General features: G+C 35.2%; 1 protein-coding gene and 3 pseudogenes across 1 annotated transcript; all 4 read right to left on the bottom strand.

Moving 5' to 3' along the window:
- Nucleotides 1-5,672: 5,672 nt before the first annotated feature.
- On the bottom strand, nt 5,673-6,617 carry LOC124959382 (olfactory receptor 5D13-like; annotated as a pseudogene).
- A 9,780-nt stretch (nt 6,618-16,397) lies between these two features.
- On the bottom strand, nt 16,398-17,335 carry LOC124960663 (olfactory receptor 5D13-like; annotated as a pseudogene).
- A 12,586-nt stretch (nt 17,336-29,921) lies between these two features.
- LOC124959381 (olfactory receptor 2B2-like) lies at nt 29,922-46,081 on the bottom strand. The gene is given in 4 exon segments (XM_047517876.1): nt 29,922-30,691; nt 30,694-30,871; nt 38,743-39,695; nt 45,991-46,081. Coding segments are annotated over 4 exon segments (1,992 nt in total).
- Nucleotides 46,082-48,134: 2,053 nt separating this feature from the next.
- On the bottom strand, nt 48,135-50,333 carry LOC124959380 (olfactory receptor 5D13-like; annotated as a pseudogene).
- Nucleotides 50,334-72,089: the final 21,756 nt, after the last annotated feature.

Genomic DNA, 72,089 nt, shown 5'->3' with positions numbered 1-72,089 from the left:
GCAAGGTTGGTTCAACATCAGGAAATCAATAAATGTCATTCACCATATCAATAGACTTAAAGTCAAGAATCACATGATTATTTCCATAGATGAAGAAAAAGCATTTGATAAAATACAGCACGCCTTCATGCTCAAAACACTAGAAAAAATAGGGATAGTGGGAACATTCCTTAACATTGTAAAGGCCATCTATGCTAAGCCCATGGCTAATATCATTCTAAAGGGTGAAAAACTGAAAGCATTCCCCCTAAAAACTGGAACAAGGCAGAGATGCCCTCTTCCACCACTTCTTTTCAATATCGTCCTTGAAACTCTAGCCAGAGCAATTAGACAGACCAAAGAAATTAAAGGGATACGAATAGGAAAAGAAGAACTCAAACTATCCCTATTTGCTGATGATATGATTATATACTTAAAGGAACCAGAAAATTCCACCTGAAAACTTTTAGATCTCATAAGTGAATACAGTAAAGTAGCAGGATATAAGATCAATGCACATAAATCTAAGGCATTTTTATACATAAGTGATGAATCTTCAGAAAGAGAAATTAGGAAAACTACCCCATTCACAATAGCATCGAAAAAAATAAAATACTTGGGAATCAATCTCACAAAAGAGGTGAAAGACCTCTACAATGAGAACTACAAAACACTAAAGAAAGAAATTTAAAAAACCTTAGAAGATGGAAAGATCTCCCATGTTCTTGGATAGGAAGAATAAATATTGTCAAAATGGCCATACTACCATAAGTGCTATACAGATTCAATGCAATTCCAATTAAAATCCCAATGATGTACTTTACAGAAATAGAGCAAACAATTATGAAATTCATCTGGAAGATAAAAAAACCTAGAATAGCTAAAGCAATCCTTGGCAGAAAGAGTGAAGCAGGGGGTATCACAATACCAGATCTTCAACTCTACTACAAAGCAATAGTAACAAAAATGGCATGGTTTTGGTACCAAAATAGAAAGGTGGATCAATGGTACAGAATAGAGGACACAGACACAAACCCAAATAAATACAATTTTCTCATACTAGACAAAGGAACCAAAAATATGCAATGGAGAAAAGATAGCCTGTTCAACAAATGGTGCTGGGAAAATTGGTAATCCATATGTAACAGAATGAAACTAAACCCATATCTCTCACCATGCACAAAACTAAAGTCAAAATGGATTAAGGACCTAGGAATCAGACCAGAGACCTTGCATCTTATAGAAGAAAAAGTAGGTCCAGAGCTTCAACATGTCGGCTTAGGACCAGATTTCCTCAACAGGACTCCCAAAGCAGAAGAAATAAAAGCAAGAATCAATAACTGGGATAGATTCAAACTAAAAAGCTTTCTCTCAGCAAAGGAAACTATCATTAATGTGAAGAAAGAGCCTACAGAGTGGGAGAAAATCTTTGCCAATCATACTTCAGATAGAGCACTAATCTCCAGAATCTATAAAGAACTCAAAATCTCTACACCAAGAATGCAAATAATCCAATTGACAAATGGGCTAAGGAAATGAGTAGACACTTCACAGAAGAAGATCTACAAGCAATCAACAAACATATGGGAAAATGTTCAACATCTCTAGTAATAAGGGAAATGCAAATCAAAACCACCCTAAGATTCCATCTCACCCCAATTAGAATGGTGATTATCAAGAATACAAGCAACAACAGGTGTTGGTGAGGATGTGGGGAGAAAGGTACACTCATACATTGCTGGTGGAGCTGCAAATTAGTGCAGCCACTCTGAAAAGCAGTGTGGAGACTCCTTAGAAAACTTGGAATGGAACCACCTTTTGACCCAGCTATCCCACTCCTTGGCCTATACCCAAAGGACTTAAAATCAGCATATTACAGAGATACAGCCACATCAATGTTCATAGCTGCTCAGTTCACAATAGCCAGATTGTGGAACCAACCTTGATGTGCTTCAATTGATGAATGGATAAAGAAACTGTGGTATATATATACAATGGAATATTACTCAGCCATTAAGAATGATAACATTATGGCATTTTCAGGCAAATGGATGAAATTGGAGAATATTCTGCTAAGTGAGATAAGCCAATCTCAAAAGAACCAAAGGACAAATGATATCGCTAATAAGTGGATGATGACACATAATGGTGGGTGGGAGGGGTTAGTGTTAGGTTTAGAGTTAGGGTTAGAGAGAGGGGCAAGAATGGAGGAAGGAAGGACTGTATAGAGGGAAAAGAGGGGTGGGAGGGGTGGGGGGCAAGGGAAAAAATAACAGAATGAATCAAACGACATTACCCTATATAAATTTATGATTACACAAATGGTATGCCTTTACGCCATGTACAAACAGAGAAACAACATGTATCCCATTTGTTTACAAAAAAAAAGAAAATTATGGAAAACTGAGATATAATTTTATAAAACTGAGATAAACAAGTACCTAATAACTTATACCTTTAACACATCCAATGTGTATACTGATGTGGTTGTATTTTCATAAATAATATTTGGCCACGGATGTGTGTGTGGGATGTGTGTGTGTGTGTGTGTGTGTGTGTGTGTGTCTGTGTGAAGGCAGGTCGAGAGAGAGAGAGGAAGGTTTTTAAACCAAGCAAAACATAAAAGAACTCAAAGCAAGCCCTTCTGTGTTAGTAGGGTCTTGAGTAATGGAACCATTCATACTTCCTTTCCATCCTAGTGGAATCAGAAAATAAAACAATATTAGTTATCACTACCTTCATAGATGAACTCCCTGTTATTTATTCTTTCATCTAATTTGCACAATACATCCAAGAGCTAATACATTTTAGTTTTCATGCAGCTCAAAAAAATTTTTTTGCCAGTTCAATGAAAACTTATCTTGCTTTCTATTTGTTTCTGTTATTTTTTAATTACTTGTGTGCTTTGGATAATATTCAACCATATTTATTTTACATGTCAAACAAAGTTTGAAGCTTTTTCTAATTGATGATATTAATTGAGCAATTAGACTTCTCTGCCAGTTTTCTGTCATGGTCTGATGACTCCTCTCTGGCATAATTACCGCCTGGTGCTCTTCACAGGAACAGAAACTTGCTCCACACCTCTTCAAGAGGCCATTCTCCACTTTCTTCATGTTTTTCCCAGGTGGAGTTCAGACAAAGTAGTGGAGAGGTATTTTTAAAATCCTGTCATGGAGGGGTAGGAGCAGACACTCTTCATGTCATTCAGGTTACCTTAGATTGGCTTCTGTTCTTACCTTATTCTCTGCAGTTAGTGGGATTATCAATGTCTCGATTAGTGCTTCTATTTACTAACATTTACTAATTTCTACCCTTTAGAAGTTTAATTAAAAGAAAATGCTTACACAGTTGCCATGCTACACCAAACAGCACATCTAGGCCTGTGGTCTGTTTCCTGATATTTATTCTTTAATTTGTTGCCTATTTTGTGTCCAGAACGTTATATATTTGATATAAATATTCTGTTGACATTTTGGACATTGTTAACCTCATCCAAATAGCTTCAGATTTTTAACTTGAACCAATTTTGTTGAATTAAAGAAGCTCCCAGCCATTGCTTCTTCATTTTCATTTTCATTTCAGTCCCTAATATACCTCCTTCCAGGGTGCAGTGGAGTCTCTGAGTGCTTATACCCATGTTGAACTCAAACACATTTAACAAGAGGTATGAAAATTTGAGATAGTCTGCACAGAAGTTAGTAAACTCCAAAACATTTTAGCACTACATGCAATTTGAGTAAATATATTCTCGTGAAATTCTGTATATTTCTATTCAAATGTCTCCTTTTTACAGAATCCTTCTCTGAAAATTTAACAAATTGTTTTTCTCTTACCTAATTTATGTACTTTCAAAACTGTGGAAAATATTTTAATACATATAATAATTTAATTGACAATTACTGATTTTGATTACCTTGTGTCTGACAGACTTTCTGCTGATTTGATGATATATTGTGCTATTAATAAATAATCTCACTCAGTTTTATTCTGACTTTTTTTCTATGTTGTCCTTTATCATCTTCTTTCTTATTGTATTCACAACCCCAAGATCCAAAGAAATTTATCCTCTCTCCATTTACATGCCAATCTATCACAAAGACTTAACAAACTAGTTTATTGTCAAGGATATTAATTAATAATGCTCAATTTGTCATAAATGTGCCAGAAGAGGAAAATCATGTTTTTCAATCTTTAATCACAAAATGTCAAACCCCCAACTCTGCCACACATACAGAAGCACAGGGTTTAGTAGGTGAATTAAGACTGAGGTTTCCCATTTTGTTTCCCAGAGTGAACCAATCTTCAGTTGTATTATCTGGAGAATGTGTAATACAGTATAACAGTAATTGCCCAGAATCATGGTGATGTGTGTGTGACCCCTGCATTACAACTAAAATATAAGTGATGTACCTATTAGGTTTATGCTTTAAAATGATCTACTATCATATAAAAGGTTTGGTGATATATGTTTATATCAAAATGTAGTTAAAGGTTTTATTTGCCATGAATAGTGTTTACTCTAGGGATATAATTAATATATAATCATTAAGATTCTGCAGAGTAACATATCAGATGTGTGCACAGGATATATCCTGAGAGACCTTGGCAACACAAAGTATAATTAGTAAGGGAATAGAGAGATCAAATTTTGATCTTTTTTCAGAGTCAGAAAATCTCTGGTTTAAACCAAACTTGTGAATAATCAGTTCAGAGGATATTTGAATCAAAACAGTTGCAATCATGCCATAATTATCTAGCAAACAAAATCATTCCATGAAGATTCTTAACTTTATTGTACTATCTTAACAGCTTAACAACTGATTCTTAACTTTATTGTACTATCTGCTCTATTATTAATTAGAATTTACACAATCAACTTTGACACTCGCTTTTTAAGATTAATAGTTTCTGCTTTTTCCCCCTCTTGGTCATTTCTCAGGAACTTCAAATAAACTCAATGTTTTATTTATCGATTGATTTTACAGTGAAAGCTACTATGAGCTTCATCCTCAACCTAAATCAACAGTCAGTTGATGGTGAGAGTTAAGTCTAACATCACTTCCTGTAGCATAACAAAGTACAGCAGGCTGTTGAAAAGAAAGAATTTGGTAGAATTTTAAGACAACGTGTTCAAGCTGCTCATCAGTACACACATTCTTCTATATACACATTCCTATTCAACTCTGACTGCTCTGTTTGTGTGGATTTCCACTGTAACCCTGACATTCTCATCGCTAAAATGGATTTAAAGAATCCCTCTTTACTCCTTGACTGGTGACTAAAATGCCAATCTGCTTCCTTCTTCACATGGCCCTCTTCCTCATGTATCTGTATTTTCTTTTGCTATCTCTTATAAGAACAATCTTGCTGGATTTAGGTTCCCCAATCCTCTGTCATCTCATTTTTGATCCTTACCTGAATTATAACTACAAAGATGCTATTTCCCAAATATGGTCACTTCAGTGGTTCTGAGTGGATATTTTAGGGGACACTATTCAACTTGTAACACATTAATTCACAGAGCTATTTTGCTAAACATTGAAATGAACAAAAACCAAATGATCACATAGTTGTCTTAAAACATAGATTTGAAACTCTGAGTAGTGAACTGAATAAATCATTCAAATCAGTGTGAGAACCACTGAAAAAATTCAGGATGGTAAATCAAATTCCTTTGGAAATCTAAATCTTCAACAGAATAGTGTGGGGTGATTCATCAGCTTCCTAAAACTCTTCTTCACATCTTTGTACCTGAGGCTGTAGATCAAAGGGATTAGCATGGGGATGACCACTGTGTAAAATACAGAAACTGCTTTGACAATGAGCCATGTGTTTTTGGAGTTGGGTACACAACAAAGGAACAAGACAGTCCCATGAAAAACAGGGATGGTGTTCACATGGGAGATGCAGGTTGAGAAGGCTTTTTGGCATCCACCAGTGGATGGCATTTTCACGACAGTGACAAAGATGGATATATAAGTACTGAGGATGATGAAGAGGCTGCTTACCTCATCAAATATGGTGATGATGAAACAAAGCATTTGACTAACAGAGGGGTCTGAGCAGGAGACAGAGACAATGGCAGAGTGCTCACAGATAAAATTATTGATGATATTAGACCCACAGAAGGATAATGCCAAGACAAAATAGGTGAGTGTCAGGGAGGAGACTATACCCCATGTGTAGGTTCCAGCCACTAATGATGCACACAGCTTCTGGGACATGATGACTATTTAGAGGAGAGGGTGAGAAACTGCCACAAACTGGTCATAGGACATCACTGCCAACATGAAGGTTTCTGCCATTACAAATATGCAAGCCAAAAAGAATTGTGTGATGCATCCTGTAAAGGAGATGGTTCTGTCTTCCATAACCAGTTTCTCCAGAAGTTTGGGGGTCACTGTAGTGGAATAACAGAAATCAATAAAGGACAAGTGGCTAAGAAAACAGTACATAGGGGTGTGAAGTTTGGGATTGATCCTGATGATCAGGTTCATGCTCAGATTTTCAACAGCTGTGACTATATAGATGGTCAGGAACACCAGGAACGGGGGCACCCGAACGTCTGGGAACTCTGAGAAGCCCAGGAGGATGAAGGTGACTTCAGAAGTTTGATTTGCCTCAGCCAACAGCATGACTGTTGTGGAAGAAAAATCTAAAGAATAAAAGTAATAATGATAATGATCTAATAGTCATAGAATATTTACCACATAAAAGGCAATGTTCCAAAACATTAAAAACATTTATCTAGCTCTCCAAATGAAACAATGCATTATATACAAGTAGCTCCACATACATATGAGAAAAATGGGACATATACAAAATGTGGCACTCATTTACATTTAGACAGCTTAACACCTATGAGCTGAGTTTTGGAGCAGATCCTCAGTGGCAGAAATTAAGTGAAGCCATTTCCTTTAGAAGAGAGAAAACTTTTCTGCGGTGTTATAGAAAACATGTTCCAGAGTTCCTCATTAAATTTAACAGCATGAATGTAGCAATGACTGCATATTTAATGCTAAAATGTATAAAGGAAGTATTGGAGAGGAAAAGCAGAGAGGGGCCAATCAGACCGGGATGACCCGTCTGACGACCTAAATCTTTAGGAGTTGCCCCAGCAAACTATGAGGCATAAAACATGTGGACATTAAAGAAAACCAGCTCTCTGTTGATCCCTCCCTGTGTCACGACACTTGCCTCAGTGTTCTAGAATAAGGTAGCAACTGGTAAAAAGAGGAGGATATATTTTTGATGCATTGCTTCACCATTTTTTCTTTTCCTCCTCACAGGTTTTCTCATAGGACCTGATGCTTCTAATGTGCTCATCCAGATCCATTTTCATTTTTTTAAACTTTTCATTAACTTTCAGTCTAACAACTTTACTTGTCCCATTATGTTATTAAATATTTGCAGAATCTCAGAATTTGAAATAAAAATAAAATGCATTTTCCCCAAGTCATCTGTGTTCTTCAGAATAGGCTGGAAAATATGGTAATAGTAACTAACTACCCTCACCCTCTCTGGTGACAGGAACATTTTCACTCTACATATTGAAGAAGGGTTTGATTGAAGATACATCAGTGATTATCTTAAGAATTTTGAGTGATGCAATCATTGTTATGTTTGTGTATGTTATTTTCAGAAAGCAAAAATGTGTTCTGTTTGCGGGGAGTTCATAATCACAAAATTCCCTATTCATTTCATCATCATATAAAAAACAAATTGAGCCAATAATAAGTGCAACTCTGAAATGTTCAAGTGAACACACGGTAATTAGTATGAATCCCATAAGCAGAAGACTCTAGTTTTAGTTTTGTACTACCAGCTCAAGGTAAAAAGAACTTGCACCTCCTTTATAGCTAACGGCTATGTTTTACACTCAAACTGTACTTCTTTCATGAGGAAAAAGAAATCATCAGGAGAGTGCAACCAGCTCAACACAGAACAGCACCACTAGAGAAGCCCAAACTTCAGAGATGGAGATTTAAAATCAATTTTAGGCTTTGGTATTTGCTGTGTTATCTCTTGTAACTCACTCAGATTTTCCTTCCTTATGGATAAAGCAAGACTAATAATGGAAAGATAATATCTATTTTGAATGTAAGCATTAATTTAGGAAATGATGTTAATATTTTTATTTAATGTCTAACATTTATGCAACCCAGGAAATGGAGGTTCCCTTAGCCTTTCCCATTTTAATTTTTAGTTCAGTGATGAACTGGTGCTGTTTTTCAAACTTCATATTATTATAAAATGCTGAAGAAACAGAGCAAACATCAATGAGGGCTGCAATGAACACGTGAGTGCAGTTTAGTACTTCAAAGGTAAGTTCAACTGTTCAACTCTCGTTCCCGGGTCTCCCTTACCTTCTAATTCACAGTCATCCTGAAATAACATTTTCTGACTTCCCCTTTGTTTTCTCATGACAATCTGACTCTTTTTGGTTCTCCACTTCTCATCTCAGGTTTTGCCTGGGGAAGATTTACCAAACTGCAATGTTCCCTGGTGGATTATGAGAGTAGAGGCTTAGTCTCCTCCCTGTAGTGCTTCCACCTGCCTATGAGAGCATCCTTTCCTCATCCCTCGATTCCTGTGGTTCTTAACAAGCGATGGCTTCAAACACTTCAATTCCTCTCTATCACTTAGTTTATTCAATTTAAATTTATCATTTTAATTTAACTTAAGACTATACCTATTACCCAGTGTTCGACCTTCTTTAATCATGCCAATATTCTCAGTTCATTCCTTGGTTTATTTAATTTTCTTTCACTTTTACCTTAAATATACTATTTCCTTGGTCAACTGATGCAGCATTTGTAATACATAAGGTCTTAGATGAAAATCACTATCACAAAGAGGTGTTCCCTTTTTACTCCACTAATAGCTTCTTAGTGTACCTACAGGTGTTACCATCAGGGAATGCAATGTTATGAGATTTCTGTTTGCTATTACTTACACAGAGCATACTCTTATTTCTACAAGATTTTGAAATGTTGAGAGTATTTCTAGATTTTATAACATATTTTCAAAAATTTGCTGTGTGACTACTAGGCACATGGTGGATATCCTGAGAGCACAAAACAAAAACAAAACAGGATTGATACTCAAAAGAAAGAAGGAGAGATTAGAACTTAAATATCTGAGCCCTGAGAAGATGAACTAGGTAGGATGATCTTTGGAATAAGAGAGTTCCCTGCTTTGAAAGATACAGAACTTCAATGACTCCTAAATAGTTTAAAATAGCAAATGATACAAGGTCAATCTGAAACCAACTCACCTGAAGATCTTGTTCTTATTTTTTGATAGACTGCAAGGAATCCAGGGAATTCTTACTCAGTACTCAAATATTATTTAAATATTAAGAATTTATGAAATACATCAGGCATCCACAATGAATTTTAGTTAAATTTTCTAGGAATATGTTTCAGAAAAATTCAGGGAGAAAATGGATAGAAAGGAGAAGAAAGAAAAAGAGATATTTAGTAGCTTATTCTGACTTCTAGGCAGAAAATAAAATGAAGGACTTACTTATACCTCTGTGACCTGAGGGATTTAGACCATAGAGAATTTTTACTAAATTATTTTGAACACAGAAATTAGATTAAATGTCTTAGGTGGCATTGAGCAAGAATGTAATTTCTTCTTAATCACTTGAGACAATGCCTCATCAAACCTACTCCATTAATTTATTTTACAACTTTTAACTGTGGAAAATGTATAAACTGACTTGGAAAAAATAATAACTATAATAAATTATAAAAGAAAATGTAAATAAATGATAATGCAATAATCAAGAATTAACTGCTCTTAGCAATTGCTATATTATTGTTCTCATTTTCTACATGTCATGTGTGTCCTTGGATGTATACATGACAGAATATGACTTCTGACTTTTTCATTTAAGATAAAATAATCATCGGTGTCCTTGGAAACACTTTCACATTATTACAATGAATCTATATTTTCTTTCAAATATAACCACACTATGCTTCCAAGCTTATATAGTACAATGAGTTAGATATATTCATGCCCACACTTTCTTAAAAGTTACTTGAAATATTAAGTAGTTGATAAACATAACAGAAGTTTGAAGTAAACAGGGATTATTGATCACGGGACATAAAGCCTTTTTATTATGAATGACTCAGCATTGTTCCAGAGTTCCAGAGTTCTCTCTTAAGGGAACAGCAATCTTTTCCCTACACCTGGCACCCCTGCATTCACTGTGAAGTCAACTTCTGCAAAAGAGAAAATGATGACAGCCTTCCATATCATTTGTATATAAGTATTTTTATGCATCATGACAAACTGCTCATAGCTCAGTGGTTTTAACTAATGCATTTTTTTAAAATTTCACACTTTCTGTGGGGTAGAAGTCATGTCACACTAAGCTGGGTATTGGTATTTGAGGCTAGAGTTTGAATCAGAGGTGAGACCAGGGAAAGATCTTCTTCCACGCTCTTTGAGTTATTGACAGAGTTTGTGTTCTTAAAGATACTGAACTATGGTTTGAATATGGTGTATGTCACCCAGAGCCCATTAAAATTAAAAGCTGATCCCATGAGTGGCCCCACTGGGATGTGGTGTGACCTTCAAGAAGTGGGGCCTGGAGGGAGATCCTAAGGTCATTGAGGGCATGAAGAATTTCTCATGACTCCTTGATAGTTCCAAGAAGGTTATTATAAAAACCTGAATTTGTTCCCATCTACTTCTTTCTGATCCTGTTGGAGATGCGACCACTTGCTTCTGCTAATGGACCCCCCACCATGGTTCTCCATTCACTACACTCACCAGAAGCCAAGAAAATGGGGTCACTAATCTTAGACTTTGAAGATCCAACAATGTAAACTAAATGAAAATTTTTTTTTCTATAAAAAGTTAGCTGCCTCAGGCCTTTTGTTGTAGTAATGCACAACTGACTATTACAGGGGCTAATGTCACCTTTTCTTGCTAGTCATGCATCAGCAGCCACTTTTAGATCCAAGAAAACTCTTTTAGCTTCTCACTTCATCTCCCTCTCCACAGGCCCTCCCAACATGAAAGGATTGTCTCAATGCCTTAAATGATTTCATGTATGAACACATCATTAATGTCAGGTCCTTGAATCTGTTCTATCCTGTGTCTAAGACTCTAACATAATAACTTCCCATTTCAATCAAGTTTAATTACTCTGATGCTATCAATGTAATAGGTTGGTGTCATATTCAGATGGTCCAGATGTCTTCAAATTATCTTATGAAAGAGAACTGAGGAGTTAACATAGCCCTATGCAAAATGTTTAATAAATGCTTTTTCTCTATCTCATGGGAATGTGAGCTGTTTATGATTTCCTATTAAAATTAAGAAAACATTAATTTTGTCAATTCAGATGACTACATGCTGAATATCTTAAGCCTTATTCATCATCTTAGGACCCACTACTTGGTTGAGTTTGCCATAGCCTACAGTCATCTTCAAGATTCATCTGGTTTCCTTCTGTTAGAAGAACTTACAATTTTTTTCTACTATAATTCCACCGAAGACATAATTTTATAGTTTTATGTTCTGAAACTTTATTTTAGAAGGTTATTTCTTAGATATAGGAATGAAATTCTACCTATTTTCTTCACCAATTGAAAAATGTTAATCCTTGCCTTCTACCTTCTAGTCTGTCACTAGGGGTTCAGCCACAGTCTTCTATCGATGCTATCTCAAATGACAATTTCTTTTTCCAGCCTGCATATTATGATATTGCATATATAAACCACATGGTCTCATTTCTCGATGGACGTTTAGGTGGTTTCTTTACCTTGGGTAGTATAAAAAATGCTGAAAAGACCACAGGAGAATCAATATCTCTTCCACATAATAATTACAATTCCTTTAAATATATGCCCAGAAATAGAACTGCTGGTGATTCTATTTTTGCTTTTCTGAAGATACTCAGAATTATTCTTCAACTTTGCTGTAATAATTTGTATGCCCATCACCAGCATGCTGGGGTTCCCTTAAATGCTGCATGATCTCAATTGTAAGTGGAATCTTAAAAAAGTCAAACTCATAGACTCAGCTAGTAGATGTGGTTACCAGAAGCTGGGAAAAAGAGAAACAGGGAAAATGGAGATGTTGGTCAAAAGGTGTGAGGTTTCAGATAGACAGGAAATATGCAATTCTATGCACAACATGGTTGCAATGATTAATAAAATGCATTGCACAAATGGAATGTTCCTTGATAAAATCCTAAGAGGATATCCCAGAAAATGCATTGCACAATCATAAATTGTCAAAAGGATAGCATTGAAAAATCTCTTCACTAAAAACAAAGGTAGGTAATTGATGGGATGATAACATTGATCAGTCTGATTCAATCATTTCATAGTGTAAGCATACACTGAACATCATATTGTACACCTTAAGGATATATAGTTATTATTTGTCAGTTTGTACAAAGGAAAATTGCAAAAATCACATTTTAAGATAAGTTGGAAGCAAATAGAAATAGATAATTAAGTTTCTAAATAAGTTTGAGACATTTACTGATGAGCTGGCTAGCATTTTGCTCCATCCCACATAGTTTGTGATTCTTTTAGCAGGCAGGAATTCTGGTTTGGTGCTTTCAAAAGGTTGACTAGGATAACAACAAAACTCAGCAACGCGTTTTGAATATATACAAAACTATATTTATAAAATAAAAACTTAAGGAACCAAAATGTAGTTTGTCTTTCTTTCTTTTCTTTCCTTTCTTGATTTGTTTCCTTTATTTCTTTCCTTCATCCCTTCAGATATAAACTTAGGTTTTTAATTTGAAACCTCTTCTTTTTTAAGGTAGGCACTTATCATTTGAAAACTTCCCTCTTAAAACTGCTTTTGCAGAATCCTTTAAGTTTTGGTAGGTTGTATTTCCATTTCTGTTGACTCAATGTGTTTCTTTTTAATTTCCCTTTCACTTTCCCCTTTGATCCATTGGTTGTTTAGCAATGTGCAATTTAATTACCACATTTGTTTTGATGTAACACATTTTCTCCTGTTACTGATATAGTTTCATACACTTTTGGATAGAAAAGATAATGAATATATTTCAACATTTATGATTTTTTTACTTATTTTGTGGATTAACTTGTGATTTTTACTAGAAAATATTTCCTACATGTTTAAGAATAATGCAACCTTTTTCTTACACCACACACACAAAATAAATTCAAAATGTTTGAAAGACTTAAATGCAAAATGCAAAATGTATAGGAGAAAACATAGGAAATAAGCTCCTTGATGTTGAAGTCAGTAATGATGTTTTGGATTTTATATCAAAAACACAGGCAACAAAAAGCATAATTAAACAATGGGGAATATATTAAACCAAAAGATTTCTGACATAAGAGGAAATAATCAACAAAATGGATAGGCAATCTGTGGAAAGGGAGAAAATACTTGTAAACTATACATCTTTTAAGAGTAATAACCATACTATCCAGTGAAAGTTTATCACTTGAAGAAAATAAACAAGACAATTTTAAAAAAAGCAGGCAAAACCTTAAGTAGACATTTTTCCAAAGAAGACTTGCAATTAGGCAACAGGAATATGAAAACATGCTTAACAAAACTAATCACCAGGGAAAGGCACATGAAAACCACAATGTGATATCGCCTCAGGCTTGTCAGTCTGGCTATCGCAAAGAATCAAAGTTAAAGAGGTGGAAGGCAGGGAACCCTCATACACTCTTGATGGGAAAGTGACATGAGGCATTTATTGTGGAAAACGTAGTGCTTACTGAATAAATCAGAAACAGACCTACTTGTTATTTAGAAATGCCATGATATACATTCTCCAATTTTCTCCTTAATGATTATTCACCCTTTTAAATGAAGGAGAGCCTACCATTTGTAACAATATGGAAATGCCTGGAGGACATGAATCTTGCTAAGGAAATTAAGCTAGACATAACATGATCTCACTTACATGTAGAATCTAAAACAATTTTAAAAGTCAAACTTGTAATGGAGAGTAGAACCATAGCTATGAAAAGCTGAGGTTTAGGGAAAAACAGTAGAAAATGGTCAATTGAAACAAGCCTTCAGTTATGAGGTAACTAGGAACTGCATGTAAAACATGGGGACAATAGTTAATAAGAATGTAGCTTATTTTGTTTGTTTGTTTTTTTCATTAACTTTTTTTTGACAGTGATAAATATATTTTTTAGATTTTTCATACATGTATGTAGTGTAATAATGTCTGACTCATTCTACCATCCTTCCCAACCCCACTGGTCCCCACCCCTTTCCTCCTTCCCCTTTGTACAATCCAAAGTTCCTACAAGAATGCAGCTTATTTTAAATATTTGCTAGCAGAGCAATATCAGGGATCTCATTATCCAAAAATTTGTGATGATATGAGGGGATGTTAATTATCTTGACTGTGGTAGTCAATACACAATGTGTACTTTTTCTTTCACATTTGTATTGTTGCATTACAGTTCTACATAATGATGGGATTTGTTATTACATACTCATGTGCATATAATAATCAGTATGGCAGTATAATTTGGCCAATATCTCTCCCCAGCACTTCCTCCCCACCCTACCTCACATACCCTGGACTCTTTCCTCTGCTCACTTCCCTTTACTTCTCATGAGATCCCTGGCTCCCCATCTTTCTTTTCTTTTTTCCTCTCTATATTCTACATATGAAATAAAACATATGACCCTTGACCTTTTGAGTTTGACTTACTTCACTTAACACAATCATCTCTAGTTCCATTCATTTTCCTGCAAATGACATAACTTTATTTATCTTTAGGGTTCCTCCATTGTGTATATATATCACATTTACTTTATTCACCCATCCATTGATGGATGCCCAGGTTGTTTCCATAATTTGGTCATTGTGAATTGTGATGCTAAAAACCTGAGTATGCATGTATCATGCATGTAACATCCTTTGATTGTATCCACCCTTCCTGCAAGCCCCTTTCCTCTTCAGTAAAAAGTCCCTTTATATGTCCATGTTATGTTTTTGTTACTGTTGCTATATTTTAGATTCCACAGATGAAATGAAAAAAAAAAAATACAATACTTGTTTTTTTGAGTCTGACTTATTTCACTTAACATGACCTCCTATTCCATGCATTTTCCCTCAAATGACATGGTTTTGTTATTCTTTGTGGTGAAATAGTACTCCATCCTGTGTATAGGACATGTTTTCTTTACTTATTTTTCCATTAATGGGGATTTAGGTATAATAACTTAGTTATTATGACTAGAAGAGATCTGTCTATATCAGCTTTTCAGATCTGAGGAAGGCACACACCTGTCAGGACTCAGTGAAAACCCCAGGAGAGTCATCCCTAAGACACATAAGTAAATTATGGGATGATCAAGTCATGAACACTTTTGTTCCTCCATTTTGATGGCATCCTTAGTGCTCCATGGAAGACCTCTCTTCCTTTTTTAATTCCGGCAGTGCTTCCAACACTTTTAGGATAAATCCCTATTCTAAATCCCCTAGGTTTAACAACAAAAAGTAGTTATTTTCTTGTCCTGATAAAACATTGGCTAATACAAAATCTATCTTTACCAGAATTAACAGCAATGGACAAACCATTCTTTATGAGCAAATTACACTTCTTAACTTTAATCTCAATAGGACAATTACGTGGGAGGACAATTTTACCTCATCGGTCAATTTCTTCAAGGTGTAGGTATGTGGTTACTATGAAGAGGTCACAAAAAGCACAGTGCAGGTAAAGGATTACACACAATACCGAATACTTGTATGTTGTACCATATGTGAAATGTACATAATTATGATTATATGTGGGAATATATATATATATATATATATACACATATCCATGTGGGCTTATTTAGCTAAGTTATATGTAATTACATGTAGTATATATAATTAAATAAGTAATTTCTAACTTTCTATGATAAGTTTCTCTAGGATAAAAGGATAAGATGCATCAGTATTTTTTCTGTTTTTGCCCATTTATCCTTAATAGGTCTACAGCAAAAGTTCTTCATGAAAGAAAAGTTGCATTTTCCAAGAATATCAGTTTTTAAAGGAACTGGGTCAAGAAAATCTCATCAATATCTCCTCCTACTAGTCTCCCTTCTCTTTTCCCTATATTATTGAATGAGTCATAGAGAAGAATTTTATCCTGAAATATTCAATCTCACTTCTCATGGACAAATACAAAGAAAGGAAATTGCTAGGTTCTTTGAGAAATTTTTCTATAACTTCATATAGCATTTTACAACTGTCTTCAAAGTCATTTTGTCTTTTACCCTCATCTGAAATGTATGAGCATTCCAGTTGCTCACTATTATGTAGAATTTCACTTGCATTCATTTTCAATTATTTGTTCTTTTCTAACTGGAGAGTCTGAATTTTAGTCATTCATTTTTTTTTCAAATATAGAATAATAAATATAAGAATATTATATTGAGTGCCAAAGAGATTTGGTGACAACTAATTTTCTGAAAGTGTCCTTCACATCTCAGCTCCTAAGGCTGTAGATCAATGGGTTCAGCATGGGAATCACCACTGTATAAAACACAGAGGCTACTTTAACTGAGAGCCAAGAAGTCTTGGGACTAGGAGCACAGTAGAGGAACAGGATGGTTCCATGAAAGATGGTGATGGCGGTCAGGTGGGAGGCACAGGTGAAGAAGGTTCTCTGACACCCACTTGCAGAAGGCATCCTCATAACAGTGATGAAAATGAACACATAGGACACAGTGATAATGATCAGGCTGCTCACCTCATTGAATACCGCAATAATGAAACATAGCATCTGGTTGATATGGGGGTCTGAGCAGGAGACAAACAATTACAGATGAAGTTATTTATGATGTTAGATTCACCATATGACAGGGCAAAAAGAAAATATGTGAGTGTCAGGGAGCATACCACCCCCCAAGTGTAAGATCCAGCCACCAGAAGAACACAAAGCTTCTGAGACATTATAGTGGTATATAGCAGAGGGTTACAAACTGCCACAAAACAGTCATAGGCCATGGCTGCTAGCATGAAAGTTTCTGTCACTGTGAAAATGCAAGCAAAAGAAAATTGCATGATACAACCAGAGAAAGAGATGGTTTTCTCTTTCACAACCAGGTTCTCCAGCAAGTTAGGTGTAACTACAGTGGAATAACAGAAATCTACAAAGGAAAGGTGGTTAAGAAAAAAGTACATGATCGTATGGAGTTTGGGGTTGACCTTGATGATTATTATCATCCCTAAATTTCCTACTACAGTGACTGCATAAATGAACAAGAAAACCAGTAAGAGTGGAACCTGGAAACCTGGGCATTCTGAGAAACCCAACAGAATAAAAGTGGGTCTGCTGCTTCGATTTCCTTCAGAAGATGTCATAAATTCTGTTGGCTTAAAAAAAGAAAACACACAAGTTATTTCTGAAAAGCAGAATTAATAGGAAAAAAAAATGGAAGGAATAAAGAGGTGGCATATATAAAGAGTGACTTAAGAAGACTGGTACCCAATGAACAGTAGCAGCAACTGTACCTGGCAATTGGAATTTCCCAACCCCATCAACCTTCTGAATCAAAAACCCTGGGATGGTGTTCACACTTTGTGATTCTATCAAGCCTCCAGAGGATTTCTACCTGCAATAAAATGGGAGAAATTCTTGATAACAACTTCTTTAAAAGTCCACCTTTGTTAGTTATGTTTTTGGGCAGCTAAAGTATAAACTTATGGCACAAAGTAATCACAAAAATTGAAGCAAAAGAAGCAGAACAGAAGCAAAGAGCCCCTTGTTATGATTTGAGGAATGACACTAAGGATCACAGAGATGGCTCAACATCACTATTGGCAACCCAGATATGTTAGTGTTAATTGCTTTTGCATTTTATACCTTTCTAGACATGATACAAAATCAAATGATCATAGAATTTAGTCATTGGACTGTATAGATTCCATGACACAGTGTAGATTCCATTCTACATGATTCTGTAGGATTTGCTACAGAATTTCATCTATGACATGTTCACACTGTCTCCATTCAAACTTCATCAATGCACACTGTCTCCTTGGGTATTTTTATGTGTCTTTTATTGAGACATTGAATCAACATTTATTATTTTATTAGAGGTTTTCAATTAAATTTTCAATAACTTTATTAATATGCTTTAAGTCAGGAATATATATTTAATATTTAATATACCTGATTACATATATATGTATACAGATAACCTAAAAAACTGACCTAAAGCACATTAATAAACAGTTATTTCACTTAAAATATTAATGAAATATATATACATACATCTGTATTTATATATCTATGTATATTTATAAAATATACATAGAACAGAAACATCTTATAGTCACCAACAATATTTCCTTACACTATATATTCTATGATACAATGAAAATTGTGTAATAAAAACTGCACATGTATTTAACCAAAAAACAACCCTTTCTTTAAGATGAGGCAAACTTGGAGGAGAGGATGAAGTATAAGCAATGGGCAATTTTCTGAGTGGTCTTGATATGAAAGAAGAAAAAAATGAAAAAAGATAGAGACGCAAGGCAACAGCAGAAATACCTCTCTAGATTGTATTCCATTTTTTCAGCTTTACATGGAATGAGTATCTCAATGTAGATTTGACCCCATGAGTTCCTACTCTTACATGACAGCAACTCAACACAGAGCATCTATTAGGACCAGGTTTTTCCCATAGCAAGTGGGCCTGGGTGGGCAGACTTGAAATATCCATTATTTTTTAGACAGTTTTAACACATAAATTTTCCTTCAAAATTTGAATATACTAGTAAAGTCTGTTAGAACTATTCTTGATATATGGCATATTTTGTAGGTCAATAACAAAAAGATACTCAGAAAAAGTCTTGGTACTTAAGTCCTAGCAATTTCCAATGGATTTTTTAAACATAAATGGTTCAGGATTAGGCTTGTACTCAAATCAGAAATAGATCTAGGGGAGCTCACAATCAACAAACATCCCACAAACTTTCTGTGACTTTCTCCATTGATCCCTGGTACTACCACTGCTGCCAGTTTCTGTAGTACACAATTTAATGCTGAGAAACACTTTAAAGCACTGTGAGTGAAAATCAAGGCAGCCCTGGCCATAGAAAGAGACCTGTTTAATTTTATAGAAATCTATGTGAACTGCACCTCTGTTTTCCACCTGCATTGAAAGACCAAAAATGAATGAACTGACCTGAAACCTGAAGTCTTTGATTAATTCACTAAGAATTTCTTCTTAAGATTAATGAAAGTCAGGTATTTCTGTCCATGGTGAGTAAATATTACTTCACAGAGCAATATGCATGAGGTTTGTTACAAAAGTGGACAGTAAAATGGCAAATGAAACGGCATTTTAGAAAGAAACACCTGAAAGTGGAACACATAATCTAAACTCTGCCAAACTCCAGGTCTTACTCATTTCCTAAGACTGTGGAGATAGCGGCATCAGGGAATTATAATTGGAGTGGGCTGCCAAAACATACAATTAGTTGAAACAGTTTTGCATCATTGTGATAGCTGTTTTCTTCTGAAGAACTAGGGATGATTACATCACAGTATTTATTCCATTAACAGCTTTTGGGTATTGAATTAATAAAATAATAAAAGTTCACTCACTGAAGAAAAAACACAGACTTCATAGCTTGTCCATAACTAAAAATAGTATCCCACTACCATTTTTACTTTCATTTCCCTGATAATTAATAGTAGAGAGCTTTTTTTTCTTAGAAATTTAGGTCATTTGTATGTCTTTTCTGCACATCTATTCAAGCTCTTAATCCAATACAAATTGGGATATTAATTCATTAATTGTGATTGAGTTGTAGGAGTTCCTTATTCCTTATATATTTTGGATGTTAACCTCTCATCAGATTTAAAGTTTGTAAATATTTTCATTGTTTCTATTTTCCTCTCTGATAAATCTCAAATATTATTTCTCTCATCAACTATACTTATTTCAGTGTTTAAATTTCCATTTGGATTCTTTTTTTCAAAACTAAACTCTTTTTTATAGCTTTAGTGTATTTATTTATTTTTATGTGATGCTGAGGATCAAACCCAGTGCCTCAAACATGCTAGGTAAGTGCTCCACCACTGAGCTACAACCCCAGCCCCCATTTGAGTTTTTAACACTGGTTACTATATTTTTATTCTATTTCTATTTAGTTTTTTTTTTTTAAGGAAAGCAATCTTTTTATTTATCTCAGTTTATAGTGTCCTAAACATTTTAAATGTTTGATTTTGTTGTATCTTTTTTATGGTTTAGATATTAGACTTCCCTCAAAAGCTCATGTGTGAGATAATGCAAGAACTTCAGATGTGAAATGATTGGGTTATGAGAGCCTTAAACTAACAATGCATTAATCCACCGATAAGGACTAACTGGGAATAACTATAGGCACCTAGGGTGTGACTGAATGTGGTGCTTCACCGGGGACGTGCTTTTTTTTTTTTTATTGTGAACAAATGAGATACATGTTGTTTCTCTGTTTGTACATGGTGTAAAGGCATACCATTTGTGTAATCATAAATTTACATAGGGTAATGATGTTTTTGAGGTATATATTTTGTCTCTGGTGAGCAGAACTTTCTCTCTGCTTTCTGACTCTCAAGTCCTGAGCTGCTTTCCTCTACCACACTCCACCATGACGTCTATCTCTCCTCAGGCCCAGAGTAAAGGAGTTGGCCATCTGTGGACTTAGACCTCTGAAACCATGAGCCCCAAATAAACTTTTCCTCTTCTAAAATTGTTCTGGTCAGATCTTTTGGGCACAGTGATTAAAAAGTTAACTAAAATAATGTTCTTATTCATGGAATGTGTAGTTGATTTTTGAAATGTTTTGAAGAAGTTTTGATGAATTCTAAAGGTCTTATATACTATTTTGTGTATAATATTATATATTATTTCACAGGCTTCTTTACATTTCTCTCTCTCTCGCTCCTTTCACTCTCTCCATCTGTCTCTCTCTCTCTCTCTCTTTCCAGAGACACATATTCATGTGCCACAGATAGATACATATTCAAGGGAGAATGCAGGCTTTCTCAAGAGAGAACACATCTTTGAAGTAAAACAAGAAATCCACATATAAGAGAGAACCAGGGCATTCTTCAGAGAAAGAAACTTTTGGGGTGAGGCAAAAAAAATACACTCAAATAAGAATGAAGGCCATCTCTGAGGTAGAGACTGCCCTTCTCCTATCTTTTAATGTACTTTGCAAAATTTGATTAAGCACTGAACATTATGTTCAAAACTCAGGTGTAAAGATAACTTGAGGTCTCAAAGCATCTAATCAGGACCAAAATGTCTCTGCTTCTAAGTTACTTAGAGCACAGGCTTTCCAGTACTCTTTCACCCAACCTCCAGGCCTATCATTTTCTGGTCACTGAAATGAGTCACATCTCAGTAAGTGTGGTCTATCACATGATTATTTTTATACCTGTGTCATCAGTTCAGGGTCTCAATCTGGAACTTTTTTCATCTTTGGTTACCATTAAAATTTAACCCTTTTCCTATATGTGTCCGTGTGACCACAAAACTTGTAGCTCACATGTTCGGTGAATGGTTTCCAGGGAAATGCAGGTGCAGGTATCTGGCTCATCTTTCTGGGATCCTGGCTTATTGTCAAAATTGGCCTGCTGTACATTATACCTTGAATTATTTGAATTTATATATTTGAATTATATAAATTCATTTTTCTACTGACTGGACATGGTAACTATAATTGGGTAGAAATAATACTACATCATATACTTCATAAATATTTCAGGTATATAAAAATACTAAGTCTCTTTTTTCTTATTTGAGGCAGAGTCTAACTAAATTGCTTGGGGCCTCACTAAATAGCTGAGGCTGGCCTCAAACTTGCATTCCTCCTACCTCAGCCTCCTGAGACAATGGGATCACATAATGCCCCACCACACCCAGTGATATCATTTTCCTTTAGAAGGGTGGCAAATCCAGATTTGGTGGTGCACTGCTATAATTCCTGTGATTTGTGGAGCTGAGTGGGAGGATTATGAGTTTAAGGCCAGCAAGATTAACCTAGCAAGACCCTGTTTCAAACTTAAAAAGTAAAAGTGTGGCAAACTCTACAATATACATAGCATGCAAACTACCAAAAACAATTAAAATATGAGCTGAGGATTTATTTTTTTGAACCCAAGGGCACTTTCCCACTGAACCACATTCCTAATTTTTTTTTAGATGTACTCACTGAGTTGCTGAGACTGACATTTGAAAACAGTTTAGGCTTAGAAGACCTTGAATATTGCCTTTTGATCTATTATTGTTCTGACATGTCCATTACTTTTTTAGATACTTTTTCCAATGCTGTGACCGAAAGATCTGACAAGAACAATTTTAGAGGAGAAAAAGTTTATTTGGGACCTTACAGTTTCAGAGGTCTCAGTTCTCAAATGGCCAACTCCATTGTTCTGAGCCTAAGGTAAGTCAGAATATCCATGGCAGAAGTATGGCAACGGAAATCAGCTCAGGACATGGTAACAGGAAGCAGAGAGAGAGCGAAAGAGAGAGAGAGAGAGAGAGAGAGAGAGAGAGAGAGAGAGAGAGAGAGAGAGAGAGAGAGAGAGAGGAGAGATCCCTTCACCATGGACAAAAATGTGGATTGCCCCCAAAGACCCACCTCCTCCAGCCACACCCAACCTGCCTAGTGCTATCACTCAGGTAATCCCTATCAGGGGATTAATGTGTTGATTGGATTAAGACTCCTGTAGACCAATAATTTCACCTCTAAAATTTCTTGCATTGTCTCTCACATGACCTCTTGGGGGACACCTCACTTCTAAACCACAGTCCATAGATAGACAGCTATTCTAAAGATAAGGAGAGATGACTGAGCAAACCCACAGTCAGCAGCAATGTACTGTGATTCAAGGCTTTTCTAAAGTACATAGCATGCAGCAGAGCCACATCAGGTTGCCCACAATTTCTAGAAAAATAATTAATTGGACTGTTAAGTTATTGACTGTGGAATGGTTTTGAAGAGTTGCTGAGGCAGTAGCTTAGAGCGATCCTGATTATCACAGACTTAGATGCTTTCTTTATGACATTCTTTGGCATCTTTAGAGCACAAGACATAAACAATATTTTATTCAGTGAACAGCATGTAACAATGGAATATGCATCTGGGTAAAAATGAAGGAGCTAAGCAGTGTTGACGCTGACTGCATCTCTGTTCTGCTGGTGTTCACTATCCTTGGTTAGCTTCCTGTAAATGTTCATTCCAGAACCTGGGTTGAAGGAATGCTCACTCTTTGTGTTGTGCTAATCTGTAGGTGGAAGGCATCCACCCCAGGAGGAAAGAATCAAACCAGGAAGAGACATTTAAGGCCCCTTTTGTGCAGTAGCTTACAACACATTCACCAACTTCATGTTGTCTAGGGCGAGTCATATGGAATTATTCTGTCTACCTGCAGGATGAATGCAGACAACAGAGCAAATAATGATGGTGACTATATCATTTTCCTGTACCCAAACCTCACATATGCCACAAAATGAATGTGAGAAAATTCATAGTGCAAAATATAAAGAATTTAATACACTCTTGAACATAGTAGAGTAGAAATTCTCCGGGACTTCAAGGGAAGATGAGTATGGTCTTAAACAATTACAAAACCCTTATTTAAAACATTTTTTTTAAATTCTAAGTTAAAATTTTAATTTTAATTAAATTTAATTTTAAGTTAAAATTTAACTTTATCCTTTTCAAAGGATATTAATTATTGAAAAATAAAGCAAAATATGAAAATGTTTAATGTTATAAACTGAAAAAAGGAATAATATCCACAATACACATAAATCAATTACAAATGGAAAATAATTCAAAGTGTTGGTAACATGGCATACAAAGACAATTTGGAAAATAAATATATCCATGGAAATATTAAAATATGCCCAACCTCAGTAATTGCAAATATTTAATCATTATCTACAATGAGCAAGTTATTAAACTTCCACAGGTCTGAAAATACTGAGGGTTGATGGAGTAGTTTATGACTTTGGAATATTCAGACATTACTATTTATTATGAATTGATATAACTTTTTTGAAAAAGTGGAGCTTGATATATGCGCACAATTCTTGTAGTTATAAATCTCATTCTGATGGAGATTCCTCAGAAAACTTGGAATGGAACCACCATTTGACCCAGTTATCCCACTCCTTGGTTTTAAGTCCCAAAGAACTTAAAATCAATATACTACAGTGATGTAGCCACATCAATGTTTCTATCAGCTCAATTCACAATAGATAAATGATGGAACCAACCTAGATGCCCATCATCAGATGAATGGATAGAGAAAATGTGAGCTATATATACATACACAATGGAATATTAATCAACTTTACAGAAGAATGAAATTCTGGCATTTGCTGGTGAATGAATGGAGTTAGAGAATATCGTGCTAAGTGAAATAAGCCAAACCTCAAAACCAAAGGCTAAATATATTCTCTAATATGCAGACACTATATCACAAGAAGAAGGTGGGGCCATAGGGAAAAATAGAGTAACTTTATATTAGGTAGAGGAAAGTGAAGGGAGGGGAAGGGGTATGGGGGAAGGAATGATAGTAGAGTGAAAAAGATATTATTACCTCATGTACATGTATGACCACATGATCAATGTGATCCTGTAATATGTATAATCAGAAAAATGAGAGATTACACTATTTATGCATGATCTATCAAAATGTATAAATGCATTCTACTGTCATATTACAACTACTTAGAACAAATACAAAATTAAAAATAAATGAATAAATAAATGAATATTTCTGAACATTGTAGCAGTGTACAGGTACTCATACTGAAAATCCCAAGTGAACTTTATAATAGACTGAGTTACAGAAAAAAAGACAGTATTTTTATGCTAAAAAGTTAAAACAGCCACACCAATGTTTACAGCAGCTCAATTCACAATAGCTTGATTGTGGAACCAACCTAGATGCCCTTCAACAGATGAATGGATAAAGAAACTCTGATATACATACCACAAAGAAGAATACTATTATGGCATTTTCAGATAAATGGTTGAAATTGGAGAATATCATACTAAGTGAAATAAGCCAATCCCAAAAACCAAAGGCTGAAAATTTTCTCTAATAAATGAATGATGATCTATAATGGGGGTGGGGTGTAGAAGAGGAGAGAAGAATGGAGTAACTTTAGATTACATAGAGGGAAATGAGAGGAGGTATGAAAAATGGTGGAATGAGACAGACATCATTACTCTATGTACATGCATGGTTACATGAATGGTATGAATCTACATCGTGCACAAACATAGAAAGGAAAAGATATACCCCATTTGTGTGCAATGAATCAAAATGCAGTCTTTAAAAACTAAAAAGAAAATTAAAAAAGAAAAATAAAAGAAAAATTATAAAAAATCTTCCCCCTCCAAAAAAATAAAAAATAAAAAGAGTTAAATAGGGTCAAGATTGTACAAATTATAAGTATATGCAAAATCTTGAATGATTTATAAAGTCATAGAGTACATAAAGTATGATACATGAAATAAGCAATATATCATTATAAAGTTTTTGAACAGGAAATATCATTTACTATTTTGAGGGAGATATCTTTAGATAGTGAATCTCTATAACAAGTGCATCTTTATTGTGAAAGTCTTAATTTTGGCTAATGTACAAGTGGGGAGAAATAGCTGGACATTGATTTTTATAGCACTGGAAATAGTTTTACTCTGATCTGTTTGAGAGTTACACAATATTTCCTTAAAAATGCACTTCTGTATGTATTAAATTTTAATTACTGACACAAGAGAGGCAAATGCCATGTTTTCAAAGAGACAGATTTTCATTTTAAAATAGAAAAACTTTAGATAATTCTAATCATTTAGGAAAATGAAATAAACAAACTATGTTTTACAAAACAATGGGTAATCTATGATTAATTAATTATGAAAAGTAAAGAAAAAGGAAGGTAGGGAAATTTTATATTAACTACTGTAAGTCAAATGAATTATTATGATGGTTTTGAGAACTGAAAAGTGAAGAAATTCCCAATTTTGTAGATATAAACAATATGACTTATTGGCAGATATGTAGAGGCTGGGTAGGAATAGTTAACTTTTTGGGGGGGTTTACAAGGAATTAACAAAAGCAAAAAGATGAATGAAGGTATTTGGACAGTATTATTCATAAGAGCAAAAACATGGAAACAACCTGTGTTCAAAATTAGAAAACTTTAAATATCATAGCACATTAAAATATCATTATTTTAAAATAATTAAAATAACTATGTAGATGCTTATTATATTAATTTATTTTGATTCATTTTACATAAATTGTGTACAACATATCCTGTCTCTGGTAGTACACAAAGTAGAGTCATACCATTTGTGTAATCATACATGAACATAGGGTAATGATGTTTGTCTTCTATTATTTTTCCTTCCCCACACCCTCATTTTCCTGTATACATGTTGTCCTTTCTCCATTCTTTCCTCCCTCCCACCTCCATTATGTGTCATCATCCACTTATCAAAGAAATTATTTGGCCTTTGGTTTTTATTGGCTTATTTCACTTAGCATGATATTCTCTAACTCCACCCACTTACCTGCAACTGCCATAATTTTATTCTTCTTTAAGGCTGAATAATATTCCCACTGTGTATATATACCACAATTCTTTATCCATTCATGTACTGAAGGGCATCGAGGTTGGTTCCACAATCTAGCTATAGTGAATTGAGCTGCTATAAACATTGATGTAGCTGTGTTGCTGTAGTATGCTGATTTTAAGTCCTTTTGGACTTAAAATCAAGGAGTGGGATAGCTAGTTCAAATGGTGGTTCCATTTCAAGTTTTCTAAGGAATCTCCACACTGCTTTCCAGAGAGACAGCACCAATTTGCAACCCCACCAGTAATGTATGAGTGTACCTTTTCCCAACATCCTCACCAACACTTACTGTTGTGTGTATTCTTGATAATAGACATTCTAATTGGGGTGAGATGAAGGTAAAATATGTCTACAATGAGAACTACAGAACATTAAAGAAAGAAATTAAAGAAAATCTTAGAAGATGGAAAGATCTCCTATGTTCTTAGATATGAAGAATTAATATTGTGAAGATGACCATACTACAAAAAGTGTGATACAAATTCTATGCAATTCTAATTAAAATGCAATGATGTATCTAAAGAAATAGAGAAAGTGATCTTGAAATTCATTTGGAAGAATAGGAGACCCAAAATAGCTAAAGCAATTCTTAACAGGAAGAACAAAACAGGTGGTATCACATTACCAGACAATAGTAGCAAAAATGGCATGGTGTTGGCACCAAAGTAGACATGAAGATCAATGGTACAGAATAGAAGACGCAGAGACAAACCCACATAAATATATTTACCTCATACTAGACAAAGATGCCAAAAACATACAATGGAGAAAAGATAGCCTTTTCAACAAACGGTGCTGCGAAAGCTGGAAATCCATATCCTGCAAAATGAAACTAAACCCCTATCTCTCATCCTGCACAAAACTCAACTCAAAATGGATCAAGGACCTAGGGATTAAACCAAAGAACCTGCACCTAATAGAAGAAAAAGTAGGTCCAAATATTCATCATGTGGGCTTAAGGCCAGACTTCCTTAGCATGACTCCCAAAGCACAAGAAATAAAAGTAGGAATCAATAATTGGGATAGATTCAAACTAAAAAGTTTTTTTTTTTTTTTTTTTTTTTTTTTTATCAGCAAAGGAAACTATCAGCAATGTGAAGAGAGATCCTACAGAGTGGGAAAAAATCTTTGCCACACATATTTCAGTTAAAGCACTAATCTCCAGAATTTATAAAGAACTCAAAAAGTTTACATCAAGAATACAAATAACCCAATCAATAAATGGGCTAAGGACATGAACTGACACTTCACAGAAGATCTACAAGCAATCAACAGATATACGACAAAATGTTCAACATCTCTACTAAAAAGAGAAATGCAACTCAAAACTACCCTAGGGGATAGTTAACATTTTTCAAATGGTTTAAATAATTAATTAGATGGGGATATCATTTATATTTAAAGAGTAGATAAGTTGATGGTGAGAATGTGTAATCAAAGGTAGAATTTAAAAATTTATTTAGTATTACTGAAAAATGGATATGAATAGTATTAGAAATGAATTGGGGATTGAAGGCTTATTTCACACAATGAGGCCCTTATTACAAAGGTAGTTTTAAATTACAATGGTTTCAACTAATATTCTTCAAATATAATAGTTTATGTTGATGTTTGATTGTTGAACCAACCTTGCATTCATGAGATAAACAGGAGTTGTTAACAAAATACCATATATTTCTGGATTTGGCTTGATAATGTTTTGTGGAGAGTTTTTATGTCTAATAATCTCTTTCTATCCATATACTGGAGGAAAAATATCCATGTAAAGTTATTGCCCAGAGTCTTTATCAGTTTTTTATAAAAGGACTGCCTTACTCCACCTGCACTCTTTCTTTCTATGCTGTGGTCAGGAAGCTGTCTCTGTACAGAGAGTCATGACACAAGTGGAATTTACTGGGCAATTTTAATTCTTTCAGAGATTGCAGCATTTCAGTACTTTTTGTTCAACATTGGAAAATGTTGCCTCATTTATTTTTCTAGTTTATAGTTGTCTATTGTATGAGAACCGTCGAGAACAAATCATTCATGGCCAGCTCTGACCACTATGATGACCTCATGGATTATTCTGACTTAGGGTTACCTTAGTAATAATGGCCTTATTCTGTGAAATAAATATTCCATCCCAAATTAGAATAATAAGAAATACTTAAAGAAGGTCTAAATAGAACAGGTTCATAAAATTTGTAGAAAACAATAATTTCTAAGAGAACAGAAACTGGAAACTGACATCAAGATCTAGGCCTAGCCCTAAACCTAAACATAGATATAGATATAGATTATAGAAAGATCATTATGTAGTTTTCTTTATAGAGACTTTTTAACCATTTCTGCAAATCCTTTTAACTTCATCATAAGCCTGAGGTAAGGAACCTCTCTGGTTATTCCTATGCATGTTTGTAGAAACCCCATAGATATTGTTTGGCCATCAGTGTTCAGTGATTAAATGGATAAAAAACAGTCAATTAGGAAAGACAGGAAAATGACTCAGATATAACTTTCCTATGTTCATATATGAATAATGGCCAATGAAACCCCACATCATGTACAACCACAAGAATGGGATCCTAATTAGAATAAGTTATGCTCCATGTGTGTGTAGTATGTCAAAATACACTCTATGGTCATGTATATCTAAAAATAAAAAAAATAATAATAGCCAAAAAAAGAAGTGAATTGGACTTATTTCTTGATATCAATACCTCAACATTTATCGAACCTCAATATATTACATTATACATTACATTTATACTTGAGAAAAATGAGTGACACATAGATAGTGTCTAATATTTTCTACATGTTTGCTTAAATCAGATAATCATTTCATAATATAAACCAGGGGTTCCTAGTTTATTTGAAATAGTATAAGAGGAAATGAAAAGTCATATTTTGTACAACTTGAGTCAAAAGTGTGAGTTTCAAGGATTGGAGAATGCCTCCAAGTGAGGACTTTTATAATCTGTTTGTTCTTTATTTTAAGAACAGCTTAAAGTTATGCCATGACATAAGGTGCAAACACCAAAATAAATATATCTTCATTTTTTCTTCCCTAGTGTTCAGTGAGGAAATGATGAAGCATAACTGTTCAGAATATCTTCAGATGAAGTAGAGATGAGTGCATTATATTGGTGTGAAACAGAAAATAGTAGCTCAATTTTCACACTTAAAACCACTCTATATTTAATATTCAATTGACCTAAATTATAACCATGTATTAACTTCAAGTTAAAGTATCATCAATAAGTATATGAAAAAATTAATAAAGTTAGGACATAAATAAGCTTTTTAAAAATTATACTGGATGAGAATGCAGTTTGGAGTTTATCAGCCTCCTCAGTGTCTCTTTGACATCTTTGTTCCTGAGGCTGTAGATCAGGAGATTCAGCATGGGGATCATGACTGTATAAAGTGCAGTCACCACTTTAACCAGGAGCCAGAATTTTCTGGAGTGGGGCATGCAGTAGGGAAGGAGGATGATCCCATGGAAGATGCTGATGGCAGTCAGGTGAGAGGTACAGGTGGAGAAGGCTTTGCGGAGACCACCCTTGGAAGGCATCCTGATGACAATGACAACAATGATGACGTAGGAGGCAAGGGTGAACAGGAGGCTACATGCCTCACTAAATATAGAAATGATGAAACACACCATCTGGCTGAAGGAGGAATCAGAGCAGGAGACAGAGATGATGGCAGAGTACTCACAGCCAAAGTGGTTCAAGAGGCCTAATCCATAGTAGGATAGTTGCACAAGGGAATATGTAATTATCAAGGAGCAGAGGCCACCCCATGTGTAAGTTTCAGTCACTAAGAAGGCACAGAGCTTGTGAGACATAGCAACTGTGTAGAGTAAGGGGTTACACACGGCCACAAACCGGTCATAGGCCATCACTGCCAACATGAACATTTCTGGAATCACAAACATACAAATAAAGAAAAACTGTGTCATACATCCATTGAAGGAGATCGTTCTGTCTTCCACAACCAAGAGATCTAAGAGCTTGGACATAAATACACTGGAGTAGCAAATGTCCAGAAATGAAAGGTGACTGAGGAAAAAGTACATGGTGTTTGAAGCTTATGATTGATCCTTATGATCACAATTATGCCCAAGTTCCCCACCAGAGTGACTGTGTAGATGCTGAGGAACAGCAGGAAGAGGGGTGCCTGGAGGTGTGGGAATTCTGAGAATCCCACCAGGATGAATGTGGACACAGTGCTCTGGTTTCTGACTTCATGATTCTCCTTTAAAGAAAAAATATGAGGAAAGAAACTAAAACAGAGCAGCAGAACTTGACATTTTGGCAGAGATGTCAGTGATGTTCTGCGTGGCCTGTGAGGGTGAAATCAGACAGTTCACAGTTATGAGTCTTTGCTTATGTTTGCATTTCTACGTGGGCAGTTACTGACTGCAGACTCAGAGCATGTAGCTGTGTTCTTTATGACTGCAGTTTTTTTTTTTTTTAATCTGGAAAGAAATTGGTAGTGATCAACATTATTATGTTTATGTAACTTGTCTATAAATGCATATGATGTATGGAAGTCTTCACATTGAAATATTTATGACAAACACAGAGACAGCACAAATATCAGACCATCATTCAGATGACCGTGTCATTCATATGATCATGTCATGAGAGTTTTTGGGAATAGCAAATACTTCTAGTACACAAATAAAAAGAATAGAATAAAAATTTGGGGGACAGAATATATCTTGTCACTTATTCACATTTTTTTTTATCAACATAATGAATTGGTACATATCCTAGCCATATCCTATTTTCCGTTTCTTTTCTTTCTTTCCTTCTTTTTTTTTTTAATTTTGTCCTTGGTAATAAATCCATGCATGCTTTACAACTAAAGTCCATCTTCCATTGTTTTACTGGGGGGGCAGGGTCTCACTAAGTTGTTGAGGACCTAATCTGACTACTCTCCTGAGGCTAGCCTAGAATTCTCAATTATCCTTCCTCAGCCACTCAAGCAGCTGGTATTACAGATGTGCCCCACTCTCCCTATTTTCAAATAATCATGAAACATCTACTGAAGAGGACTTTCAGTCTCATGAACCTTTCCACTGATAAATAATGGGTTGCTGTTATATACCCAGCATATAGTCATTTATAAGGTTCACAATGCTGAATAGTGAAACTGATTTCTGTGTAGGTATTTGGAAAACTTCTGAAAGGTTTCACAAGCATTGCTTTCTTGATTTATGCATTTTCTAGTGCATATTATATTAAACACAAAGAAACAGCCCATCATCAGCAGTTAAATAGAGTATGAAAAATGTAACTTTTCATTACAAATATCTAGAACTCTTTGGTCATGGGTCATTTTGGAGTCCTGACCAAGGAGGACTGAAAGGACATATAAGACTGAATAATTAAAAAGTTCCTACATTTGTCCTCCACAAAGAGTCAAAATATTTGAAGCTTCTCAGAACAATACCTGAGGAAATGATTTTGACTCTGAAATCCAGCAACTGTGATGTGGCATCTTAACACATATGAGAACTGGCAGAACTTTTGTGCTAATGTGTTCCTAGTGACAGGCTCCCATGAAACCTACCACTGTTAGTCCCTGCACAGAGCACCAGCTGTACCATTGCACTCTCCATTGCACAGGAGAGCCAGTGACCTTTGTGAACTGCTTTCAGCTTGTCAGACCTGTTTAAGAAAATGTCTTGTTTTTATATTCAGGAACTTAGCTTATTTTATTTAGCTAACACCACACTAGTCAAAAATTTTGCAGTGCCATCTCCTGCTCATAAAGAGAAACCTGATGAAAGTTTCATCCCAGTAAAACTTCACAAAGTGGCTTAGATTAATAATTCCTTGGTGGTGGGTGGAGATTCTGCTCAGTGGCTAGTGCATACCAAGTGCCCTTTCAAGGAGTCTCTAAACCAAGATCTAAAAAAGTTGAGAATACAAGCTCTGTTCAGTCTCCATTAACAACATTCCTACCACCCATTTTGATAATAGAAATCCTGAACTTACATTTAAAAAGCTACTCTTCAAATCTTGCTCTGAAGTTTTTTTCATAACACTAGTCATCATAGTCAATTCTATATTTAATCATGTGCCTTCACATGTTCTTTATTAGTATTGACTTTATAATTTTTGGTTACCGTCACATAAATCTCTCATTCTGGGGATCACAGAAAAATAGGCTGATTCTCACAATATAGACTTTCAAATAATTCTGGACACTTTATGTACTGTTCCTCCTTTGCATGCAAGAACAACTTTATATTTATTTAGTATTTATTTACTTTCTTATACAGGTTAAACTATATCTGAGTGTCTAATCAATATTCTTATAACATTAACCTTCCTTGTCCAACATCAAGTACTAATAATAGACTCACTATCCCATGAAAGCCTATCAAGGCCATGAAGGAAAAAACTCAGGAAGCTATTACATCCCTATTTTTATACCCTTAGGCTCTTGAAAACCTACTTGTAAAAAGGCACACTTTGTAGTTATTTGAAATGAGTCAGGTTAGTTCACTACCATGTCAAATTTTGTCCATGAGTTACTGGTAAGCCACAAACCCTATTTTTATACCCTTAGGCTCTTGAAAACCTAACTCTAGGCATTTATATTCTGAATTATTTTGGTTTTCGAATTCACATTTCCTTTTGAATTCTAGTGCCCATGGCCTCTTCCCCCAGTGCTTAGATAACCCTCACTTTTGCTCCCTCACCATTGCTTGGTGTTTTTGCTTTTGCTTATCCTTTCAAAAGCTCAGGTTGGGTCTCTTGTAAATCCAGGCAGAGTTAAAGAAAAATAAGGGAATATCAAACTGGCCTTTTTCTTCATTCCTACTGTTGCAAGCAGGCATTTCAACAGAACATACTTTGCTATGTAAGAAAAACTATCATCCAACTAACCTTTGAATTCAATCATTGGCATTTTGAGTGCACTCTTTTTCAAAGTGCATAAGTAGAAACTATTGTATATGGACTTTGACACTATGTCCTTAATGCACAAATAAGCAATTCTGTTAATTCACACATATCTTAAATTTTATTCTATGAAAATGTTTATTTCTTCTAATTCACCAAATTGACTCCATTTCTCCACTTGTGTTTTAGTCCATACCTCATTTAATCACAATTTCCCTACATAGCTCATCCAAGAAAGATTTAATAGTTATCCAAATATTATTTTTCCATGCTATAGTTTCCTTGTACCCATAATTCACATTTATAAAAACAGCATAGCTTTTTTTACATGTATATGCATGCATATGCTGTACATTATTTTCCTGAGTTCATTAACATAGCAATTAAAGACAAAATTTCAACTTCAGCAAAATGATCCCAGGAACAATGAATATATAGAGTTTAGCACCTTGAATATGTACCATTAGCTGAACTAAGTAGATGTTACTCTCACTCAGCCCCCATGGGTGTAAACAATTTCTGGATTTCAACACACCTCATAGATAAATGAAAATATGCCAACATTGAAGCAACTCACCAAAAAAGATTCTCCTGATACACATTTTTTAGTTGCAGGATTCCTTGCCATGAAGAACAAGCTGCATGCACATTCTCCCTTATGATTGAAATGTTCTTATACATTTTCACATCTCTTTAAAGGCAGTGACTCTTCCAGAATGGAATCAAAGGAAGGAAATAACAACACTTTTCCAATTGTCAAAATTTTTGGTGGGAGCATAGCAATGCCCCAAGACAGATCTTTAACCTATATTCCATGAACATGATGTTTATTTATATCTAGCTGCTTAACTCTGGGGACACAGACCCGAGAGAATCCTGACTATTGTGAAGAACTAAAACTAAAAGCAGAAAAATTAGAGAAAATTCCTCTTCTGTTATGTAGAGAACAATTTCTTCTAAATAGGTAATATGTTGATTGACATGTCTTGAAAACACTTGACTTCTATATGGAGGTTAAAACTGTGACAATCACAAGAACAAAAATGTAAAAACATGATCATAATTATTGCAATAACCCCAATATCATTAAATGCTATAAGCATTTTTGGACTTAGTGTACAAGTATTTAGACAGAACTCTATTTAGTATTATACATCTTTTTATATGCAACCATAGTGTGGGGTTAATATTGTATTCTGAATGTGCCTTCAGCTAGGAGGTTCACAGAATTGGCAAATGTTAACTATCAGTTCTTTCACATAGACCTAGCTATATTCTTCAGAATAGCCCTATAGATCACAGCACTGGTATTTAATCCATCTATTATAATTGCTGCTTTACTCTTGTAGGGTGCATGACAGAGTAAAAAAGATAGTGGTATCAACGACTTACCCATAGACATACCATCCACACTAATGACTAACTAAAAAATCTTGAGAAATGCACATCTGCATTGGCATTTGAAAAAAGACTTTTATTTTCCCTTTCTATTTTACTTTTATATCTCAGTATAGCATATACAACAAAACTAAAAGAATAAAGATACCTGAAGTCAAGTGTGCACCAAAGCAATTGTACAATTAGTTCTATTTTTAAAAACTATTAATTCTCTATATTAGTAAGTTGACAAAAGGTATATATACTTTCCAAAACAGCATGCATATTTTGCTTAAGGAATCTGTGTATCTGATACTGACCATTTTATCATCTCATATGTAGTCTCCTTAGGCCTTTAAGTCATTATTTCCTGAGCTGTGGACATGATTTTTGATCCATAAACTAAACTATGGTTGTATCAACATAGAAGTGATATTTGCAATATATAAACAGATAAGAAGTGTACACCTTAATTGTGGTGATGTGTACACTTGAGTTAAAACATAGATGTATCTCAAAAAGAGTGTGCATAATCAAAGATAAAGTTTGTTCAAAAGAAAGATGTCAAATATTCTCAATCATGTAAACAATGAAAAGATGGATATGGTTTTATAGTTTTTTTCATTTTTACTACCACAGCAAATATAGCCACTATATTTTTGTATGCCAATACAATAAGATAAATAAAATACCTGAGTGACTAGTTATCAGAACATATTTTTAAAGAAAGTATGCTGTGATGCAAATTGGGATAGTTTATTTTTTGATTGGGACATGAGAGTTGACAGTATTTGAAAGGACTCAGAGAGGATGAAAGAAGGAATTATCAAGGCGGACTGGAATGGAAGAGCCAAGGGATGCAGGTTTAGGAAAGGTTTAAGCAATGTAAACTTTAGGAAAACTGTTCCATGATAGCAATAGTTAGGAACAGACTAGTGGTAGTTTAAACACTTCCAAATCCTAGTTGATTTCAAGAGTAATTCACATAATGATGTAAACATTTTTGAAGACCTATTTATTTTAAATTTTAATATCAACACATGTACATATTCTTGATCCAAGGAAATGAAAAGTGATTAACTTGATAACGGAGATTCACATAACAACTACAGAAGGAAGATACATAATGTTTAAAAAGAAATAAAACACATATTTCTTACTATAACAAGATAGTATTTTCCCAGATTTAATGTGCTTAAAATCTCACTATTACAGAAAAAACTCACTAGATTACCAAATTTAAAGATAAAAACATCAAAATAAATATGTAAATATAACATTCCAACTTAAAACGTAGTAACTTTGTTGAATATACATGGTGCATGCTCAAATTTCTTAAATCTTTTTTATAAGTATCTTTATTCAACTACAAACATACTTTTGCACACACATACATTCACAGGAACTGAAATGGGGTATTTGATGATTGCACCTCCCTTATTAATCAACAACTAAAATTAAAGTATCATTATTTAGTATGCTCCAGTATGATCCAACCCAGGAATGCAAGAATAGCCAGAAAAGTAAGCAAGACACACTTTATCAGCAGAATACAGAACAAAAAACATATGGTCATCTCAATAAATGCAGAAAGGGCATTCAATAAGACTCAACATTTATTCATGATAAATAGTACTGAACTAATTGGTATGGAAGGAACACACAATTACATAATAAAAGTCATGAGTAATAAACCCAGAGCTGACATGGTTCAGAATGAGGAAAGCTAAAACCCTTCACTCTCGGATCTGGAAGAAGCAGGTAATATTCTCACCCTTGAATTTTGGTGTTAGTTATGTGATTTACTCTCAGTCAGAGATGTCAACACATGATAACCAGGCAAGTTTCAAGTATGTTTTATGGATAGTAAATTCAGTCATGACTCAAGAAGTCCAGGGAAGATGTCAGACATGTAGGCATTGGAGCTGAAGATTAATTAGTCAAATTAATTCACTCTTGCAGCCCAAAGAGCTCAGCTGATAGCAGCAGAGATATTTAAGTCATTGACACAGTTTAGTGCATATGACTACAGTTTGATTGCTTCTATATCATCAGCAAATAACTGATGCTATAATGGCATCTGTTTGTTACATCCATATCAGTATCTTACATTGTATTTTCATAGGGGAAATTGGGGAAAAATAATGAGATTTCTCTATGTTGTTTTTTTACAAACAAAATGAATTTAAACTTACCTCTGAAATATTTGACAAAAAATAGTTGAAGAAACACATGAACATGAAGTGATAGACTATAAATGATGGCCATATATTTGCAAAATATGTAATTTCCTTTTGCAGATACATAATAAAATATATGTATAAATTAGGAAATAAAACATATACACTATATTCTAACCTTTGGAAAAATTTGTATAATTTATTTTGTTTTTATTTTTGTTGTCTATAAATTTTCCAGTACTAAAATGACTCATATTTTATATTGAATATTTTATTTTGAGTAACTGTCCATATACAAATTTTGAATGATGACATAAACTTCCTCATTTTAAAGTAAAATTTTTCAAATCATCTTAAAAACATCACATGTGGTTAAACATAAACTGAACTGAAAGATTTCCTGAACAATCACATGGAAAAATATGTTACACAGAAACATTTTTATTTAAGTAAAATAATATTGTAATGTGTTGAGAGCAGTGACAGAGGATGGGAGAGCAGTTACTGAGATCAGGGATCTCTGATGCCCTCTTGGCTGTGGCATGCCCGGTTCTGGGGAATGTTTCTGTGCAAGGGCACAGGATGCCTAGCTACTGTAATAATGCCCTGCATGAGGAGGCTCTGTTTAAGAGCCCTATTGGTTCTAACCTTGATCTCAGGCATGGAGCTCCAAGGAAGAAAGGAATTCTTATGCTAGACAATCACAATCTTTCACCAGCTCTGCTTCTCCAGTTCCTGCCTGCCTTACAGTAACTTTAAACAATGGACTTTCTTGAGAGCTACACAAAGCTCCTAACATTGCACTTTGCAGCTGTGGATTGCAACTGTGAAAAGTCACATAGAATGTCCTAGATTCTGTAACTTTCCTGAATACAAAGAATAATGGTTACATAGTTTTTAATCTGATATTGAGACATATAAAATAAAGATTGCTGGTATAACTTTTTATACCTGCATCTCCATCAGACAGCAGGCTCCACCTGATCCCAGTCTTATCTTCAAGATCTGTGTCTGTGAATCTTTATTTTCCAAACCCCCTTTGATCCTTGCCAGACCTGAGGGTTTGGTCCTGCTGGTCGTGGCAGTAATGGTCTGAATTTTCATTTCTAATAAGATTCAAAATTTAAAATTTACTTTTATTTTTTATTTGTTCTAATTAGTTATACATGACAGCAGAATGCATTTTGACACATTGTACATAAATGGAGAATAAGTTCTTCATCTGGATGAATATGGTGCAGAGTCACACTGATAGTATAATCCTACATGTATATAGGGTAATAATGTCCATCTCATTCCACTGTCCTTCCCATACCCACACTCCCTTTCCTCCCCTCACTCCCCTCTGCACAATCCAAAGTTCCTTCATTCTTCCCTACCCACCCCCCATTATGGATTAGCATCTGCTTATCAGAGAAAACATTCAGCCTTTGGTGTTTTGTGTTTGACTTGTTTCAATGAGCATGATGTTCTCCAGGTCCATCTATTTACATGCAGATGCCATAATTTCATTTAAATTCTACTTTATTAGAGTGAACAGATGTTGAAATGTTAGGTGAAGGAAGCTTAAAGATACATGTATTGATTTATTAGTATAAAGAAAACCAGTATGCTGAAGAAAAAAAAGGGTTCTGAAATCATATTTTATGACAAATAATTGGGTGTTGATTAACTTCCTAACTACCTCCTTCACATCTTTGTTCCTGAGGCTGTAGATCAGGAAGTTAAGCATAGGGATGACCACTGTGTAAAAGACAGAGGCAATCTTGACGATGAGCCATGAATTTTTGGTGGTGGGGACATAGTAGAGGAAAAGGAAGGTCCCATGGAAGCTAGTAATGGTGGTCAGATGGGAGGCACACATGGAGAAGGCTTTGTAGTGCCCCCCGGTTAAAGGCATTTTCATGACAGTGATGAAAATGAAAACATAGGAAGCAAGAATAATCACCAGGCTGCTTATTTCATTGAATGTGGCAAAGACAAAAAGGATCTTCTGGCTAACAGAGGGGTCAGAGCAGGACACAGCAACAATGGCAGCATGTTCACAGACAAAATTATTTATAAACTTAGTCCCACAAAAAGACAAGGTCAACAAAAAGTATATGAATGTTAAAGAACAGACTATACTCCAAGAGTATGAAGTGGCCACCAACAAAGAACACAGCTTCTGGGACATTGCAACTGTCTAGAGGAGAGGATGGCACACGGCCACAAATCGGTCATAGGCCATCACTGCCAACATGAATGTCTCTGTCACCACAAATATGCATGCAAAGAAGAACTGCAGGATGCAGCCTGGGAAGGAGATTGCCCTGTCTTCCACCACCAAGTTTTCTAAGAGTTTGGGAGTCACCATGGTAGAGTAGCAGAAATCAATGAAGGACAAGTGACTGAGGAAAAAGTACATGGGGGTGTGGAGTTTGGGGTTGACTCTGATGACCAGGATCATGCCTGTGTTGCCCAGCACAGTGACTGTGTAGATGGTCAGGAAGAGCAGGAACAGGGGCACCTGGAGCTCTGGGTATTCTGAGAAGCCCAGGAGGATGAATGTCACTCCAGTAGTCTGGTTTTCTTGGGTTCTGTGAATACAATGGGAAAGTTGAGCTAAAGAAGTGAGACTCAATAATTACAGTAGGAAAGGTTAGGAAGAAACATGGGGAGGTGTAATTAGTCCCAGTTAAAAAGTGTTGCTGAAAACATTGGGTTAATGCTGCTATATCATTTTAAAAATCAGTGTTTACTTATATCATGTCTTCACAGCAAATAATTTTGAAATTTAAATAGTTGAAAACAAAGACAGGAAGAACAAAAATAGAATATATTTTCTATATTCAATAAATAAGATTCACTATTACAATAGACAGAAGACTTCCTGAGAAGAGCTTCTAAATTTTTGCCTGAATCTGTGGTTAGTAAACATAATTCCACAGGAAGAACACAGGTAACAGGTTTGTATAGCTTTCTCACTGCCTTACTTCTTAAGATCTGATGGAATTAGCTTAGAACTGTTCAAAAAATTATAAAATGTTAACCTCCTAGTAAAATAACGAATTTAAATTTTTATTAGTCCTTTTGTTTTCCTCTTCACTGTCTTTTTAACTCCGAATCACTCCACATTTTAACACATTCTGGAGTTGTGCTGTGGTAAAATACTAAACATTTCCATTCTTGTTGAACTAGTTATGAAAACTTCAAAAATTTCTTTTTCACAGAATTTTATATTACTCAGTAAAATGTGATTACAGCACAATATAATTTGTACAGTTATAAAATCATGAAAGTTATAATGAATCAAAGTCTATTTGTTTTCCAATATGGTAAATTTCAGAAGATGGGTAAGTAAGAAACAATAGAAACTGTGAAAATACTAGAAATTCATATGTATTTTAAGTCATGGAAAAAATACATTCTGCTATTTTGACTCATGCTTAAAGCCTTGTCAAGTATAAGTATCAGAATACAGACCCATTACCAACAGGACACCATAATTATTCCTCAATGCTATAGTCATTTCAACAACACTCAAAGGAGGAAATTAAAACTGTAAAATTTAAGTCACTAGAATGAAAGTAGAAACTTGTGCAATGAATTCAAAGCATATACATCATGGTGTGATGCATAGCAAATGGGCAACATTATGTTCATTACAACATGAGCAGGTAGTGTGGTTTAAAAACTGTATAGAGTTGTGAAAATCAGACTCAAGGAGTAGCAACTGTCCACAGGTGGGCACATTTGAAAATGAAATGTAGAATTATTTTTTTGTCCCTGAACCCACACAACAGAAAAACTGCAGGATTTCACTTGGGCACTTAATCTAAGTACACAGCTGTCTTCCTGTCATCCTAGGTAGGTAGTTGCCCATCACACTCTCTTCACTTACACAGGCTCCTTCCTGTAGGAAAGATGTTTCACACAAAGTCTGATTGCTCACCAAACCTTTGCAATGAAGTTATCACATCTTTGCAACAAATGCTAGTCTCATGGCTATACATCCCTGCTACAGTTCTATCGATCTAAATATTTTATAAAGCATGGAGAGAATAATTTTCCCCAATGATTTTAATCTCACGGTAGTGACTTAAAGAATTCAAATATGATTATCAATGAAAGCATAGAATTTTAAGTGTTCTGTCTTAACTAAAGTGGCCCAGAGCTAGATAGCCAATCTCATAACCACTAGCTTAACACATTCTTCTCTAATGCTATACTTATCAACCTGTCAAATAGCACACATTTGTTTGCACAAAGTATGTTTTCCAATCCTGTTCTCACTTTTATAATGTTCCATTATTTTTCCCCTTTCATTGTAAACTACACTCACTTTTTCTTCTCTCCTGTGTACAGGTAAACACTAAAGTTTTAATTGACACTTATCAATGACTGAAACCTATCATTTATATAGGTGTTACTCTTACCTCCTCAGGGATTGTGGATTTTGTAAAGGTGATTTTTTTATTACTCCGTATTTACCAAAATACTGATTTCATTCATGTACAAATCCATGAGAAAACTAGATGAATTCAGGTTATTCAGCCATGGGGTTTGTCTTAGTGAAATGAATTGGATCTGGGGGCCCTGGTACTGATAAATCACTTTGTCTCCTATGAATACTACTATAACTCAACATTTTCCCACTAAAGGGAAATAAAAGAACTGAGTGAACTCACCTACATACATAAGCTCCTGAGTGGTGCATTTACTGAAGTATCTTTTGCTAAGACCAATAAAATCCAAAAATACTCCGTGTTTAATTAATAGAACAGACCCTAAACGGTAGAGTCCAAAGTGTATTTCACTAAAAGTTTAAAATGTCGCTTTATGTCCCAACCTTTGAAGGAAACTGAGAGATACCAGATAAATTGTTACACCAAATACTTTATCCGAGTACCAAAAGTGTCAAAAATATTTATCATAAACCTTGGGAATCTGGAACTAGAGAATATCACTGAAGTATTGCCAAGGAGGTTCCAATTTGAGCAATTAACTACAACAATCACTGTTCCCTGTGGGATTGATTGTGTATTACTTTTTTAAACCCCTGGGGTATTAGTGATATCAACCATATTCATTAGAAACAATAATGACTAGACCTTGACTTCATGTGGATATAAAACACAGACATGCACAAGGGGAAATAGCTATAAAAATAATCCAGAGGTTGCTATTACTAATTTATTTTGAATTTATTCTTCTGTCTTTTATCACAAAGGTTTACTCATGTAGCTCTGTCTGCATGTAGAATTCCCTACATAATAACTTTTATTGTTAATGCTTCATTTGTTAAATAACAATTCATTTATATTTTTGTCCACATCATTCATTTTCTTAATAGAAAATTTTTGGCCAAAGATGTTTATTTATACTATTTTGTCTGAAATAATTGATTTTTGTTTTTCTAGTACAGGAAAGTCTGTTTATGTAAAGGATAAAACACTCACTAATAGACTTTAAATATACTGAATTTTATTGCCATCTTATGATCGCCCACCGCCCACAGGCGGTGGGCAATCACAACGGCGTACGCTTTTCTTGATCACAGGAACCAAAAGGGCTTTATTCCACAAGTCTCAGACTTATATTGAGAACATCAGCCTATCAGAGAGTAGACTACCAGGAAAGTCAGCCTATCAAGGAACAGTCTCCAGGCAGATACCAGGATCGCCTCATGTACAACAGCCAACCAGAGTTACTTCCTAAAACTTGTTTATGAGTGCAGCTATGTCTGGCAAGCTGCCAGGTGCCATCTTAGAGATCAGGCCACGGTGCAGCTCTGGGGCCCTCAGAGCCTGCCCCTGACACCATCTCACAAGAGTTATTGAAGAAGTGTTCAGTTTTACCACATATAAGATCATATTGTTTCGCTACATTTTGAAAGCATGTTATTTCTTTCTTTTCTCTCATTTTTCTAGATAGGACTTCCAGAATTATTTTGAACAAGAGTGTTGCAAGTGAGCATCCTTCTTTTTTCCTTTCTTAGGTAAAATGTTTTTAAGTTTTCCCTATTCAGTAATATGTGGTTCTGTTATACTTATAGACTGTGTCAAGTATGTTCCATTTATACATAATCTCTTAAGAATTTTAATAATGAAGGGATGCTGAATTTCATTGAATGCTTCTTATGCACCTATTAAGTTATTATGGTTGTTTTCCTCATTTTGTTGAGGTTATTTATTGTAAATATTAACTTGCATATGTTGAATCATCCTCAATTCCCTGAGATAATTCCCACTTGATCAAGATAAATGATTGTAGTTTGCCATTGGATTCAGTTTGCAATTTTTGTGGAGAAATTTTGCCTCTCTATGTAGCAGGAACACCTGTTTAGTTTTGTGATTGTTGTTATACCCACTACTGATTTTGATATCAGTATAATAATGGTTCATATAATTAGTTTAAAATAATTTTCCATTCAATTTATTAGAATTTTTACAGAGAAATTAATGTTACTTCTTTATTGCTTTGATAAATTAAGCAGCGAAGTGACCCAGTATTGGGATAATTTATGGGATAATTTTGACTACTGACTCAATTTTGTTAATCATTGTTGGTTTGATTATTTTTTATATTTCTTCAAAGTTCAGTGATAGTAGGTTGTAAGTGCCATGAAGTTATCAATTTCTTCTAGGTTTTCCAATTTTTTGGCATAAAGTTGTTCATAAGAGTTCCTAATGACCCTTTGTATTTCTGTGGTATCAGTTATGTCTCTGTCTTTCTTTTTGTTAATGCCAACTTTTTTTAGGTCTTCTCTAGTTTTTTCTTAAACTAACTCTACACTTCAATTACAATAATCTGCATAACTTTGTTAATCTTTATATGTACCCTCAGAAAATGTTCTGCCACACATCTTCAAAGGGAAAAAAAAAAAAAAAAACTCTCACATTTATCCACCCCATATTCAAAAGTTTTATAGAAGAATATCAAACATTCATTTGTAATAAAAATAACCTATAACCACCACTTAATCCAATGTTAATGATGTAAATTGTTACTTAAATGCGTTGAGCTTTACAGTTAAAATTTCTACTCATATTAAAAGTAAAATTTGAGAATTTTATGGAAAAAAATGTGTTTCATTTCTGTAAATAAGTTACCCATTCCCAAGTATTTACCAAAATGAAAGTGCATCCTGCTTTAAAGGAGTTTTAATGTGTCATTTGCAGCTTTACATTTTTTTCTCATTTGCTTTTCTTTCCCACTAAAAGACAGAAGATTAATTGGATGGCCAAATCACAAATTATATAAGATTAACATCAAAATATAAAAATTATACATTCCAGTTTTTACACTAGTGGCCCTATTGAATGTACCAAATACTGTATGATGCATGCTCAAAATTTCTAAATAACTCTTTGTGTTTATAAACATTCTTTCTGAGAAGATATCAGATCCATATGGCAGGGTAGGTCACCCCAACCATCGCCCCTACTCAGAAACATTAATCTGAAAAAAGTATCCATGTAAATCATATACTTTAAAAAAATCTAAAGATCCCAGAGTCAGAGATCATGGTGTCTTCTTTTAGCAGAATAAAAAAAAAAAAAAATCATTGAAGAGATCTTGAAGTGTAGTCTCACCTTGCCTCCATTCTTCTCCCCCAGTCCCAGATACCATAGTATGGAGAAAGGTGCCATATGCTTTAGGGAAGAAAGGGGAGTGTGTGGAGTACTTTGCTTTAGACCTCAGTACTAGGTCCAGAGTAAATCTTGGAACTTATCGGAAGCTCATGTTTTCTGATTCCAAATTGCTCCCTCTGGATAGAACCCTTGCACTAGTGACCAACTAGAATTGTGTCGGGGTTTCCGGAGCCTCGGGCATAGTCAAGATGGCGCCTGGCGCTGGCCAAAAGCGGCTAGCTATACAGTAAACAACCAGCAAATTCTGATGAGTGGCTAATTGATTAGAGCATGCCTCCCTCGCATAACTGTTCTATGCCTGCAGCTGTCCGCGCGTTTACCTCGTGTACTCTCCCCTGATTGGTTGAAGTGTATATAAGCTTGGTGTCTTCCTGGGGGAGGGGGTTATGCAGAAGAGAGTGCAAGAGAGAGGTGGAAGGCGGTCGCAGAAGCGGGTGAAAGCAGGAGAGTGCAGAAGCGGCCGAAGCAGGCGAGAGCAGAGTGAGAGAAGGAGAGGAACGGCTAAGTAAGAGGGAGAGAGGAGAGCGCAGGAGGGGGAAAGTGAGAGAGAGAGTAAAAGAGAGAGGGACAGAAAGGAAGGAAGACCGTGCACAATAAACTTCTGAAGCTTCAGACGTATGTCGTGTCTTTCTGCGGCCAGAAAGGGACGCGGTGGGACGCGATAGAATTGGTCATCCATATCTGGAATCCCAGAGAGTACAGCAAGGAGAGAAGCAGTGTCTGCTTGGGGGAAGGAGAGGGAAGTTGGATGGAGGTCTTTTATTTGCAATCAAGTACTAGGGCCACAGTAGTAAAACTGACCATTGGGGAAAACCCCATGGTACTTTATCTTAGGCTGCAGTCTATTGATGGAGCTCTTAGACCTGTCCCAGCATGAGAAGGACATCTGCCACTCTGGTGGGACATATTTGTGTTCTGGTGCATACAATTGCTGGGTAACTACAGAAGTCTTGGTCCCCAAATGGACCTTGGTGCAGGCAGATTGTAATGACCTTGGGTCTACCAAATGGGTATAGGATGCTACTTAAGGGGTATAGCATTTTCCTTTGAGGGGACAAAAGTAGTTTGGAATGAGGCAGTGGTATAAATTGCACAACACAATATATCAGAGAAACCGAATTTTTATATTAAAATAGTTTATTTTAGGCTAAAAGAACTTCACTTCAATAAAAAAGTAACCAGCTTTAAAAAGGTGATGATATTTGCTCCTGTTAAAAACTAAACCTGATTATGAAATTTTATATTTACTTGATGTGCTGTACATTCATCATAAGAGCATTCCTCCACCAAAGGATTGCTAATACTGTGTTCGCCCTTTAGTCTGGTGAATATTTTCACCAACAGTCTTGTCATAGGCCCATAGAAACAAAACCAAAAAGGTGTCCCTGTCTAAACCACTGAGAATTTGAGGAAAGAATTATAGATAATTCATATTCAGAAACAAGTAACCCATCACCATTACTTTTAGAACACACAAGGAATTCACATGCTTGAAAAACCACACCTTTATCATTTACAATGTGCATATGCAGGTTCAAATCATAACTTTGTAATTATTAGAGAATTTCTGTATCACATTTGCATAATTAAATATCCATTTGTTCATAGTATTTTCAAAATAAATCAGTCTATTCTAAAGGGGTTTGTAAATATCCAGTTATTTTTCTTTTGAGTTTTATTTTATCTAGCATGACAGAAGTCTTATTACTCTTCCAAAATTATAATTTACCATATAACTATCTCCTGTATTTTTAAAAAATATTAGGATTTTAAATATAAGAACTTGAATAAAATGTCAAACATAGTTCATTGTGCTCATATTCCACAGATTTTTTCTCTCTATTCAGAATGATTTTATTAATATTGTGCAATATTGGTTGGAACATTTAAAGAATTTTGTATGATACCAAATTGACAGATCTATAAAAGTTAGATAAATTATATGATACTACAGTTTGCTGAAATGTTGTAAATGTTGTTATGTATTGAAAATTGGTTTAGTAGTTTAGGTTTTGCAGTTTGCTATGAAAACTTTATAGTTAAGAAAATTCTATTTTTCATTTGCAAATGAAAGGCTCGCAATTCAGGAGACACCAGGAAATGAGTTTAAAAGTTGTTCATAGATTGGAATCATGTTATATTGAAATTTTTCCAAGACTAACTTTCCTATGGAAAATCAACCATGTGACTAAGACAGTCATTTATTTTCACCAACTCAAGGATTTTATCAATTTATGGAAAACATTTACAGATCTAGGACAATTACATTTTTCTGGAACACAGAAGGATATTTTCACATTGAAAAGGTAGCAATAATGTATTAATATTGAAATATTGAGCACAATTCTTTTGTCTTCCTGTATGTGCACTACGCCACATCACTTTTCAATTTCAGAATAGGCAGACACACTTGCTCCTATTAATGATTCAACTATTCACTTTGGGTTTAACTGTGATTTCCATTGGTTAATAGTGTGTCCACAAATGTGGCAGAGGGAGACTTGGGCTAGCTTTTGTTTTAGTACCTATTTGTGATTGACACTGGAAGAAAATATTCTTACTACTCCAATGGTTCAAAGAGAATCACAGACACTCAGCAGAATGACCCAGTCACTATGCACATGTGCAGGAGATATAAGTTTTCCCATCAGACCAAAACATATCAAGTTAATCAAGAGAAGTTCTTACAGATGTAGGCAAGACTACCTAATCAATCAACCAAAATTGTGTTATATCACTGAAATTTTTATTTTGTTATGCATAGTATATAACATATACACAAATAAATACTGGCATGCATGATAAATTCAGATTTAGAAATACCTATTTATGAAAGGTATAGTTATTTTAATTTTTGATGTCTTATAAACAATTACCAAATAACATTTATGCTAACACACACCATACAACATACAAAATAAAAAATATGCACTTTTGGGGACAGAGATATGCATTATGCTTTTATAATGTACCAATGTTCTCTATGTGAGATTGAATAAACATTCCTTTTAAATTTTGTGCCTGAGTGTTGAAGAATTCTTAGTATACTCTATTGCACTTGATATTTCTCTATGGTAAGGTGTAAAGTTGCAAAAACTCTAAGTTCATTTCTCAAAAATAACTAAAAAAGAATGGAATATTTATTTCAGAAACCAAATGGTAAAGTATTAACAGCATTTTTCCATGACAAACTAGATTAGAGATTTTAATTTCAATAGATAGACTTGATTACTTTTTATTATTTTACAGCTTATTTTCCAAGCTTTCATTTAAACAGACATTGACTTATCAATCAACTGGTGATTATATTAAACATGTACTGCTTGGTTTTTGAAAACTGAACTTTCAAGTTGATAATCATTCCAAGATATCTTGAACCATTCTGCAAGATATTCTTAAACAGACATTACAATATGTGATGTAATTTGGTGTTGATTAATTTCCTGACTGTCTCCTTCACATCTTTGTTCCGAGGCTATAGATCAGGGGGTTCAACATGGGGATGACCACTGTATAGAAGAGAGAGGCCACCTTAACCATGAGCCAGGAACTTTTGGTGACTGGAACACAATAGAGAAAAAGGATGGTCCCATGGAAGATGGTAATGGTGGTCAGATGGGAGGCACATGTGGAGGCTTTGTGATGACCCCCACCTGAAGGCATCTTCATGACTGTGATAAAAATGAAAACATAGGAAGCAAGAATGATCACCAGGCTGCTTATTTCATTCAATGTAGCAGACACTAAAATGATCTTCTGGTTAATATAGGGATCTGAATAGGATACAGCAACAATGGCAGCATGCTCACAAACAAAGTTATTTTGATATTATTTCCTTGGAATGATAATTTCAGTAAAAAGTAAGTAAGTGTCAAGGAACAGACTAGCCCCCAAGAGTATGATGCTCCAACTAACAAGTAGCACAGCTTCTGGGACATTGCAACTGTGTAGAGGAGAGGATTGCACAGGGCCACAAATCGGTCACAGACCATCACTGCCAACATGAATGTCTCTGTCACCACAAATATGCATGCAAAGAAGAACTGCAGGATGCAGCCTGGGAAGGAGATTGCCCTGTCTTCCACCACCAAGTTTTCTAAGAGTTTGGGAGTCACCATGGTAGAGTAGCAGAAATCAATGAAGGACAAGTGACTGAGGAAAAAGTACATGGGGGTGTGGAGTTTGGGGTTGACCCTGATAACCAGGATCATGCCCATGTTGCCCAGCACAGTGACTGTGTAGATGGTCAGGAAGAGCAGGAACAGGGGCACCTGGAGCTCTGGGTATTCTGAAAAGCCCAGGAGGATGAATGTCACTCCAGCAGTCTGGTTTTCTTGGGTTCTGTGGATACAATGGGAAAGTTGATTCAGAGAAGAAAGTAGACAAATTTGGGTAAGGCGGAATGAAATGAGAAAACACTCAGTCTTAGTGGTTGTCCACAATGAGTGTCATGGGAAATATATCTGACAGTTACATTTGTTTACAAGCAAGCCTTCATTAATGCCACAATTATAATGGAGTATGAAACTCATACAATGGAATAATAAGAAAGCAAGTTGAGAGGGGAGAATAGAACTGCAGTTGGCCCTGACATATCTCCAACTAGCAAACTCAGCATCGCCACAGAACATTGACCTGATGGGAAGAGCCAAATGAGATTTTTGCATGAAATGCAAATTAGTGAACTTACTTATTTCCAAGGAAATACTCATCATGAGTTTCATCAATCTCTTCCCTGCCTTGCTTATTCATCTCTGAGAATTTAAACTCTAAAAAGAGAATAAATGACTCATCAAATTAATCAAGCTATTTTTTCCTGTTGTTTCATAGTTATTTCTGAACTTCTTTCCCAGTGTCCTTCCCATGCTCAGACATCCCTTTTCCTCACTTTTCCTATAAAATAATAATTCATAGTTATAGAAAATTATAAATGCTCTTACCTCCTCTTAGTATAATCCATGTATTTAGTGCAATTTCAAGGTGAAACAAACTTAAGTACAATAAGTCCTGACTGATTTTTTTATGTTGAAACATTTTTCTTTTTTAGGGGGTAAAGGGATATCAGGAATTGAACTCACGGGCATCCAACCACTGAGCCACATCCCCAGCCCTATTTTGTATTTTATTTAGAGATAGCATCTCACTGAGTTGCTTAGCTCCTCCCTTCTGTTGTGGCTTGCTTTGAACTCCACATCCTCCTGCCTCAGTCTCCCGAGCCACTGGGATTACTGGAGTGCACCACCACACTGGGCATGTTGAAACTCTCCTACCACATCATTCTTAGGTAGTCAGTTCAGTCTACATCAAAACCTCCAAAGATGAGATGTTGCTTCCTGAGGAATTATAGTGGATTTTGTTTGGTTCAGAATTTTTTCTGGAATTCATTAGATTTGGTAGCCACATAGTCCTTTCAATGTTCTATTCTACTGGCTGCCTCTAGTTTATTCTCTTAATCTCTGGAGAATCAACACATTTTCCTCATTTGCATAATTTGCCATAGCCATGGTCACACTATTTTCTGTCCTTATGAATAATTGTAAACCCTAAAACTTCATGCAGTATCTATAACATAACATACTTCACTTACATTCTTACCATGTACCATTTTGTCACTGTCTGTTCCACAATAAAATAAAAATCCACAATAGCAAGGATGGAACTCTAGGACATAGCAGGTACCCCATAACTTTTGTTGTGTAAGTGGATGTGTGGATATGAAGTGAATCATGTACCATTTTGTCACTGTCTGTTCCATAATAAAATAAAAATCCACAATAGCAAGGATGGAACTCTAGGACATAGCAGGTACCCCGTAACATTTGTTGAGTAAGTGGATGTGTGGATATGAAGTGAATCAATTCTGCACTCTACAAACATACTGTATGTGCATTTAGGTAAAATCTTATAACACTACTAAGGACTTTAAAATTGCCTATTGAATTACAACTGCACTATAAACACACAAGCCTCTCAGGCACATCTTGAGTCCTACAAAACAAGTAATTACAGCAAAATCCCATGGGATCTAAGTATGCTAAATTAGTATAAACCAAAAACAGTTATGGAAAAAGGGTCATTGTATTATTTTATATGTCCTGTGTTCCCTCAAATCACTTCAACTATGATTTTCTATAATTTAATACAATTATTCTAATCCACATTATAACTACTTTTTGAAACCTAAAATAGACGTAGGCACAAGGGAAAGATCATTCCACATAGAATACTTTGAGTTGCATGCTTTATTAGCTGAAATAATTTTGTAGTTCTCTGATTTATTATTATCTTATTATCCAAGACAATACACACACACTTGTGTTTCCTGAATAACATCCCTGCAGATTTCCTTCTTCAACTGCTCCTTTAGATTTCCTTCAATCCAATATCCATAACTGGCCTTCCTACTACATTAATTTTTGTCCTGAATCTATTTTAATATAACACAAAGCTCATTGAGTCAAAATTCCATAACTCTGCATACTTTTTCAAATGTTTCACAATATCTATTCTTTCTATCTTTTTTTACATATTCTGAGCAGTCCAAGGCTGAAAGCAAAATCATTGCCATCAAAGACAAATATATGCTGATATTTATATATTTGGCTAACTCCTTCCCTCACATCTTTTCCACCCTTCTAGATTTTAACTCACCAATACTTATGAAATGAGGCTTCAGGTTGAGGTTCACAGCCTCCCATTCAGTCTCAGAAAGTTTCACAATATTCAACAAACTGAAGGCTCAAGGTGCAGATAGCAAATTCTTTCCTTCATTTCTAGTGACATGCACCCTTGATTATTCTTTATTTATTTGCCTTGTATCCATTACTCTATTAAGAATTTTAAACTATAGAATTTAAAAAATGTAAGTCTCATCCTCTGAAATGTTTCTTCTGAGAGTCAACCAAAGAATAATGTATGTAATTGCAAACGATTCAATGTACCACAGAATTCTTATCACTTCTTAAAAATAAAGGTTTGAGCATTAAAGAAGTTGTTTGTGATAAAGAAAAACAAAATATTTCCTGGTAATGTAGGTCAGCCTTTTAGAGTGCATACAGTGAAAGAACAGGAAATAAATATTTCTAGCCAGCAGAACTGTATGATTATCACGGCAGCTAGATTTGTACCTGTGTTTGACCCCTTAAAGATTATAGGAACACATTCTTTTCCTTCTAAAGTAAAATCAAGGAAGAACTTAATCAACCCACCTCAATGCAGAATTTGACTGAATCATTTATTAAAACTTGTTTATAAAGATTAATAGCCTTCTTCAGAAAAAAGCCTTTTTCTGCTCAATCTTTTCAAAATAAACTCAGTGATGACAGAATGAAAGAGAAGATGGAAATATACCTAGCTTCAGTGTGGCACACATATATTCCACCAAGACCTTAGGGATTTTGATCCAGGAGAATAAAACTGAAGTGCTGCCTCAGAAGCCATAACTGGAGCAATTAGAGGAAACAAAGCCCCATGGGATATTTTGTTTGAATGTAATTTCTTCCAAAGATGGAGGAATACTTTCATAATCAATTTAATTTCCATGATCTTATGAAAAATCTTGTTATTGGGCATAACACATTTTGATTTCTTTACCTATTGTGTTTTAAATTTGCAAAAGAAAAAATCATGTTAAACAACAATATAGCGATAACTATTCTGAATTTTTTTTTCTGGACTCCAATGTGGGTATATATGTACCCCTGTATATCTGGACACAAAGCTTGTACACAAAGATGAATAGATAAAGAAGTCATCATATATATAAACAATGGAATATTACTCAGCCATAAAGAAGAATAATTTTATGACATTCACTGGTAAATGGATGGATCTGGAGACGAGCAAAATAGGCCAATCTCAAAAAACTAAAGGTTGAATGTTTTCTCTGATATGTACTGAACAACCTCAAAAAAGAACAAATTTGAATTTCTAACACTTTCTCCTTTCAAACTTACTAAAAAGCTATAGTAATCTAAATGATGAGGTACTGGAATAAAAACAGATGCATGATCCATAGACTAATGGAATAGAATATAAATCTGAGATATATATATATATATATATATATATATATATATATATATATATATATCAGAAAATGGCCAAAGATCATTTAATGTTAACAAAATAATCTTTTAAATGAATGATATTTAGAAAGCCAGATATCTTTATGCAAATAAATTTGAGACGTGCATCATGTTAAAAAAATACTTAAAATGTATCAAGGACTTAAAAAGACCTAAAACTGAAAATGTAGAAAAAATCTTAGAAGAAAAACTTCATGACTTAGTATGTATTAATGATTTCTTGGATATGACATCACAACAATAGGAAAAAAAAAAGAAAAATGGAGGAAGGAAAGAAAAATGGAAAATAACAAATGTTGGGAAGGATTTGAAGAAATCAGTCCCTTGAATTATTCATGTGAATATAAAATATTGAAGCCTCTATGGAAATATGTGTGATGGATCATCAAATAACTGTCGGGGTACCCGGGACCCCTGGCCCTAGGTGTGGCTAAGATGGCGCCTGGCAGTGAGCCAGAGCAGTTAACTTTTGCACAAACATCTGACATCATGACATAAGGAAGTCTATGACTGGTTCTCTGGTCTCATGCACAACGCATAATCTCGGTATGCCCTGCTTGGCTCTCTGTATCTGTCCACGCTTTTCCCTCGTGTGCTCTCCTTTGATTGGTGGTTTTACCTATAAGGTCTGTAACTTCCCTGCTGGGGAGGAGGATAAGAAAAAGAAACAATAGAAGCAGAAGGACAGCGCGCAATAAAGCATTGAAACTTCAACCAGGTGTCGTGTTTCTCTGCGGGCAGGGAACGCGATAAGTGGTGCCAAAACCCGGGATGGAAGACAACAAACCAGCAGCAACTACCTAGGTAAGTTTTAGAGATTAATGTTATAAATAATAAAAAAGGAGGGATAAAGGCAGCCTTGATGTTCGCGGCAAAGCGACTATCAGGACACACGGAAGGTGGTCCGGGGACACGCGGAATGCGGTCCAATTAAAGTCAGGACACACGGAAGGTGGTCCGGGGACACGCGGAATGCGGTCCAATTAAAGTCAGGACACACGGAAGGTGGTCCGGGGACACGCGGAATGCGGTCCAATTAAAGTCAGGACACACGGAAGGTGGTCCGGGGACACACGGAATGTGGTCCAATTAAAGTCAGGACACACGGAAGGTGGTCCGGGGACACGCGGAATGCGGTCCGATTAAAGTGAAAGTAAGGACTAGCGAAAAGCAGTCCAGAGACAGAGCCAAGCGAAACGCGGCTCGGAGTGGACTAGCGAAAGGCAGTCCACCTTAAAAGTATTAAAGTGAAAGTAGCACGCGAAAGGCGGCTACACCCTGGACTAAGGGAAAAGCGGTCCACATTAAAGGTATTAAAGTGAAAGTAGCAAGCGAAAGGCGGCTACACCCTGGACTAAGCGAAAGGCGGTCCACATTGGAGATATTAAAGTGAAAGTGGTGCGCGAAAGGTGGCCATCAACCCGGACCAAGTGGAAGGCGGTCCAGTGAACTGAAACTGGTATGCGAAAAGTGATCAAGTAAATTAATCATGGGTTCTGGGGTGTCTAGAGTTCACATGGAAGGCCTATTAAAGGCTTTATTAAAGGCTAATGGAGCACCTTTAAAGGTTTCCTCAGCTAGGAAGTTTTTAAAAACTGTAGAAGATAAAGCCCCTTGGTTTTTAAATGCGGGATTGTTGGATCAAGAGAAACTATCACAAGAGACAGAAAAAGGCCCCCCTCCTGATCCCTTCCACGCAGCTCCATGGCCACCTAGGGAGGGAACACCCGTGTCCTTGAAGCAGTCTTCCCCCTAGGCAGAGAGCTCAACAGCTCCATTCCTCAAAAGTATTAAGAAATAATGTTTTGTGATTTTCTGCATTCAAACCTAACCTGATTTCTCAACCAGGAAGAAAAAGGGTTAAAAAGTTCTGGGTGATCCTCCCTCCCCCCTGCCTGTCCTTGCTGAAGCCTGCATTGGAATGTAAACTGCAGTGGTCTCAGCAGGAAAGGGGGGTAACCTGAAGATAAGAAGAAAAAAAAAAAAGGTGTCTGTTTTAAGCTTCTGGCTGCTACACAGAACTAACTCATTTTCCAGGATTCTTGTTTTGTTTTGTTTTTTTTTAATGCTGTATTTTTGAGCTCATGATTTTTTTTGATCAGTTTTATTTTTATCCAACTCTACAGTTATTTTTGAACATCTGTTACATTGCAATGGAGATTCACCTATAAAGTTACAAGGCCTTTGATTTTGTGTTATGTGTTATGTTGTGCTGTCTAATGTCATGTTTTGTCTGTATCAAAACTGAGCGCCCCTAAAATTAAAATTTAAAAATGGATCCAAATACTTTTATTCACGTGATTTAAAAAGGTTCAATTTAAATTGGGTAAACTAATAAAAGTGAAATGTCTTTAAAAATAACTTGCAAGTCTCTAGGTGGTCAAACTAATGGAATGTTGATGTTAAACAATGTCTAATATCAATTGTTTCTAGGACCTTTCTTCAACAAAAAAGAGACAGCAAATACTGTTCAGGACACTTGTCTAATATCTTGACTAAAAACAAGGTTACTAAGAGTTATGTCTTAACAAGTACAATTCTATATACAAAGGGTTCTAAAGGTTTCAACTGTGTTTCAGTTAGAGTACTATAAACAACAAAGTATTTTATCTTGTTAAAATGGTGTAATTTATCTAAATTCAGAAATTTCATAAGAGTTGTTTCAGAATGTAAACAAAAGGGGGTCAACGCATAAAAAGAAAAAATAAAAGGTTCTAAAAATACAACTATATTTAGTGAAGAAGAAAATCTTTCTGGATAAGAAAGTGTTATATAATGAAATACATGAGGGTCTAAGTGAGTGCTAAAAAAGTCTGTGTGTAAGTGAAGGGCAAGTTTCAACAAGTCTGTGTGTAACTAAGTTGGTTGTATGTATGTAAAACAGCTAAAGCTATTTAAGGTTTTTCCTAAGGTGAAATACTAATGTTCTGATATAAGCCAAAGTTTAATCTATATGGTAAAATAACATGGTAAAATAACAAGGATTTCTTAGAAACACTAATTTACTCTTAACTTTGTGTCTATTAAGTTTTATTCTTTAAAACAATTAGTCTTAAAAATTGGGGTTTATACAATTATGGTTAAACAACGGTTAAGAGTATTGTACTATGTTACAGAGTCTAAATTTTTCTTTAAAAACTAAATTTAATAAGATTAAAGTGTCAAAGTAATTGTAAAATGGTCACTCCTTGTATATTAAATGTATTCATATTTTCCAAGTATACAAGTTTTAAAGCAGGGTATTTATCAAGCTGCTATTCTCCAAACTTCTCTCTCAATGTTGGAATGCTTCTAGGTTCTCATGAGCAGTCTTAATGCCTATTCCTACCTTCCTACCAGCTAAAATATTACAATCATATCCCAAAGCTGTTGCTCAAGTAATATTTAAGGGAATAGAATCTTGCATTACTGTCCTTGAAATCCATCCTTCTATCATTATAACCCCTTATTCCACTCAACAAATTAAATGGCTAAGCAATAATGATGATGATTGGTCAGTATTATATTGTTCCACCTCAGCTCAGTTTGATAACCATTATCCCCAACATCCTTGGATTCAGTTTTGTAAAGTTACTCCCATAATTTTTCCAAAAGTGACTAGTGCCCAACCTTTTAAAAATTGTATAACTATATTTACTGATGGATCTTATAATGGAGTAGGTGCTGCACTTGTTCATGATCAACTTCATACTATAATAGTTCAATCCAACTCGGCACAAGTTACTGAGCTCGCAGCTGTGGTGTTGGCTTTTAAAATAACAGATAATCAGCCGTTTAATCTCCTATCTGATAGTTCATATGTTGTTAATGCTTTAAGTGTTCTTGAAACTGTGCCATGTATTTCTTCTTTATCCACCGTGGCTTCCTATTTCACTACACTGCAAAACCTTATTCTGCAGCGTAAACATCCATTCTATATAGGACATATTAGGGCTCATTCTAATTTACCAGGACCTTTGGCTAGAGCAAATGATTTGGTGGATATGGCTACCAAATCCATTTTTGTTTTTTCCATAGAGGAACAAGCAAAACTCTTTCATGAGAAATTCCATGTAAATTCCACTACCTTGAGTAGAAAATTTCCTATCTCTAAATGTGTGGCTCGGCAAATAGTAAAAAATTGTCAACACTGTGCTCCTTTGATCCCAGTACAATCTTTTAGAGTCAATCCCAGGAGATTGTTACCTAATCATGTTTGGCAAATGGATGTAACTTATATTCCTGAATTCAGTACTGTAAAGTATGTACATGTATCAGTAGACACTGCTTCAGGGGTCATCATGGCTTCCGCTCACTCTGGAGAAAAGGTAAAAGATGCCATTTAACACTGCCTACAAGCGTTTGCTTGCTGGGGCATACCTAAAGTTATAAAAACAGATAATGGTCCTGCTTATACCTCCAAAAGCTTCCAGCTATTTCTACAAACATTTAATATTCAATTGATTACTGGTATTCCCTATAATCCACAAGGACAAGGTATAGTCGAGAGGATGCATCTCACCTTAAAAAATTGTCTTAATAAACAAAAAGGGGGAATAGGAGCCTCCTTTAAATCTCCCAAGGACAAAATTAACCTGGTTCTTTTTATTTTAAATTTTTTGACTATAGACAATTATGGACACTCTGCGGCTGATCGCCATAGCAACCCTTCCCCTGTCCCTCAAACATGGGCCAAGTGGAAAGACATATTGACAGGTTGCTGGAAAGGACCAGATCCAGTATTACGTTGGGTCCGAGGGTCTGTTTGTATTTTTCCACAGGATCAACAAACTCCGATCTGGGTTCCTGAAAGACTGACCAGACCTATACAACATGGAAGTGATACTACTCCTCCTCACGATAGTGAGCCTTCCCATAACTGCAAAGACACAGGCAGACAGCCAGACCCGGAACCTGTGGGCAATAGTTAAAGCTTGGCCATATCCTTTGCCGTTAACTAATACTTCCTCTCTACTCCCTCCGTTGTTCACCACCAATGCGGCTACAGGATTACCCACTACACTTTATGATCCAGAGACTCAACCATATAATTCTTCCGCTATCTCCCTCCCTGGAGCCTTATGCTTTGATATACCTGAGGATACTGCTATTAGTAATAATAACTCTAGCCCTTGTATTGTTCTCCAAAAGCATGTACAGGGTCTCTTTTATAAGAGTATGGAATCCCCTTATGCTCTGCTCCAGGGTTATGCTACGCTTGGTCTTCAGTATGTCAATAATAATTTAATAACCATATCAAGGACATACTGGAAAGGGGAAGCTACTTTGACCTCACAAATTACCTCTTTCCACTAATGGATTTAAAACTCCCAGAATTTTTCCTCCATGTAATCCAAAATTTTCCACACCTCCCATTTGGACAGGTTGTCAAAATGCCAAGCGAGAGACCCCGGTTCAACATGGATTTTTCTTCACACCAAATTTTACTTCCCAGCGTACCACTGATAATTTTGCTGATCATGATGCCAACTTGGGCATGGAGCGTGTTAATCCTTTTGATAGCTGGTTGCTATTCACCTCGACTTCAGGATATACTAACTTACAACCTTTTTTTGCTCTTAAAGGAGGATCTTTTAGACAATGTGAATGGAACTCTTCGGCGTGGAGCGGAAAAAATGCTGGAGCTGAGACTACTACTAACTGTACTATAGACATTACATTCTCATCCACTCCAGCCTGTGTGTTCCCTCCTTTTATGTTTCTACTAACCAATATTTCCAATAACACAACCCTTGATTGCTCTCAATCTAGTTGCTACCTTTCTCAATGTTGGAATGCTACCAATTTCTCCCGCGCGGTCTTAATGCGCATCCCTACCTTCCTACCTATCCCAGTCTCTGTTACAGATGCAGAATTACCAGTGTTACTATCAAGAAATAAAAGACAATTTGGCATCGCGGCAGCTGTGGTTGAAGCCGTTGTTGCGTCGGCGGCGGCTGCCGCAACTGCAGCTGCTGCATTGACAACTACTATACAGACAGCGACTGCAGTCAACCGTTTAGCTGAAAACACAGCTACTGCCTTACAAACTCAAGAGACTTTAAACCAACATTTAAGGGCAGGCTTACTCCTGGTGAATCAAAGAGTGGACCTATTACAAGAACAAGTGGACATATTACAAGAACTTTTGGGACTGGGATGTGTTTACTCTTTAAGAGCTGTTTGTGTTACCCCTATTGTATATGATAATTTCAGCACTGCAGCTGAGTTATCTAGTAATTTGTCACTTTACCTTACTTCTACTTGGTCATCTCAATTTGATAATCTAACCTCACAACTTAGAGCCGAAATTGTCAAAGTTAATTCTACTAGGGTACATATTGCTTCTGTATCTGAGATGGCTGAATGGTTTTCTTCTGATTTCAATTTTGTAAAACAGTGGGCAGGTCTGGGCACTTTGGGACTGCTTCTCCTCACTCGTCTGTTTGTGCGTCTACGAGTCAGCCAACACAGGGATCGGATTATCTTTCATCAGGCCATGACCGCCCTAGAGGCCGGCAGCTCCCCACAAGTGTGGCTCTCGATGCTGGACCAGTAGTCAAAGCCGGGTAATGAAGGAGGTGGCTATGTACCAACCTAAGACAGGAGCTGCAGCATGCTCTGCAGACTCTGATGACGGGTAAGGACATATGCTGACCACTCAACCTAAGACAGGCATGGTCCCGAGCTTTAATTTTATAATAAAAAAGGGGGAACTGTCGGGGTACCCGGGACCCCTGGCCCTAGGTGTGGCTAAGATGGCGCCTGGCAGTGAGCCAGAGCAGTTAACTTTTGCACAAACATCTGACATCATTTTAAGGAAGTCTTTATGACTGGTTCTCTGGTCTCATGCACAATGCATGAGCTCGGTATGCCCTGCTTGGCTCTCTGTATCTGTCCACGCTTTTCCCTCGTGTGCTCTCCTTTGATTGGTGGTTTTACCTATATAAGGTCTGTAACTTCCCTGCTGGGGAGGAGGATAAGAAAAAGAAACAATAGAAGCAGGACAGCGCGCAATAAAGCATTGAAACTTCAACCAGGTGTCATGTTTCTCTGCGGGCAGGGAATGCGATAAAAACTTCCTAGCTGAGGAAACCTTTAAAGGTGCTCCATTAGCCTTTAATAAAGCCTTTAATAGGCCTTCCATGCGAACTCTAGACACCTCAGAACCCATGATTAATTTACTGTGATCACTTTTCGCATACCAGTTTCAGTTCACTGGACCGCCTTCCACTTGGTCCGGGTTGATTGATGGCCACCTTTCGCGCACCACTTTCACTTTAATATCTCCAATGTGGACCGCCTTTCGCTTAGTCCAGGGTGTAGCCGCCTTTCGCTTGCTACTTTCACTTTAATACCTTTAATGTGGACCGCTTTTCCCTTAGTCCAGGGTGTAGCCGCCTTTCGCGTGCTACTTTCACTTTAATACTTTTAAGGTGGACTGCCTTTCACTAGTCCACTCCGAGCCGCGTTTCGCTTGGCTCTGTCTCCGGACTGCCTTTCGCTAGTCCTTACTTTCACTTTAATCGGACCGCATTCCGCGTGTCCCCGGACCACCTTCCGTGTGTCCTGACTTTAATTGGACCGCATTCCGCGTGTCCCCGGACCACCTTCCGTGTGTCCTGACTTTAATTGGACCGCATTCCGCGTGTCCCCGGACCACCTTCCGTGTGTCCTGATAGTCGCTTTACCGCGAACGTCAAGGCTGCCTTTATCCCTCCTTTTTTATTATTTATAACATTAATCTCTAAAACTTACCTAGGTAGTTGCTGCTGGTTTGTTGTCTTCCATCCCGGGTTTTGGCACCACTTATCGCGTTCCCTGCCCGCAGAGAAACACGACACCTGGTTGAAGTTTCAATGCTTTATTGCATGCTGTCCTTCTGCTTCTATTGTTTCTTTTTCTTATCCTCCTCCCCAGCAGGGAAGTTACAGACCTTATATAGGTAAAACCACCAATCAAAGGAGAGCACACGAGGGAAAAGCGTGGACAGATACAGAGAGCCAAGCAGGGCAAACCGAGATCATGCGTTGTGCATGAGACCAGAGAACCAGTCATAAAGACTTCCTTATGTCATGATGTCAGATGTTTATGCAAAAGTTAACTGCTCTGGCTCACTGCCAGGCGCCATCTTAGCCACACCTAGGGCCAGGGGTCCTGGGTACCCCGACAAATAACTAAATATGGAAATACCATATGATGTAGTTATTCCGCTTCCAATAAATGCCAAATTAATTAAAATCTGATTCTGTTACAGATTTAGTAACTGATTTTCTTAGCAGCAATATTTGCAATAGCCAAAGGTGAAAAAAACCCAAATGTCCATCAATAGAAGTCAATATATATGAGTCATGAAAATATCAGGCTAATTTGAAATAAGACACAAAAGGTAAATATTGCATGAATCCACATATATGATACTTTTGAGAGTGAAATTCATATTGACAAAAATCAGAAAAAAGAAAGTGAGAAAATACAATACACATAGAAGAAGTAAAATATGAAAATAGAAATTGAAGTAGACCTTAGAAGATGGAGACTGTCATGTTCGTGTATAGACATAACTAGTACTGTCAAAATAGTCATACTTTGAACCTAACTTTCCTTTGTTCATATTTGAATATACCACCAGTGTAACTTCACATCATGTTCAACCACAAGAGTGGGATCCTAACTTGAATTAGGTGTACTCCATGTATGTGTAATATGTCAAGATACACTCTCCTGTCATGTATATCTAAAATGAACAAATAAAAGAGATAAAAAGTGGTCATACTTCAAAAAGTAATACATAGATTCAACGCAATTCCCATCAAAATACCAATGAAACTCTTCAGAGAACTGAAAAAAAATATCTAAAATTTATTTGAAGAATAAGAGACTTAGAATAGTCAAAACAATCCCCATCAAGAAGAGTTATACTGGAAACATCACAACACTAGACCTCAAATTATTCTATAGAGATATAGTACATCATGGTGTTGGTACCACAGCAGACATGAAGACCCATGGAATCAAATAGAAGACACAGAGACAAACCTGCTCAGACACAGTCATCTGATAATTGACAAAACTGCCAGAAACATGTTGGAGAAAAGAAAGACTTAAACAAATGATGGGGGAAACTGTATACATATACATATACATATCTATATGTAGAAGAATGAAACTAGATTTCTATCTCTCGCCATGCACAAAAGTCAGCTCAAAGTGGATCAAAGACCAAGAAATTAGACCAGAAACTGCAACTGCTAGAAGAAAATTATGCTCAACACTCCAACATGTTTTCATCGGCATCAATTTCATTAAGAAGACCCATTCAGTGTAAGAAATAAAACCAAGAATCAATGATTGGGACAATATCAGATTGAAAGGTTCTGCACAGCAGAGGAAACAATGACATGCTCAAAGAGAGCTTACAGAATGGAAGGTCTGTGCTACCTACTTCTCAGAAATCCCATTAATTTCCAGAATATATGAAGAACTCAAAAAATTACAACAAATAGAAAAACCCAATTAATAAGTGGGCCAAAGAATTAAACAGACACTTCTCAAAAGAAGAAATACAAATGACCAACAAGTACATGAAAAAATGTTCAACATCTCTAGCAATTAGGGAAATGCAAATCAAAACAAGGTATTAATTTAAAAGCACTATAAAATAATAGAAGAAAGATAAATAGAGTAGAGGAAAGAAAACAGTTGCAGAGAAGGAGGACAGGAAAAGAAGAGGTCCTGGGGACTGTATTACAGCAAGTCATGTTCCATGTATGTGTAAATAGCATCAAAATTAACCCTAATATAATGCATAAATAAAACAAACTAATAAAAAATGCAAAAAAAGAAAAGTCAAAATAATATAGAGAAAAACTAGAATACTTTTACTGGTGAATGGTGGGAGGGAGGTGAAGATTTTTTAAATTTTTAAAATTTGTTCTAATTTCTTGTACATGACAGTAGAATACATTTATGCATTCTGATATATCATACATAAATGGAGCATAACTGTTATTTTTAATGGGTAGAGATTCCCAGTTTTTGATGTTGGAAAAGTTCTAGAGAGGGTGGTTATGATTGTGCAGCAATATGAGTGCATTTATTGCTCCTGATTCATTCATTCAAAAGTGTTTAAAGTGGTCAATTTTTATTTCTGGGAATTTTAAAGAAAAACAAAAGTTAATACTGACAGTTTAATAATGTGATAAATACTTAAAATGGGAGATTTTTACAAAGCTAAGATTACATGAGTGGCCAGTGATGACTGAAAACATGCTCAGAATTATTGCTCATCATAGAAATTCAAACTAAAATCCTAACAAGATATCACTAATCAATTGGCAGGTTAGTATTGATATCCCATTAGGATTTTAAATTTCACAGTATATTTTAAGTTTTAAAACACCAATTTCTGAGAAGGAAATGAAACAACTGCAGCTCAGATGTACCTGATATGAGGGTAAAGCATATAAAACGTCCTATGAATATCACTACCAAAGGAAGTGAAGTCTTAAAAATCTGTACAAAATTTGTGCACAAATTTTACTTCAATTTTAAAAATATGTAATGAGTGTAGTACTCCTGGATTTAATTGGGAATTTTGTAGTGCCAATGTGTGAGTGGTCCAGTCATTAAAGGCTCCCTCTTACCCAATGTCAATAAAGAACTGAAATCTGTAATAGTGTAATACTGGTACCTAAGAGCAATTCTAAGACAGTCCTCCGTTGCTCCACATTTGAAAGAGAAAGCTTAAAGAAAAGCAATAATTTAAATACAGATAGATAATTGATGGATGGATAGATAGGTAGATGATAGCTACAGATATACAGAAATAAAGAAAGCCAGAAACATATGGAGATTTATATACACTAAAACTACATATTCATACATACATAGATACAGAAATCTTATACTGTTTACATTTTATAGTTCACATTTTACAAATCTGCTCTTTACTTTTAGGCTATGTAATTAGACATAATGCCTGAACATAATAATATTTTTTTTAAGTATTGCAAATGAGAAAAACAAAATGTGAACATTTGAATAGTTTTTCAGGGAAACATAACTAATTATACTAGAAATTAACAAATCAAATGTAGATGTCCCAAGTCCCAGTTACTATTCTTTCTTGTTTCACGTGAAAAAAAAAGGAACTTTTTTCTTTAAAGTTTATTTTATTTTGACCTAATGAAAATCAAACATTGGTTTTAATATCCACAAATACTATCAAATTGACTCCTATTTGCTACCTAAAACTCAGCAAAACAGTAGGGCAGTTGGTAAAATTTGTTTTCATATACTCCAGTGCTAGTACAAAATACACCTACAAGAGTAGCTGAGGTTTTTTTTTTTTTTTTAACTTTCAAGTGGTAAAACAGAATATCCACTAGGTGGCACAGCCACACCATCATTTGAATAAAGAACCAACTTTTTTTATTTTTTCCAAAATACCAATTTGAAAAGTTTGAAATATTCAGCTGAAACATTATAACTCTTTTCCAATATTTTAAGGACATAGGCAAATTTAAGAACCGGGCATAGCAAGGTCTACTTTAGTAACCGAAACATAGACACTCTCAGAAAAAGTTGATTTTGTTGTTGTTATTCTTTTGTTTGGAAGATATTTTGTTTTATTTTGTTTTGTTTTGCCTTTATATTCCTGGTCCACAAAAATAAATCTGTTCCTTGAATTTCAGCATTTGTATATATACATATATACATAATTTTATCATTTTCAACATAGTAGTAAGTAGAAAACCAAACTGAATTTTAAATCGTACATGGACTTTGGCTTTAAAATTGAATATGAATAGGTGAAAAGAGTAACCAACATACATTTGTGGTAAGTTATATTTTGAATTTTGTACTGCTTTTACTTAAACTTTAACTCTGTAAAAAGAAAAGCAGGTTAAACAGCTCCAGTGGTGGACTGGGGCATTTGCTCCATCAATTGTACCATTTCTTTTCAGCTCCACATTCTTGTGGCCCTGGTGTTCCTATGATAGAAATTGGTGCACACTAGAATCAGGGCTTCCTCTGATGGTTAAACACCTGCCACCAACCCCTGAATGTACCTTTTTAATTTTTATTGTCAAAGTCAAATAATTGCTGTCAGAAAAATGCAGCTCAGTTTGGGTCCCAAGGCAGCTCAGAACCTTGAATCCAGGAGAGCAAGCACTCTGGGGTGCCCCCATCTTTGTGGTGGGCCAATGACTGCGCCCAGAAAACCACTCTGGACACAGGAACTCACACCAGAGATTTTATTTGGCAGATGGACCAGTGGTTGGCTAGGATGTTCCAAGGCTGCTGATCTGGATTGTAAGATGGGAGGGGGAGAAATGGCTGCAACAAAAGGACAGGGGAGCAGTAAATGATTGCAGCTTTATAATTCCTTTAGACTTCAATGTGTTTAAATTGTAAACAGAAACACATAGAAAACAATACCATTTGTCATTTGAAAATACTTTGAAGGCTATTCATTCCATTCCTTTTTGTTTTACAGATAGGAGGCCAAATGTCAAAAGATGGTAAAATGACATGATGACATTGATGCTTATTTGTCAATTTTAATTCTTGATTTTTCACTATAAATTTTTACTAGATTCACTTGTTGGCTCCTGGTCATTTACAGCATCACCAACCAAAAAAAAAAAAAATTCAAAATTGCTTATGAAATAATAACTACAAATACCCCTGAAGAGTTCTTTTGAATCTATAATATTTCCATTTTATATATTTAGATACCTCCAAGGTTGACTGAAGGAATCAATTATATTCATTCAGTAAGTGCATTTTGCATAATTGCAATGTGCTGCACATTGAAATTTTTGAGTGAAATAGTGAATTAAGCCTAATTCCTTCCCTTACAATCTCACCTGTTAACGATAAAGGAGTAATGGCATGTGGCAATTTTAATGCGATGCAATGTGTTTAATGACAGTGGTATGTGAGCAGTTAGTGGAATCACTTGCGACGGGTACCTCCTGGGGGTGGGAAACTAAAGTTCATTGACAGTGTATTTTAATTTATTTAAGTGACAGTATGCAAATAAAAAGAGGATGAAAATATGCATAAGTATCAGCATGAAGATAAAAATTCTTATGCAAATACAAATCTAAAATCAAGGAGCAAGTGAACCAAACTAAATGTTGAGAAGCTAGGCACCTACTTACATGGCATATACATGTGTTATATATACATACACGTGCATATGCTGTATAATATCATCTATATGAAAAGTATTATAGAGGTGAAACACAATATGTGGATTATATTAATATATTGAACAGCAATGTTAAATCCAACAGGGTTTTATATAAATGTATGAAGAATTCATAAACAAAAGATTCAGTAAAGTTAAAGAATAAGTTAGTGACTTGTAAATTCAGTTCACTGCTAGCAGAGAATATTCTCAATTGTCTGAAGCCTTTGAAATCTACTATGACTTTACATATGATCAAGCAAAGGATCAATGTTGCTAAATTTTTTATGGAAACTACTAAATATGTATATACTGCTTTTGTTGAGTGCCACATTCTATATGTTAATTAGAATAAATGTGTTAATCATATCATTTAAAACTTCTATAAAACTGAATTGTATTACTTGTTTTATCCATCAATGGAAGAAATATACTAAAGTCTCATGTGGCAGTAAAGAACTTGTGTATTTCCTTTTATAGTTAGTTCTGGTTGTTTTTTCTTTATCTATTTGAAAGGTCTTTTAATAGGTACATGAAAGATTGAGTTGAAGTCTCCTCCTTGCAGGTAGACTTCTTCCTCATTTTTAAATACTCATTTTTACCTTTAATAATTTCTTTCCTAGTTGTGCCATATGATTAGAGCTGAATGAGATCTCCTTTAGTAAAGTTGTTTTGTATATATTTTTTACCTTCTCTCCAGAAGGTAAAAACATACATATCTTATGACTGAAAAAATTTACTCAGGATTTTTACCCCACAGAAATATTTGTTTGTTCAACAAAATATTTGACCCAAAATTTTTATAATGGCACCTAAAATCTAACTGAGCATGAAAATTATACAATAAATAACAACTAAGAGAACTATCAAAATCTTTATGCAAACAATATGGTTTATTTAGGCAGTGAATTCTAATCAGTAAAAATGAGTGAAAATTGCAGAAAACAGATAAAGGCCATACATATAATACTGAACAAAAGAACCCAACTGCAAAAAAAAAAAAAGTATTCTCTATTTCTCTATAATTAGTTTTATGTGAAATTCAAAGCAGACAAATATAGCATGTTATAATTTGAGATAGTAATTTTATTTCAATGAGGAAGGCTGGCAATGAATAGATCACAAGCATGTTTCTATATTTTGATGTCCTGCCTCTTGACTTGTATGCTGGTTACACAGTTGTGCTCTGGTTGTGAAAACTCATGGAACTCTTTGTATGGTTTTGGTATCAGGGTGATACTAGCTTCATACAATGAGTTTGGAATTTTTTGTTCCTTTTCTATTTCCTGGAATACTTTGAGTATTGGTACTAGTTCTTTGAAGTTCTTGTAGAACTTGTCTGAGAATCCATCTGGTCCTGGATTTTTCTTGGCTTTTTCTATTGTGTTGCTTGCAATTGATCTGTTTAAATTGTGTATGTCCTGTAGGTTCAGTTTGGGTGGATCATAGAACTCTGGAAATCTGTTGATGTCTTTGAGATTTTCTCTTTTGTTGGAGTATAGATTTTCAAAATAGATTCTAATTATGTTTTGTATTTCAATAGTGTCCATTGTGACATTTCCTTTTTCAGCATGAAGAATTTTAGTAATTTGAGTTTTCTTTCTCCTTCTCTTCATTAACCTGGCTTAGGGTTTATCAATTTTGTTTACTTTATCAAAGAACCAACTTTTTGTCAATTTTTTTGAGTTTTTTCTCTTGTTTCAATTTCAATGACTTCAGCTCCGATTTTAATTATATCCTGTCTTCTATTATGTTTGGTGTTGATCCGTTCTTCTTTTTCTAGGGCATTGAGATGTAATGTTAGGTCATTTAGTTGTTGACTTTTCATTTTTTTAATGTACAAGCTCAATGCACTGAATTTTCCTCTTAGTACTGCTTTCAGAATGTCCCAGAGATACATGTATGATTACACAAATGGTATGACTCTACATTGTGCACAGAGAAATTAAAATTTGTACTGAATTTATGTACAATGCATAAAAAAATTAAATTTAATTTAAGTAAAAGAAAAATCTAGGGAAAATTCTTTCAGGGGGTTAAGGAGAAAGGGAGAAAGAAATCAGGTATACAGGCTTCATCTCCTTATACCTCCTGCCTTTGTAGAAATCAGATTAGTACTCTCAGCTCCTAGTACTCAACAGACCCCCCACTCTCCACTCCAGTTTTAAAGAATAGAGGACAGATTTTTTTTTATTAAAATAAATTAATATCTCACATATTTTGTTTATTCTTTTTTATTTTATATTTGTTCTAATTAGTTGTACATGACAGTACAATGCATTTATACATTTTGATATATCATACATGAGTGAGGTGCAATTTCTCATTTTTCTGATTGTACTTATGTCTATCTTGATATATTTAAAATAATTTGATTTTCTCTGTATTTCAATACTATTTGTTGTAGATACCAATAGTAATATTTTGTGTTGTTTGCTTCTTGGTTATTTTTTACTTTTGTGTGTTAGCTAGTAACAATTTCTATGTGTGCTCAGAAATAGTAAATCATTTTATTTGGTAGAAAATAATTAGAAAAAAATTGCCACCAAATTGTTTGTTTTATTCCACAGATGCATTATCTTGATCTTAATACGAAAAGTCCTGAATAATCTAAGAAAAATTTTCAGTGATTACACAGCTTTAGCTAGTAGTAATATATTACTAGTAGTAATATATAATTTTAGCATAAATGCAACATCTCTTAATTTTTCCATAATTAAAACCTTTGAAGTTCTTTGTTAAAATTTAAAAGAATCCACTTAATTGGAGCTTGCACACAGTAACCTATGACAATTTGCATTTTGTACAAGCTTTTATGAGCAGATAGTATATACAAAGAAGCCTGTTTTTCAACACAAATTAAAATTTAACTAGAGTACAGGAAAATGTCCAATCACATGGGAGATGACAAAATTGTGTTCTCAGAATGTTGTAAATTCTGGCCAATTATTTTTTATAATATATTACCAACACAATTTTAAGTGAAAAATCAAAAGAGACTTTACATATAAGATTATATTTCCAATTTTCTTAAAATTTTATATCACATATAACTATTTTATATATAGCTACATAAATATACATAAAATGCTTGAAATTCAAGAGTAGCTCAATATTACAAATTAATCAGTATAATACACCAAGTTTTATGAATGAGGAAAAGAAAGAAATATTACATGAACAATGCAGTTGACACAGAAAGAGTATTTGACAAAATCCAACACCATTACTAAACAACAACAAAAAAAATCTTGAAAACTCAGCATAGAAGGGAACTTCTTTAACATGATGAAGAGGATTTAGGAAAAACTCAATACTAAAATCAAGTCCAGTACTAAGAAATTAGAAAATTTATAGCCAGGATCATGAAAAAAGCAAGTATGTCCACACTCATCATTACTGTTCAGTACTTTGCCAAACATTCTGGTTAGAACAATTACACTTAGAATAAATACATTTAATGTTAGAACAAAGAAGTAAAACTATCTCTATTCACCGACACAGTTTTTTCAAAAAATATTCCATAAGAAGGACACCAACTATACAGATTCAATGCAATTCCAATTAAAATCCCAAAGACGTACCTTACAGAAATAGAACAAGCAATCATGAAATTCATCTGGAAGAATAAGAAACCCAGAATAGCTAAAGCAATCCTTCTCAGGAAAAAAGAAGCAGGGGGTATTGCAATACCAGAACTTCAAGTATACTACAAAGCAATAGTAACAAAAACGGCATGATATTGGTACCAAAATAGACAGGTAGATCAGTGGTACAGAATAGAGGACACGGATACAAACCCAAATAAATATAATTTTCTCATACTAGACAAAGGTGCCAAAAATATGCAATGGAGAAAAGATAGCCTCTTCAAAAAATGGTGCTGGGAGAATTGGAAATCCATATGTAACAGAATGAAACTAACTCCATACTCTCACCGTGCATGAAACTAAACTCAAAATGGATTAAGGACCTCGGAATCAGACCAGAGACTTTGCATTTTCTAGAAGAAAAAGTAGGTCCAGATCTTCAACATGTCGGCTTAGGACCAGACTTCCTCAACAGAACTCCCATAGCACAAGAAATAAAAGCAAGAATCAACAACTGGGATAGATTCAAACTAAAAAGCTTTCTCTCAGTAAAGGAAACTATCAGCAATGGGAAGAAAGAGCCTACAGAGTCGGAGAATATCTTTGCCAATCATTCTTTAGATAGAGCACTAATCTCCAGAATCTATAAAGAACTCAAAAAACTCAACACCAAGACTACAAATAACCCAATCGACATATGGTCTAAGGAAATGAACAGACACTTCACAGAAGAAGATGTACAAGCAATCAACAAACATATGAAAAAATGTTCAACATCTCTAGTAATAAGAGAAATGCAAAGCAAAACCACCCTAAGATTCCATCTCACCCCAATTAGAATGGTGATTATCAAGAATACAAACAACAACAGGTGTTGGCGAGGATGTGGGGAAAAATGTACACTCTTACATTGCTGGTGGGATTGCAAATTAGTGCAGCCACTCCGGAAAGCAGTATGGAGATTCCTTAGAAAACTTGGAATGGAACTACCATTTGACCCAGCTATCCCACTCCTTGGCCTATACCCAAAGGACTTAAAATCAGCATATTACAGAGATACAGCCACATCAATGTTCATTGCTGCTCAATTCACCATAGCCAGATTGTGGAACCAACCTAGATGCCCTTCAGTTGGTGAATGGATAAAGAAACTGTGGCATATATATACAATGGAATATTACTCAGCCATAAAGAATGATAAAATTATGGCATTTGCAGGCAAATGGATGAAACTGGAGAATATCATGCTAAGTGAGATAAGCCAATCTCAAAAAAACAAAGGAAGAATGATCTTGCTGATAAGTGGATGATGATACATAATGGGGCATAATGGGGGGTTAGTTTTAGGGTTAGAGTTAGGGTTAGGGAGGGGGGCAAGAATGGGAGAAGGAAGGACTGTATAGAGGGAAAAGAGGGATGGGAGGGGTGGGGGGAAGGAAAAAAATAACAGAATGAATCAACCAACATTACTCTATGTAAATTTATGATTACACAAATGGTATGCCTTTACGCCATGTACAAACAGAGAAACAACATGTATCCCATTTGTTTACAATAAAAAAAAAAGAAGGAAAAGGAAACCAAAAAAAAAAAAAAAACAAAACAAAAGAAGGACGAAGGACACCAGGCTAATAAACAAATTCAGCAAAACTGTGAGATAGAAGATCAAAGCATAAAAATCTCTTGTTTTTCTCTACTATAGCAGTGAACAATTTAAAATGGAAGTTAAGAAAGCAATTACATTCCTAGTAACATATAAAAATTAAATTCTTAAGGACAGAATTCACTAAGAATATAAAAGTTTTCCATTGCAAAAGCACAATACTGTATTGAAACTAAATAAAGGGAAACAAACCCAATTTTCAAAAACTAAAGACATAATATTGTTAAGTTTGCAGTATTACCCAAAGTGACCTGCAGATTCATTACAATCCTCCTCAAGATTTTAACGTTCATATGTTTTTCCTTTGTTCCTTTCTTTAATAACTCTGGGGGTCGAACCCAAGGCCTCAAACATGCTAGGCACACACCCTGACACTGAGCCACATTTCCAGTTCCCTGGTATCGCCTGTTTACTTAGAGAAGCTGTTGTCCATTTCATTTGAAATTGCAAATTTGGAATTGTAAGGGGACTTATATAACAAAAAGAATTTTGGAAAAGAAAGTTGAAGGACTTGTAGGCATGAAATTTAAACCTTACAACAAAATCTCTTGATTAAATGCATAAATGTGACCTGACAGTAGGTTAGATGTAGAGACAATGAAATAGATTTTAGAGCCCAAGTAAAAGCACACCACAAACAACCTCTCTCTCTCTCTCTCTCTCTCTCTCTCTCTCTCTCTCTCTCTCTCTCTCTCACTTTCATTCAATTAATTTTTGGAGAGTGTGGGAAATCTATTCAATGAAGAAAGAATACTCTTCAAAAAATAATACTGAGCAATTAAATTTCCCCAAGCAAAAAAGACTTATGGTAGATCCCTACATGACACCATGCAAAATAATG

The sequence above is a fragment of the Sciurus carolinensis genome, chromosome 11 (genome assembly GCF_902686445.1).
Source record: "Sciurus carolinensis chromosome 11, mSciCar1.2, whole genome shotgun sequence".
In the NCBI taxonomy this organism is placed as follows: Eukaryota; Metazoa; Chordata; class Mammalia; order Rodentia; family Sciuridae; genus Sciurus; species Sciurus carolinensis.
This window is presented reverse-complemented; position numbering and strand designations above follow the sequence as displayed.